We start from the raw sequence: 72,089 nt of genomic DNA, 5'->3' as shown, positions 1-72,089 counted from the left end.
CACAGTCGTCCACACAGTCCACTTTGATTTTCTTTCTCTCAGTTCAGTTCGAATGTCACACGCAGTCAAAACTCTGAATCTCAATCTACGGCGGCGCGCTGGTCTTCACTTTGGCCACGAACTTCTTCTCCTTCACCCTGCGGTTCTGGAACCAGATGGTGATCTGCCGCTCGGACAGGTTCGTGGCGGCGGAGATCTTCCTCCTCTTGTCCTTGGTGATGAACTTGTTGGCGGCGTACTCTTTCTCCAGCTCCTTCAGCTGCACCTTGGTGTACGGTATCCGCTTCTTCCTGCCGCGGCGGAAAGGCGAGCCGTCGTGCTGGTGAGCCACCGCGTCTGCGAGTGGAGAAAAGGGGGGGGAAAATGGTCACTTTATGTTGTGGTGCGTTCAGGGTCTGCGGCTTCGCGCTGATTGGACAGACAGACAGACAGTCAACATGGTGGAGCTCTCTCTGCTGTAGCAGCACCTGCTCGTCATAAATGTCCTTGAACATAAAGGCTACACATGCTGGTGCATTAACGCGCAAAAAAAACAACAACATATACATTAAAGTTAGACGATAATCGCGATATGTACATTTTATTCTACAGCAATGTAACAGAAATCGTGCAAATAGACCTAATCAATTTTTTTAACGTGTATTCTACATTAAATTGCTTTTTTTGTCAAATAAAAAGTTAAAAATCACAATTTACTATTGCTTTTATTCGACAATGACTCAAAAGCAAAATCCGCATTGAATCGTCTGACATTTATCGCGATAATTATCGACATAACTCATTTGAAAACCTTTATTTATGCATCTATTTATCATTTATCTATTTATTTATTCATGGTCACATGTCCATCCCTATATGCAACAAAGTAACTAATGTTGCATATAAACAGATTTGTTATTCATTGTGAATGATAGTTTTAATATATTACTGTGGTGTTAAAGTGTTATTTATATAACAAATGTGAGAATAACAGCGTATTTTATGCAAACTTTTGCTTTAACTATGGGGCTAAGAATTTCCTAACTGGTCGTGGTGTTGCACACAGTTATCAGTCACATGATTTATAAGAAAGAATCTTGCATTAATTGCATAGATTTTTGCCTGACAACAACATGAGCTTCAGAAATTGGTTTCTAAGCTCGAGCAACACACGTGACCTTGGCCTTGAAGCAGAAAAACCATGTTTGTATTATTAATATTATTATTATTTTGGCCATAGTTCTAGGTCATATGTATACGTGTCGCTGCAGTAGCAGATGTAAAGCCAAGGCTCACATCTGAACGATGATAATGTGATGGTCAGAGTCCAAACAGCTTGTCTTGTTTTGGGGCATCAGTTTGCACAAACCGCGCAGATGGGACTGTTTTAGAGCTTGGCACGTGCACTGCTTCTATTATGATTAATGTAAATTATTATTTTTTTCAACACTCACTGTCCTTTGTGTGACCTTTGCGTTCATTTGTTTTTTATTTATTCAGTATTTTTAAAGTGTGAAAATGACAATTAATGTTGAACACTCTCCAATAGTATCACAATAATATCACAACTCTAATATGCAGCGTTAGTCGAAGGCTTTACAATGAATAGTGATTTAGTAAATTCAGCTAAAGTTGTTTCTAATACAAATGTGGAACTAATTATGATCAAATCAGGCTTTATTCTGTATTTATGGTTTAAATTGATAATATAAATAATGTCTCACCAGCGAGTGCGGACTTCCACAGGTGTCCAGCCTGTCCCTGGTCCTTGGGGCAGTACATCTGTCCCCCCCAGCCGTTGGTCAGAGCCCATGGCTGGTAGCTGTCCATGGGGAGCAGGGTGTCGTGGCGGGGCTCCCCGGTGCCGAGTGTTTGGACCACCGACACGTCCAGGTAGCTGGCCATGGACTGATACGGGCTCGGGTAGCCGTGATAAAAGGCGAACTCCTTGGCGCGGTGGTTCGGGTACTCGTCCGAGTTCACCGTCGTGTCCATGTACTGCGAGCTGAGCGCGGCTCCGGCCGCCTGCGTGCAGGACTTGAGCGAACCCCGCCCCATCCTGCACGGGTAGTAACCGTTACCGAAATAGCCGTACGGTAACGCAGTGGCGGCGGAGGAGCTCTGGTGCGGGGGGCACGGTCCGGCCGCGCACTGCTTCCCCGAAGACGCGCCGCTCTCGCCGGACCCCGAGGCGGACACGTCCACCGTGGGGTAGCCGGCGGAGGAATGCACCAAGCCGGATGGGTGTCCGCCCAGAGCCGCCGCGGCCGCGGAGTGCGCCATGATGTTGCGGCACTGGCTCGCCGCCGTGGCGAAGTTCCCGCTCCCCACCAGCCCCTCCATGTTCTTGTTCAGGTCGTCCAGGTTGTTGTCATACACGAACATCACCGTTTCCGCTGGCCAGCGAGGGTTCAGCACCAAGGAGGCGGTCATAGGCGCTACTGTTCCCGGTGTGGCCTCCGTTCGTCGCCGTTTCCTCTCAGACTTTGTTTTATCCGCTCCTGCTGCTGCTGCATCGGCTGACTGAGTGATATTCTACTGGCGAGTATTAATTATTCTGTGACCGCTGGCTCTCCTGCGCGCGCGCACGCACTCACACACACATACACACACACACTCACAGCTCGCTTTAATTCACTTGTAACATCACGCGCACCGCCGTAGCACGCGCGCGCTGCCTTGCTGCACCATTTAGTGACGGCACTCGCTCGCATGCAGGCAAAGACTCCGAGTCAACAGCTGGACCTCCGGTTACATCCCAGCCGCAACTTTGACGCAACAAACCCCCAGAACCAGGAGAAGAGGAGGGGAGGGGGCGCGTGTCCATTGGATGAAACCGAACGACCACGTGACGGGACAAGAGGGGGGGGGGGGGGGGGGTCAAGAAGGAGAGTCTTGATGGGGACGTCAATCAAAGAAAAATATTTTAAGAGGCTCGAGCTGCGGCACGAGGACAGCATGGTTGAGCTTCCTTCGTGCAGCTGAAGCCTCTGATCTCGTGCGGTCGCCGCAAACTGTCACATCACATTTGTGTCCCAAAAAAAAGCCAAATATGATGAGTTGGTGTTGTGCGTAAAGACGCACGAGGGTTGGCGCTTATATGCCAGGAACCGGAACCACTGAGGTGTTAATGTTGCTGTAATTAAATCATGTCCCTCGTTTACACCGAGTGTAATTGTGAAGTCAATTATAGCATTTTTAAATGGGTGCAAATGAAACACGAACGAAACTCGGTTGATTTTATCGTCAATTATTGGGAACATTATAACCTGCAGTTGTGTGGGCTTCAGCGTGAGCTGCTCAGCATTACGCAGAGTTATTGCTATATTTAAAGACTTATAATCGGCTCTGCCAAATGCATGCAAAACGTTTATCCGTGTCATAAAAGTATTAAATATCATAACGTGCCAGGGACGTTCTCACTTTTCAAAAAAAGAGACCCTGCTTTGTTTTGGACAGAGGAAAAAGCGTAAATCGGATTTGGAGAAATGCGGATTTCACAGGCCTGCGGGAAACAAAGGTCTCCTGATTCCACAACCGTCCTGATCTAGGGTTGGTTTTTAAATTTCCAGAGATATCTAATAAAGGTATTTTGAGATAGATCCATTCATGTTCCCGCACTGCGCCGAGCTCGTCGTGCATGGTGAGATTTCATGCGTAAAAGCTTCTCTGAATGGAGAAGAAACATGGCAGTGAAAGCAAAGCGGGCCCAGTTCTGTCTCGTTTCTCTTTTTAGTCTGTGCTGAGCTGTCACTGTGATCCTGTCATTCAAATTTAAACTTTGCAGACTGAGTAAAATGTGTTTTTAGCCACAGTTTTTACGCATGGAGTTGTGAGTGATCGCCAACAGCAATACGCGCTTGTAATCCACGTCCTGTGAGTGTAAGTATATGGAGGAGGTGACAGCTGAGTCGCCCTGGGTTAGCGTTTTATCATTTTATTTCAATGTATTTTATTCAGTCTTATTAGTCTGTGTTTTATTTGGTGAGAATCCGCTCCGCTGAAGCTGATCGTGTTCACTCTTTCTGTTCTTCTATGGGCCCCTGGAGGAAATGCAGGATTCCTGGATGTGCCGCACAATTAATGGCGCACTGCGGTAGAAGATTTCATTCCAAATTTAAATAATACGCAGCTCTCAGCATTATTCGGGAGCAGCAGACGTGAGGAGCAGGTGTGATTGGTTTCTCCAGGTGATGGAAGCGTGAGTTTGTGTGTCTTTGTGCCACTCTGGAACGTGCAATACGCGGGGAAATTAAACTACGTTGCATATGTCGAACGTCCAAATTTGTATATATTCAGTCATATTTACATGCTCAACTGACTGAAATGTAAAAGCGGGACAACAGTCATGACATGGGCGCTGATGTGGATCTATAGAAACTGATGGAAACTCGGTTTAAAGCACCAGTAACACAATATATTTTGTGTGATGTGGATTTGTATTTATTTTAGGTATTTTGATATTCTGCTTTTCCTATTATACTTAAATACTGTACATCTGTTTTTGTTGTTGTTTTTTAGTGAAGACATTGAGTTTCCTTCTTCCTCAAAGACGAATCAGTAAATTTGCCGGGTTAAAACACTAAATGAGTACATTTTAAATAAAAAAAAAAGTTATGGTTAGGACTAAATACAACCTGGAATAATGTTGAATTGAACGTTTTTGGTGTTAAAGTAGCACACAATCGTTTAATTTAACACCATTTAAAGGTGTATTTAGCTCCTTTATAGTTAAACTGATGCTCAAAGAGTTTAATTTAACACTAATCCAGGGTGTATTCGGTTTTAATTGGATTTAAATTGACTATTAGTGTTACACCATTCACACAACTGACATAAACTTCATATTGAAGCATCTTAAATGTTTTGATAGATTTATTTTGTTAAATATTTGAATATAAAAGTTGCCCCATCTTCTTTGTAACAATTAAATCCAGTAATAATAAACATTAATAAAGTAACCAATACCAATTGTACATTTTGTAAAAAAAAAAGCTATTTTTTCCAGTGGTAATTTTTGTATTTTGCAGTTTTTTCCTGTTATTGAGGTCAATGTTCGCTTTCAAATTCTTAGTTAAAAAAAAAACGTAAGATACTGTTCAATGATCGAGCTTCAAAGACAGATTTATCTCAAGAAAAGAAGGCCCTGCAGCGTGGGGGCGACAGCACACACACACACATGCATCCTTCTGGCATTGCGCACGCACACATGCACATGCACGCAAACCACCCAGACAGTCAGACTCTCCTATAGTGTGGTCCGTCCGGGAAACAGGGGGGTGGGGGTCAGACAGGCCCCTAGAGGTCAAGGTCAAGTTTAACACATGGAAAAAGAGAGAGGGGGGGGGGGGTGAGTGCAGACAGAAAGACAGACAGACATAATGAGCTGAAGTTCAAGGCCATGCATGCGCCGCTCTGCACACCTCTGTGCAGCTTCTGTCTGTTTGTGCGTGTGTGTGCGCAGCAGACGCCATGCTGTCTCTCTCAGGAGAGAAGGAATAAACGCAAACATCCAGACAAACATCCAGACTGCAGCGGACTGAAGAGATGATTAACCAGAGGGAGAAGAGTCAGAACAAAGACAGCAGCGTGTGTTTACGTCCTATTTTAATAAAGTTCTCTGACCTCGTCTAAAAGTACATGTATGTATTTATTTCATTATTAGAGAATAGAGTTTGACAGAGGTAGCCAATAGAAACGCAGAGGTCAAATTCACTAATTGGTATGTGTGTGCAAATTAAACGGTTCCATGTGCACGTGCTAATTTACAACTCTAGTCCCGCGTTTGTCTTTTTGTGTAAAATACATTGAGAAAAGCTGTAAATTCTACATTAAAATTCAACCAAACACCATTAAAAACGTTTCTTTTCTCTGATGTGACTGAAGTGCAAGAGGAAGAAGAAGAAGACGCAGTAATGCATTACAGATGCCTAACCCTTAACATCATCATTATCTAGTTTACTATAACCTCACTTGTTATTTCATTAATATAACAATTAAGACACAGAGAATGGATGGACTTTATGTGCCATGTTCACTGTTTGATTGTATCTTTTACGCGTGGTGTGGAATTTTGGAATCTCATCCATAAACTTCCTGATTCTCCTGTGACATCGGGAGACTTCATGTTCTGTCATTTCTCTGGGATTAACACTGCTGCAGCTGCAGCTGCTGATGGTAATACTGCTCACAGTCATGTATTTATACACATCAGATACTTACATAGATAAGATAACATAACTTACATACAAGATTTTCACATCTAAAGTACTTATTTTGAGCATATATATTTATTAAACTGAAAACTATTCACTATGAGCTTTATATTTACAATGTAATCCAATGATTTACTGCAATACTAATGATGTTTGGGCTGGTTATTTCTAAGAATATAGAAATATAAAAGAAAATACACTGGTAATATTATTAGTAAGATGTTTGTATAATACACTATGTACAGGTGAACAGTTTTATCCTAATGATACAATATAACTACAAAATCATGATGAATAATAATTATAATATGCAATAGTAATGTGTACTGATATAATATAATATAATACTAATGTACTAACAATAATAACAATAGACTTTCACATAAACCATGGAGTATCTGCTTCACGAAGTAATGAAAAGTTTTTTTTTTTTTCCTGTGACCCTAAAAATCCCTTAGGTCCCTGTTTTCCTGGCAGTGTAGATGATATAGAGCGAATATAATAATAGTTCATCATATACATAATATAAATGAATGATTATTATTTAAAATGGCGCAACAAATGTCATAAATAGAAAAAAAAATGATTGCAAACAATACTTAAGCTAATAATTATAAACATTGAAATAATGCATTTAATGCTAGAAAGAACTAACTGATAATATAATTCATTATAATTATAATGATTGAATTTTCTGTTCGGCCGCGTTTGTCTGTTAATGAGCAGCATAATTTAAAAAGCTAAAAAAAAAAAAAAGAACTGCGGATTCGGATTATTATGAAATTTTCTGGATACGCATCCGTAATTCGGCAAACAGAGCGCGAGGTTTGCGCTTGTTTTGACTCTATTTAATGACATTTTCCCTTAATTAAATGATATATTTTCAGCAGCAGGAAACAAACATCGTCAGTTACAAGAACTCAATCACGTCCTCAAGCTCCTCATCGAGATTATTCAAATGGGAAAAAACTTGGATTAGCGGTTTAAATAAAGACATTGCACGCGCTATAATAAAACCACCTGAACTATCGGTGAAAATGGCGCAAACAGCAACAGTTTAGTATGAGAATATGCAAAGATACAGTGAGTGCACGAGGCTGTAGATTTTATCATAGACGGGATTATTTTTGCACATGTATCAGAACTCCAACCATGTAATTGCAGGTAAATGATGTGTCTGTATTATTAGGCATTAATGACGCATATGTATTTGTGCAAAGGGGAGTCTGGTTTTTTTTGCACAAAAAAGAACGTAAAGATTCAGAGAAACGTCAAAAACGATCAGCCGAGGGCAGGGCCGGCTCGAGCCTTTATGGGGCCCTAAGAGGAATCACCACCTCAGGGGTTTAGATTGAGACTTTACTGCTGTCCTAACTGCAAAAGTGCAAAACATTACATGTTTGCACTACTTTGGACAACTTTAGGACGAGATATAGACCTTCATCCACAGTTTGGTGCCAATCCCAACTGACTTGGAGCGAAAGGTGAGGTCACGTCTCCACACACTTAATAGAGACTTACGGTCGATGTTTTCACGATTAACTGATATAAAGATACTTATCGTACACTTTTACCACTGCACTTTGTATTTTGAGATTAAAAACTAAAACACACAGAGAGCAGATTATATGACCTATTGTGTCCCTGTACAAACATCATGATTCCTGCAGGACAGTGTGGACGTCTGTCTATTTACTGTCCTCAGCTACGATGACCGTCACAGCGTTTGCTCTCCGTCCACTTTCCCTCTGAACATAGTCAGCTGACTGATGACGTTCAATAAAAACGGCTAATTTAGACACCAAGAAACTACCAAATGTCTTATTGTGTTACCAAAGTCTGCTTTAATTCAAATTGAGGACATTTGAGTTTGATTAATGTAATGTAAACATGTATTTATAAAGTATTTACATGCACATATGTACAGTACAGTTACTCACTCATGGTTCTAAGTTACAGGGTCTTTCTTTGTGTCCTGTGTCCTTGAACTTGACCTTGTTGAGCGTTTAACAAGAGGACAGAAGCTGAGTGTGTATGTGTGTGTGTGTTCTTGTATGTGAGTCATTGTGAGGACCCCAAAAGGACATATAGGGAGTGAGGACATTTTGTCTGATCGTCAATAATCTAAATGGCTTTTTTTGGATTAGGTTTAGGGATAAAGTTATACATTTAGTTACGGTTAAGTAAAATCTATTATAACTATGTGTGTACTTGTATGTGTTGCCTCTTTAGGACCATTTTCTGTCATAAAACTGGTCTTGTCAGGACCAGCAGTCCTCATGGAGTCCAGAACCTGGTCTTAAAGAGGTAGAAACAAATTTCTGGACCAAGATTTGAATGGTTAAGGTTAGTGATACAGGCTTTATCAAGGAATAGAAGTCAACACATATACGTAAGATTAACTGTACAAACCATGTGTGCATGTCAGAGTGTGTGTTTGTGTTGTTTATAGTGTTTCTAAATCCATGTAAGCTATAAAATATGCTATAAAGTTGCCTTACTTTTACTTTTCCCGAAAACAACCCTAACTAACCTTAAAAACCGTAAAACTACTGCTGCGTCGTGAATAAAATGCTACATATATATATTCAATTATTTGAAAACCTTCATAAAAACACAAGGAACAGAAAAAGCTTCTAAGTGCTCACATGTTGCTGCGTGGAAGAATTCGTCTGGTCCGTTATTAAATGATCGATTCAACGAGTACAATGAGTACAATCTGTAATACAAATATACTATTTTGTTTACCGTCTGCTACAACATGTTATTTCGAAGACATCACATCTGTAGTTCTTTTTTCTCGTTCTTTTTTTAGACATATTAATCAGCACCTGAATCAATAACTCAATGGATCATAATAATAACAATACATTTATCAAATCTATAGAGATATTTAGGTTCCTTTAAAAATGTGGTTTCATTTTCCTTTAGTAAAGTGTGTTGTTTTTTAGCCAATTTTTGCAGTCATTCGTTTTATCCTATGAATTAATTAATTAATGATATTTAGGAATACTGACAACAAATAAACCAAGTTATATAGGGGACTGATAGTTAGTTAAATTTTTTAACAACGTTTTTGCCTTCAGTTATTTAATCAACTCATCCAAAAGAACCGTAATACTGAAGCGTCACCAATGACACCTGTCTATTTCTGTATATTCTCTGTTTCCATGACAACAATTAAAAACAAGGTCAAAAGACATGTCGCGTGCGTTAAAGTGGAATCCTGCAGGTATAAAGCGCTCTCTGGCTTCAGGAAAATTGAGTTAAACATCTTGATTTTTATTTATATTATTATTTGTATTTTTCTCGGTGAATTTATCACGTGACATCACGTGTAACGCAGCACCTGTTCGTCTTGAATTCATCACACAGGAAATATAATATACTGTAAATCATAAAAAAAAAAAATACTGTATATTTATTTATTTCCTGATAATCAGCAGTATTTGAGACGAACGGGCTTGATGTGATGACTTTGAACGCATCACGCCCCGCAGCCGCAAACATGAACCCGCTGACGCTCTTTTCCTCGTCATTTCTAGGTTTCTGTGCAGTGGTTTTAAATGTAATGTGTATTTACATAACGACAATGTGATATTGATAATTAACAGTTAGATAATTAACATAATTAAGAGGAGAATTACAACAAAATGGACTGAAAAGAATGAGCAAGGCGCCGCTGAGCAAAGAAAAAAGGCAACAAACGAAGCGAAAACACACAGTATATGCACATTTCACATTTGGACATTTAACATTTCATTTAAAATAATTAAAAATAAATAAATGAATTAACGAATAATTATATGTTGTGTTATATATATATATGCATATATAATAATTCTATATTACGCACAGGGCGCTTTACAGAAATAATCCATTAAAAAGTGTCCATCCTATAATTTTAGCTCCACAAACTAGATTAAATGTAGTTATTTATCTATTCAACTGCAGTCGCACGGTTCCCTTCAAATGTGAATGTGGCATATACACCGTCTATACCATAATAACAGTATATAAAGACATGTTTGGGTGCATGTTTATGCTAATGCACATATAATCTTAATTTACTAACTTGTTCATTTTTGGGGTGTCTTTATTTTTTTATATATATTTCTTGTAATGAATGTTGATGTTGAAATGTCGAAAACACACAATTAACAGAGTTAAAAATGTGTATGTGCAAGATTTCTTTTTTATTTTACCCTGATTTATTTTATTTATCAGCGCTAAACATCATTGCATGTTCTTGTTTACTAAACAAACACCAGATTATTCATGTTGCACCTGTAATTGTCATAGTTTGCGTGTGTTTTTCTTAAGAATTTGAAGGTCAAATGTGTCATTTTTATTCTTTTAATGTGATTTATTGTTTTGTTATTATTTATAAGGACAATCCTATATAATCTGCCTCTCCAGGTCCAGTTTATGTCAAATATTATTATTCCTATTCTGTCAAAACCACACACACACACACACACACAAACAGGACTCAGGTCATATCTGCCTGTGGCACCTGGAATTCACCTCATGTCCATGATGATCGTATTAAATCTACAACAACACTCTGTTCTGTACATGTGAATCTGCAGAAGTGGAGATAAGTCCATGATTATCATGTATAAGAAATTACAAACTACTGAGGCACATATTTGTGATATGTTGCTCAGGTTCATGTTGACAGGTGTTCATGTTGTGTTCCCTCAGTGGCCAATAGGAGGGAGCCTTGCACCTCAGTGAGCAGCTCAGGTCACTGTCCTGACTGACTGAATACACTAAACATGAGGAGAAGACCAAATATAACCCCATTCAAAACAAATACAACTTTGAGATGAAAAAATACTAAAAAAAATACTTAAAAAGTACTATAAGTACTAATAAGTAATTGTACTTAGTGACCTATAGAGCTGCAAGGACCATGTCTTCAGAGTGGAGTAGGACTTTGGACTTTTACAACACTGGAAGTAAAGACTAAAGAAGTGGAACTAAACTACTTATTTACTATTATCTAAAAATGTATCTTAGCCTAAAAATATACATTTTCTTTAACTAATTTCCAGAGATAAATGTGTTATTCGATTATCTGAGACACACCATTCACACAACAACAGAGGACACTGGGATTGACTAAATAAAGAAGTCAAAATAATCAAAAATAAATAAATAAAAGCCCTATATTTACTCTGCTCTGTACTGTGTTTCTGTCAAGTTGTATGAGTAAAAGATCTGGAAATGATTATTCACAATAATTAAATAAATTGGTCGGATTAAAGAAATACAGCAGCAAGTGGGGAAAAAAAAGTTGTATTTGTCAATACAACAGTATTTAAAACTGCATATTGTCTACACGTCTGTCTCAGGTATAGGATATATTCATATAAAACATCATTTATAGACAGAATCATACAGTTCTGCCTCAGTCACCACATATTATATAGAGCGATTTGACCATAGGAATATTGTATATTTTTGATTACAATCCATGTCTGTTAATATTCTATAGTCGCGTTAAATCACTGAGTCTCTGTGGGATTTGAAATCCCAGAATAGCGCTGGGAAATTCGTCCCCCAATCGGGTGACCTGAATCAATGCAACAGGATTACAAGAAAACTGAATCCTGAGAGATTAAATTCGACGCTGGACGTCGAATTAAACGTCAATAATCCGGCGCTGCAGCGACAAACAGCTCAAATAACAACTAAATGAATGACAACACATCAAACTTCACTACTACTGTTTCCACATACGGCTCAAATGAAAGCAGAGCGCGAGATTCTACGTCACAACAGTCCACACCGAAGCTTCACGGCGATAAAAGCCAAAGAACAAAGACAACAGAAGTCACTTCACCAAACCACAAGCTCAAAGAATCTCTAAACAAGCTCTTACCTTTGATGTTTGTCCGTTAAAAGTGAGATTTTAGTTAGAAAAGTTAGATTTTTATCAACGAAAACAACATCAACTCTCCGTGTGCTCAGAGCCACACGGACTTCCTGTGTTACACTCAAAACATTCCGGGCGTCTCTTGTACCTGCCGTGAGGATCCTAGCTGGAAGCAAAGGCGGGCGTTCTGCTGCTTCGTCATTGGCTGACAAAGCTGTCAATCATCATTTCGACGACGACAGCGTCCTTCTGTCGGCTGTCAGGGAGACAACGAGGTGTCAATCATTCATCTGGACCCGCCCCTCACTGAGAGACAGGCCAGCAAAGAGAGACACAGCTCAGTAGCGCCATCTAGTGATAATTTTTGGTATGGAAAACATATAGAAGTCTGTTTTAAACTGCTTTATTGAACACTAATATTAATATAAACGTGAAATAAATGTAGTTTTTTTATACATGACAAAATACAAATGGAACAGATGGTGCTAAAATGACATAAATAAATAAACTAATGAATGAATGAATGAATAAAAAATACTTTGATTTGATATAATAATAATAATAATAATTTTAATTTGTGTGCATCTTAGTAAAGTGTTCACTTTACAATGACCAGAGGCGATTCTAGAGTCTGTAGGGGCCCTAAGCAAAAATTCCCAGGGGGCCCTTCCTTCCAACCAGTGTTCATCACCATTAAGTTATAAATAATCTGACACCAACGCAAAAATGTATGAGTTCAAAATATTTTTTTTTTTCGAAATGAATGAAATAACATGGAAAAACCTTGTAATTAAAAAGTATGTGAAAATATAAATGTTAACAATAAAATACTGTAAATAGCTTTTAAAAAACGATATAAACTTAGTAGAAAAAATACAATACACTGTAAAGAACTCGCATTATAAAACAATATAAATATATAGAACAATAAAATACTGTAAATAACTGAAAAAAACATGTATAATATAACATATATTCATTTTCCAACTTGCAGAACGATAACTTCACACAGGTTAAAGTGAGGTGGGGCCCCTTTAGGGAGGTTTACTACTGAGATGTCATTGCAAATCGCCCATTGTTGTTTAAGGGGGACGGGGACGCGGCTGCTCACTGCACATTTCAGTAAAAACAGCCCTCAGGCTCCGAGTGTCGGGGGGGCCCCCTATCGGCTCGGGGGCCCCAAGCAGTTGCCCGCCTTGCCTGTTCACAAGCTGCGCCTCTGACGATGACACTAAGACAAAGTATTCAAATAGACCTTGTGGTTGCAGAAATATACTCATTTCATTATGAGCGTGCAGTTTTCGAGCAGAGACTATAAAACAGACTTAGGGTTTTCTGCCTCATTTTATTTTCTCGTGTCATTTATTTTTATTTTTTTGGTTTATTCCTTGTTTTATTTTGTCATTTTCTACCTCAGCAATGTGTCTTGTTTCCTCTGTTGTCATTGTGTCAGTAGATGTTTTGGTTAGATGTTGTTGACTTTGGTTAACTCATGTTCAGTGACATTGTTTTATAAATACTTATTGCTCTCTGTCTGTTGTGTGGCTTCTTCTTTTCTTTCCGTCTTCCATTACACTGCGGTGGTTTCGGTGGTTCTCTTGAGTGCTTCCTCTGTTTGTTTCCTTTCTTTTTTCAGACCGAGAACATTTTACGAGTCGAGGAAACGAGACAAAGAAGCAGCTTTATCGCTCAAGTGTGTTTATAGCGACAGAATTCGCCTCATGTTATTGTGCTTGTCGTGTGCAGAAAGACACGGAGAGAGAAAAAATAAGGAAAACAAAGCTGAAAGTCTCTTTGATAGGACGAACAGAACAGGGGACGGAGAGAGGATCCTTCCTGACGTTCAATCAGCTGTCAGTAAAAGATGCAGAGATGATTGACAGCAGTGTCTCTGCTATTTAAATGCCCCTTTTTCATTCTAGGTCATGTTGAATCTTGAATGTGAATGTGAATGTAGTCTTTGAAGGATAGAGAGAGACTGTAGCTCCTCTGGTGTCAATGCTCAGCACATGCTGTCGGCCACAGATGCAGCGACTGTGTCGACGCTGCAGCATCTTTTTCCTCTCAAGCTCTTTCCATACGCACTCTGATCTATACGTATACGAACTGAACGACGGCCAATCACAGTGGGAACGAGTCACACTGTTATGGATGTGCGTCTATTTTTGGGAGAGAAATACAAGTTGCCAAAATGGCCATGTGTTTATGCTTTCAAACTTTAAAGCGAATGGTGCTTTTCCATTATACAGTTCGAGCACAACTCGCCTCTGCTCGGTTTTCCAGTGCCTCCTCAAAGTGGGTGCGGGGTCGTGATCTGCCGTGACGTGGTTTTGTACGCGACGCAAAACCACGTCATGGTCAAAGCAGTTAATTTTCAATGTGTACCTGAATCATTAGAATCACAAAACCGCTAACTCATAATAACTAACGTTTGTGAATTCACTCAACAATTATAACTCTTTTAAAAAATAAATAAGTATATTGTCCGATTAAAATGTTGTCAGTTTAGTTAAGTTTATACATTTTCTGAAAACTTTACTTTTAAGCGAGGCTCAAAAATGCTTGTTTTTCTCACACATTTTCATTTCTGAAGTGGACCTAGACCGGAAGTTCCAATTAACGCTGTTTTTTTAAGTGTGTATCTGCGTCATTACCTTGTTTACGAAGCCCTGAAGGTTCAAAACAAACAGTTCAGCCACTGCTGAGAACACTGTGTTTTATTGTAATCTCGGGGATCAGCGAGATCTCTGAAAAAACCCGGTCCGGTTACGTAAACACCGGTTCTCTGAAAGAAGCAGATCGTCCTGCTCCGGGCACTAGTCCGGGCACATCCGGTTGCGTACATTGAACCACAGAAGAAGAATAACGTCCGTTGGGGAGGTGTTTCACGAGCGACAGTGTCTTCTGACTCTGGGTCAAAGGTCGTCAAAGTGACTGCGACGGGGAGTCGTGAAGAAGCTATTTTTAAACACTGTTAAAACAATGTTTTGATAATGAGTAGCAGTGCATCCACCGTTCCAGAGGGGGGAGCTGCTGCGCTTCTGAGAGCGGGTGTGCTGATTATGTCACTTCCGGGTATTGGCCAATCACAAGTCAGTTGGGAACCCGGGGTGAGAGAGTTGAGTCTGAAATATCGTGGCTGGGCAACAGCGTCAGAAAAGAAGGATTTCTATCGGCTCGTTTACAGCAACTAGGAGGTTTTTGAGCATAAAAACAAGTTAATGTATGTAAGTAGACCTCCATAACTAACATATATGTGCAACAGGACCACTCTGACCTTTAAATAACGCCTCCTCCCTCACTCACGTCTTCCTACGCCGTCGCTGTCTTTTGAAACGCTGTCTTGTACGTTTTCCCTGCTCTAACACCTGATTCAAATGAACGGCTCGTTATCAGGCTTTCGCAGAGTCATCAGCTGACCGTTTGAATCATGTGCAGAGCAGGGTGTTCTCTGTGCTTTCTCAGGATTAAAACAGTGAACATCAGTCATACAAAGGCTACGTTTACACGAGCTGGATATTTTAAAAAAAAACGATATTTTCTTTCCTCAGTTTTCCAAAATAACTTCGTGCACACTTCATCATTTTCAAAAAAGTTTCAGTTTATATTAACCCGCACAAATAAGCTGTCGAGAGCCGTCATAACTACGCCGAGCCTGTGGGCGGCAGTGTAGGTAGAAGGAGAAAGCCGTACAAGCCAATCAGAATCCTCAACGACAACAGCAACGACTGACCTCTCACCCTATGGACGCAACATCCTAAAATTCTTAACGCCACTCCTCCGGGACCTCATTAATAACCTCATTCTCAAAGTTCTCCCACCTGACAGCAGTCCGCCCTAAAACGTCTATGCTCCTCTACGTAATGTAGGAGCTGTAATTGCAAATGCAAACAAAATGATCGTAACCAAATGTAAAAAGGTGGCATTTCTGGAGCGTAGATTGCCTGAAACTCTGTTTTTCTCCGTTTACATGCAAACGTGAAAGCGGAGTTTTCCAAAATCTCCACTTTTTTAGAATGCAGGGTGAAAGTCTCTGTTTTTAAAAAATACCCGTGCTAGTGTAAACGCAGCCAAAGTAGTCAGGTTGTTTCTGTGGTTTTCCCCCACGTTTTTTAAAATCAAGTCAGATTTAGTTAAAATGTTGAAGAATTCTCATCATGTGACTTTAAAGGAACGCCGAGACTAAGACAAATCAAATCAATCGCGGCCAGAGGGCTGGGTTATTATTGTATTGTGGGATTCCGATGGTCAAACAGCAGATTCAGACTCAGAACGGCCATATGTTTTACAGATACAAGTGTGCCTACTTTGATCACGATGATCAATCCTCTGCGAGAACACGCTCGAGTGTGACAAGTGCGATGGCATTAATGAAAAGCATTTACATCTCACAATAGGAATAAAAGTCTCCATCCTGAGGCTAAAGGCCGACGAGGAGCTCTTCGTTGTTATGCACGGCCACAAATGAAGCCGCGCGCTGAAATATGTGCGCGATCGGTGGCCGTCGGAGACTCGTTCTTTGTTCTCTCGTTAAATGTGTTTCATATCAAATTCACATCCATCGGTCGCTCCACGGTGGCCCCCCATGATCCGCTCGCTCCAAAGAACACGCGTGTCCCCCGACGATCAGCCGTGTGTAGCGTCCAAACGTGTTGTGCTTATTACGGGCTGAGGTGTTGGCAAATGGCTGCTCAAACAAGAGCGTAAAAAAAAAAAAAAACAACAGCTGCAGAAAACGTGGTCGATCAAAGTCAACGAGAAACACAATTCTGTCCCTGACTGGCCCGTGTGAGGCAACTTTATCCACTTCTGTCCGTCCATTTATTTACTCTACTGATTTATCCTCCTAACCTAGCTTCGTGGAAGGTTGTGGGTTCAATTCCTGACTCTGCTAGTCTACATGTCTTTGTGTCCCTGGACACTTAAGCCCATATGCTACGATATACGTAGCTTAAGCGCGTTGCTATATTGCGCACCGGGGAGCAATGGAGGATTGTGTGCCTTGCACGGCCATTGACCCTTCCTGTTCCTGGGATTTGAACCGATAACCGAGCCTAATTCATGTCCTTTTGGCCATGTGCTGCCTCATGACCTTCTTTGTGTGTCCCAATTCAATTTCAAATCATCAAATTCAGAACTTTCAGTCTTCTATTTGAAGACATTTAACACTTAACTACGTCTTGCTAAAGTTTGCTTAAGGACAAACTAGGTTTGAGGGTTTTTTTTGTGTGTGTGTTATTGATCATTAATTCCGCGATAACCTTTCAGCATAATGTATATCAATTGAACTGCGACTTCTGCGCCTCCTACTGGACTCTGAACGCTACTCCAGCATTGGCCACAACTGCCGACACCAAGGTTCTTCAATCCTGGTCCCGGGGACCCACTATGGCCCTCCATGTTTTAGAAGTTTCCTACACACCTGATTCAAGTTATCTGTAACGACCTCAGACACAGTTCTGATGGACTCAAAATGCACGACTCTGGATGATGATGCAATCAAAAAGTATTTATTGTCCAAAAAAACAAACAAAAGGAGGCGCGCTCAAGGAGGATTCGAAAAACAACTTCAAACAAAAGACGCTCTCAAGGAGGATCAAAATAATGACGCAAACTTCAAACTATCACACTTGACATACTACTCACAGACATGGAACGAGACAAGGACTATTTATACATGAGGGGAGTGAAAACAGGTGAAACCAATCAGGGGGCGGGGCAAACAATTCCGAAGGCGGGAAAAACAACCACAAAGGAAGGAAGTCAGGTTCTGAAACGAAACGAGAGGGAAAGAGAGGTGAGTAGAAAATAAAACAGGAAGTGCTTAAACATAAAACACTGAACATTAACACACTTGATGAGACACAACATGATCAGGCTTCTGCAGAGCTCGTTGATGAGTTGAACATTTGAATCAGATGTGACGGAGGAAGGAAACCTGTAAAACATGGAGGGCAGTGGGTCCCCAGGACCACGGCCTACACCATTGTCATTTGTTGGTCTTTGAAATAGAGGAAGCTCATTTTTAAAAAAGTGGTTCCGCTTTTTTAGACACTTAGGCCCTGTCCCAATACCTCCCCTAACCCTTCATTTTGCGTGTTCACGTGTAGGGTGAAGCAGCTCTGATGCGGGCTTAAAAAGAAGTGGAAGATGAAATTACCCATGATGCTTTGCGAATTCAGCGAGCCGGCTGATATTTTTCAACAAAGATGGCGGGCCACATCTACCAAGGAACATTTTCGTTGTAATATACTTTCGCAAATAAGCACGTTACAATGTCGAAATGTGTTGGAATGTGTTGGTTTGATACACATCCAAAGGACCGCTGAGCTTTGAACACTAATAAGTGACAATTTATGTAAGCAGCTAGTTAATTAGCTAGCGAGCGGCTACCCGCCGAGCGCCCGAGAGAGCACGCCCGCCGCGCAGAGCTGCATGACGGACAAACGCTCTTGAAGCACACGGCAAACAGCCTCTAGCTAGCTAGCTCTGCTACATCTGGGTAGTTTTATCAGTGTTTTGAATGTGTGTACCGGCGTTCACTTGAACACGAATACTCTGGACTTGTCAGATTTCAATCACATTTGTGATATAACGTTTACGAGGACGCCGTTGACGGAGAAAAACAAACAGCTGATCCGCCGGCATTTTTCCTGAATGAAACTAGTAGCACGCTCCACCGGTAGAATTGTCAACATGTGACGTAGGTTAGCGCGTTCGTTACGTTCACTACGCTAATTTGCATGTAGTGATGTCCCAATACCACCAGGGGAATTTATGGTTGAGGGCACTCAAAACCAAGGGGAAATATTAAGGGGTAGATATTGGGGCGGAGCCTTACTCCAATCATCATGCATTAGCTCAGTGTCTGGGTCCGCCAACTGCTCCATTGACTCCCAGAGACACTGAGTGGTCTCCGTTTATCCAATCACCGTCCCTCTACTGGTTTTAATGCACTGTACACTCTTAGAAACACTCTCAGGAAAAGGGTTTTTCAGAAGCAAATGGTTCCAGGTAGAACCTCAGCCCTTGTAGAAGAACCCTTTTGGAACCCTTATTTCTAAGAGTGTAGAGCTGCAGGAATATATGAGAAGAAATGCAAGAAAACAACAACAGCACTGTACTGTGAAACCTGTCCACTTGTACCTCAGAGATATGACTCATTAGATACAGCAAAACAAAAACAACAACACGTCCAAACCCTCAAAGGCAGCTCACGCATTCGTTCCACCTGTGAGTTTCTGGCTAAGGTGTTGCTCCGTTGGCTCGCGCTCCTGATGGATTACTTTGCAAAATGAAGTCCATATTTCCGACCGTGGAGATGAAGGATAAAAACGGCGGCCGCCTGGATTCATTTCCCAGGCGGAGTTGTAAAGCTGTCTCAGACACTGATAAACCTTCACAGACACACACACACAGCAGTGACACGGTTAACAACAAAACTCTGGCGACCTGTCTCGGGGCGAATCCTGCCGTCAGCTGCTGTCAAAACGAGAGGTTTGGCTCTGGAAACGCTTGGACGTCCTCAGTTTTTTGCGGCACGTTACGATCATTGTTGTTTTTCTCTTGAGGACTTTTCTTGGCAGGCCGCACTCGCCGCGTCGTGCTCGCATGACGTCACGCGCCGTGTAACACAGCTGACACAGCTATCACCATCCAGCCCACATAACACGAGCAGTATAACTCAGATCAGACTCCAGCTGAACTGCACTGTGCTGTTTTGGCAGAACGGGGAGACTTAAGTGATATGACTTTGAATAGTGGAATAGTTCACTGTGCACCTTCTGATCCACCTCTAGTGTTTAGAAAAGCATCAGTAATTGAAACTAAGGTTTGTTTGTCACCTATACATATATTTTTGTTGTGTTTTCCATTAAAAGTCACACTTTTATTCATCAAAAGAGTTGAAAAATGAATAGAAAATATAGTCAAGTCTTTGACAAGATTGGAAATAATGACTTTTATTCAAAATAAAACCTTGCCCAAGGGTTTTCAAGGGTTTTCTAATTATCCAATAGTCTTCTAACACCATTAGCAAACACAATGTACCATTAGAACAGTGGAAATGGGCCTCTATACACCTATGTACATATTCCATTAAAAACCAGACGTTTGCAGCTAGAATAGTCGTTTACCACATTAACAATGTATAGAGTGTATTTATGATTAATTTAATGTTAGATTCATTTAAAAAAAATTGTGCTTTTCCTTCAAAAAATAAGGACATTTCTAAGTGAAATACGTCCATTCAATACCTCAGTAACTCAAACTAAGAAGACAACGACAGTTCAAAAGTTTGGGGTCACCTATACATATATATTTTTGTTGTGTTTTCCATTAAAAGTCACACTTTTATTCTTTTATTCATCAAAAGAGTTGCAAAATGAATAGAAAATATAATCAAGACATTGACAAGAGTAGAAATAATGACTTTGCTTTCATCAAAGAACCAACTAAACTGTTTTCAGCTGTGCTAACATCATTGCACAAGGGTTTTCTAATCATCCAATAGTCTTCTAACGCTATTAGCAAACACAATGTACCATTAGAACACTGGAAATGGGCCTCTATACACCTATGTACATATTCCATTAAAAACCAGACGTTTGCAGCTAGAATAGTCGTTTACCACATTAACAATGTATAGAGTGTATTTGTGATTCATTTAATGTTGGATTCATTGAAAAAAAAAAGTGCTTTTCCTTCAAAAACAAGGACATTTCTAAGTGAAATACGTCCATACAATACCTCAGTAACTCAAACTAAGGTATGTTTGTAGAGGACAACGACCGTTCAAAAGTTTGGGGTCACCTATGCATATATTTTTTTGTTGTGTTTTCCATTAAAAGTCACACTTTTATTCTTTTATTCGTCAAAAGAGTTGCAAAATGAATAGTAAATATAGTCAAGACATTGACAAGACTAGAAATAATGACTTTGCTTTCATCAAAGAACCAGCTAAACTGTTTTCAGCTGTGCTAACATCATTGCACAAGGGTTTTCTAATCATCCAATAGTCTTCTAACACCATTAGCAAACACAATGTACCATTAGAACAGTGGAAATGGGCCTCTATACACCTATGTACATATTCCATTAAAAACCAGACGTTTGCAGCTCGAATAGTCGTTTACCACATTAACAATGTTTAGAGTGTATTTATGATTCATTTTATGCTATAATAATTGAAAAAAATAGTTTTTCCTTCAAAAATAAGGAAGTTTTTAAGTGAAATAGGTCCATACAATACCTGAAGAAGTGGCCGGGGAGTGAATTTCCCTTCTGTCTTCAACAGCAGTTGCAGGCCACCGTCTTTTTTCCTTCCTCGCTTTTATAGCTTAATTTCAAGGCTCACGGATATGGTAAATGTTTTTAATTATGGTGCCTTGTCGAGGACTAACAGGCTGGAAGCTAAAAACAACAAAAAGAGAGCTAATTAATTGCAGCCTCCTCCCTGAAAAAAAAAAAATCTGTTCAAATTTACAGCTACCAGACAATTCCGCTCTGACATATAGACAAGATGTAAACACCGTTTACAGTTAAATCGGCTGGGCCGTCTCCAAATAAACACACCAGAGGAGTTTTTCAAACGCGGCCTGTAAAGAGTCCTTGTTACCTACCAGCTTGAAGACATAAAGTCATGAATGTGCGTTTAAACGATCACTGCCAGTCGTTAGGCCGCGTCCACTGCATTATAGTTATTACAGACCACCAGCACAATAATAAAAAAACGACACGAGAGCTGAAGTTTAGATGGAGATGTTAGCATATGTTGCACAAACCCCTTCCTCGGTCGTTTCTACTTTTAACACGTTGGGTATGCGGAGTGTACTCGGGGACAACATGGCGCATACTTTTCTGTAAGTCGCTCTCAAACAGTATAGCAGTATGAACATGTGCGCCGCTGCTGCTGCTGCTGCTGCTGCTGCACATATGTCGTGAGCGCAGAGGCAGCAGAAACATGTGCGCCGCTGCTCAGACGTGTTGAAGAAGACGGAGAGTGCGCGAGCTCCCAAAAAGTTGCCAAACCTTTATTCCCATGACCTCAAACGGAGGTCGGAGATCCAGAGAGACGTGTGAAAGACTTTTTGATTCGAGGAGTACACACGAGAAAGACAAACTTTGAATTGATCAAGAGGACGGGGACAGAAATGGAGCTACTGCGAGGACACTGATGATTCTGTACCATCCTGTGTGTTCCTGAAGATCAGAATTGTTTAAACTGGGGTTTTTTGAAGTGTGGTTTTATGAGGTAATGACATATAAGCCATAATTCCATCCGGTGGAACAGTTTGGTTTGGTATAGTAAGCCGTTTCCATTAGGACTAGTACCAAAACAAACAACCCCCAACTGTTCCCACCCTTCCCTTCGGGTACTGGAGTAAAACGGTACAGAGAAAGGTCAATTTGGAGCAACTAGCACAGTACAGCTCCACCCATTCATCATCCATTACCGCTTTATAGCTCATGGGACGGGGTGCTGTGCTAATCTCAGCTGACATAGGGCGATAGCTGAGGTCCCCTGGACAGTTGGCCAGTCCATCGCAGACAAACAACCATTCAACCTTCCACTCTCACACCTAAACGGTCATTTTAGAGTGTCCAATTTACCTGATCCCCATTTTGCATGTGTTTGGACTGTGGGAGGAAGCCGGAGAACCTGGAGGAGAAAACACACACACACACACACACACACACATGGCGAGAACATGCTAACTCCATGCAGAAAGGCCCTTGTTCCAACCAGGGCTCAAATCCGGGTCTTCTTGCTGCACAGCTCCGGCCATGACAGTCAGATGATTAGGCGCCAGAAGTTTGAGACCATATTCTAATACAACAGCCATAGAAAATAGCTGTTATAGCTCAGTGGTATAGTCCACAGACCTTGGTGTGGAAGGCTGGGGTTCAAATCCTGGTCAGGGCAGGTCAGCTAATACCCAAGGTGGGCCCTTAGTCAAGGCCCTTAAAGGGATAGCTCGGAATTTTGGACATAAGACCTATTTTCCAACTCAGCCGGTGCGATGGAGACGTTTTCAAGAAATTTCATTCAGTTCTTCTAGTTGTCGAGTTCGCTGGTGCTATGGCTAGCGCAAGTCAATGGTACCAGCTAGCATGGCAATAGAAACACTCATACCGACTCCACAGTGCACCCGAGGCAAATCAATTGTAACGGCAGACTATCGATGTACATATTTGTGTTGATAGAATGATATTTGAAACAAAACTAACCTCGCATCGCAATCATTTTTAGGGACTACTTTCCGCCGCTGCCGTAGCCTAACAGGAAGTATGACGCTCTCCTGCTGCTGAGACATAGATCCTTCAAATTGCAAGGTTGGTTTTATTTCAAACATTCTATCAACACAGATATGTACATTGATAGTCTGCCGTTACAATTGATTTGCCTCGGCTGCACTGTGGAGTCGGTATGAGTGTTTCTAATGCCATGCTAGCGTGTACCATTGACTTGCGCTAGCCATAGCACCAGCGAACTCGGCAACTAGAAGAACTGAACGAAATATCTTGAAAACGTCTCCAGACGTCTCCATCACACCGGCTGAGTTGGAAAATAGGTCTTATGTCCAAAATTCCGAACTATCCCTTTAATGCTACTTGCCTTTCTCAGATGTGAGAATTGATCAACGTAAGTCGTTTTTGATAAAAGTGTCAGCTAAATGACATGTAATGTAATGTAATGTAAAAGAGCTGCTGGAAGTCCTCCTTTGTGCTCTGTTGTCGTCACACCGGTACAACGTCTATGCTACTAAGTGTGACAGCGCAGATGGTACAGGCCAGGCCACTCACAACAGTGGGTGCGGTTGACCTATAGCATCCATCGTGTGGGTGATCTCATCCCGTGTTGCAGATCAAGGTTAGGTCTGAATGCTCCCAATTTGTCTGGAATGCGTCCTCAGATCCAATCACTCGCACACAAAAAAAAACCCCACTACATTTGTTGGTGGTTTGGTTTTGTGGATGCGTGTGTGGCCGCATTCCTGAGCATGCCTCACCGCAAGCCATCCTTGAGATGCATTAGCATCAGCTGTTTCTGGGTTGGATTCCACTACGCCGACGTGTCCTTGGGCAAGACACTTGACACCCACGTTGCTGACAGCACGTGAGCGTGATAGAGAACGTGTTACATAATATAGATGCACTGTATGAATGTGAGTGGTAGCTTTGATTGGGGGGTTGAACACAACGCGATATAACAAACTCCGAGCGTTTCTAACAGTCATTATCAATAACCTTTTCACCTCCTCGTCGGTCCAAAGAAAAAGAAAATCCCTGCATGGTCTTACTTTGCACCAGAGCTGTTCCTCGTTAGTGGTTCTTTTTCTGCAAACAAGCGAGCAGCTAGAGAGACCGAGTCGTCTGCTTCGTGTTTACACCAGCAAATCATGACCAGTGTACCCGTCTTTTTGGGAGTTTTCAGACTTGCATGGCCGCAGCCTGAGGGAGGCTCGGTTTTATTCTGCTCTGATGACAGAGGTTATTTAACCTAAACTGTCATCTGTCCTTAAGCCTGGACTTTGTTTGTTTTAAATGAACAAATGTAGCCGAAACTTAAAGTGTGTGTGTGTGAAACAAAAGCAGACGCTGTTCCTCCTCACACGTTATACTGAGAGTGAAGAGAGGATGGAGTGGACTGATGTGTGACAGGAGGAGAGCAGTGAAAGTGAAAGGGGAGGTCTGCTACGACGACGTATGAGATGAGAAAGAGGCACATTTGAGGGAAAGCTAAAGGTTTGAATGGTTTGGAAACGAAGTAGAAGCCTCTTTCATTCGCGCTCTGCACCGGATTCTGTTTTGGTGACGTATTATGGGAGTTTGAAGAGTGGGTGGAAACACTGTAAAGCCCAAATTATACTCCTGCGTAAAGCGCTCTACGTAGGTTACGGAGAGCCCTCTACGTCGCCGGAGAGCCTCTCCGTTGTCTCCGGGTGCACAAAGTAAGTAGTTTATAGTGACATCTAGAGGAGAGGCAGATATTTACAACAACGAACTGCTCCTCTGCTCACCCCCTCCCTTCCCTGAGCGCTACGGTATCCTCAGCCGGGTCAAATGTCGTCCTCGTCGTCTTTCTCCGTGTTGCGGGCGTACGGTCAGGTTCTGGTGTTCCTTTATCCGCTGTAAAATACGTGTGCTCCTCCGTTCTAAACGCGTAAAGAGATCCGCTCTCAGCCTCGTCTTGGCGCTCGATTTGTCCTTACAGGCACCCATAAATACTACGCAGTGTCCCTTTAAGTGTCCGTCACTCCGCCAAGGGACAACGGAGACGGCAAGAGCTGCGATTGGTCGTCAGGACAGGCCGAGCTAACGCTGCTCTGTGCCGGCCCACAGTGCGCACCGAGCGTCCACAGAGGCGGAGCTGATCACCGCCGACAACGTCGCTGCCAAACTATAAATACGTCATATCTTAACACACACAGCACATGTTTAGACTCTAAATGGCCAATTTCTTGCCTCACATTATCTTAAAGGCGCCATATGTAATGTGGCCAAAAACAGTTACTACATTCAAATTCAGAATACAGAGGTCTTTTAGGTTTCGTTTTCTGACGTAACTGGCAACCCGTGGTTGCTCGGCAGCTGAGACTCTACTGATTGCAATGATCGGTAGACGGCGGTATGTGGCGCCACATGAAGCCAAAACATGATTTCAAAACATAAACATGATTTGCAGTCTGCAAAATATTTTTTTTAATGCAAATATTTTGTCTGTACTGTTGTTGTTGGTGAGTTCAGTTTGTTATATGAACATTATTCCTGAGTGTCTGTGACATATTAGGAGGATTTTATGGCCAGTTGCCTTAGATTTATTACATAATGCACCTTTAAAACTGCGTTCTGAGACACAGAAAAGTGATAAACGGCCACTGTTTCAATGTTATTCAGCTGCAACAACAACAACAACAACCACAACAGTCTTTCTCTCTCGGACGCCATTGCTCACTGTAGCCAGAAGCACAACAACCTTGCGTAGCGACCCCTACTGATCGGGCGGGAAATTGCAGTGCGTATCCGTGACCACGACAGAGAAGTATGAAGGCTCGAGCGGTCTCCGTGGTTACGCATGTCAGAGAAGTATAAAGTGGCCTTAAGTTAAGACTGCTATAGAGTCAGGAGAGGCTCAACTTCAAGGTTAATAATGAACTTAGGACACTTGGAAGTCATTAAACATTTGCTTTTTTTTATTATTATTGTGTGTCTGTGAGACAGTGACAGCACATCCAGCAATAGTTAACTGTACTTAGTGCTGTTTTTATATATATATATATTTAAATATCGCACATCACTCTCATTTTACAACCAAAACAATAAAAACAAGGATTTTTGTTCAAAGAAACAGCTGAAACAAATGTTTTAAAGAGGCAGAAGTATATCACACATCATAGCACCTCATGGGTTTGTTGGAGGACGACTGACTCGTACTGTATATTCAGTGACGGTATATGTGCGCCGATGTGATGACGTTGACTTATAAGTACACGTACGTACGCCTCACATCTGCTCACAGCTCCAGCTGTAAAGCGTGCACACACACACACACACACACACACACACACACACACACACACACACACACACACACACACACACACACAAATATACCAAAGGATTTTTATTGGGCTCGATTTCAGCAATTTGTGTTGACAGTTGCTCTCTGACACAGTGCAACTCCTCCCAGATCCCAAATAAGGATATTTGAATTTACATTATTAAAGTCATGCAGGGGCCATATGTTGCCATTGCATATATATATATATATATATATATATATACATACATATATATATATATATATATATATATATACATACATAAAAACAATAATGTTTTGCACAAATTTACAAGAAATAAACTGTTAAAAAGTATATTGTTTTGTGTATACAGTCACGTACATATATGTATACATATATATATATGTACGTACGCACACACACACATATATATACATATATATACATATACATACATAAAAACAATAATGTTTTGCACAAATGTATAAGAAATAAACTGGTATTAAAAAGTATATTATTTTGTGTATACAGTCACGTACATACATACATACATATATGTATATACACACACACACATATATACATATACATACATAAAAACAATAATGTTTTGCACAAATTTACAAGAAATAAACTGGTGTTAAAAAGTATATCGTTTTGTGTATACAGTCACGTACCACTGGTGGTATATATATATATATATATATATATATACATATATATATATATATATACACCACAGTTTGAGAACCATTGATGGTGTGAAGGAGCACACGAGGACACAAGATGGAGGCAGATGATCCGCTGTGACGACGTCTGAAGGGAGAAGAAGAAGAAGACGTTAGCACTTTGCTGAGATAATGTAAAGGTATTTAAATATTAGCTCGACGGTATAAAGTCTTACATTATTGTGTACATTACACGTGAAAACACATAGAAGTGAGGAAAACACAACTAAACACATGAATTAAAACTTGATAAAAAAAAGTCATAAACCCAGTAGAGGAAATAAGTGAGCTATGGTTCTGGCTTTGTTATTGTACATAGCAGATTATAGAGTCATTTCCTGTATATACAGTGGGATTATATGCTCCAGATTTGCAGACAAATTACACGTATTTACATACAATATCATGTCTTATCGTATAAATTGAAGCTTTATATTGTATTTGAGTTTTGTCTTGTTTATATTTAAATTGTAACTTTTAATCCTATTCTGTCTGTTCTTGCTCATTTTATTAAAACGTTTTAAAAATATATATTTACCGATCCTGATATGTCTTGAATTACTTGTATGTTGGAAATAAAACAACAAGATTCTGATTCTAAATTCAGATATTTGTGAAAATGACAATATAGCACATTTTCTAACAGAGGAAGAATCTCCTTTATTCCTTAGCTTTCATATAAAGTAAATAAACAGTCGTATATAATGATAAATTTCCTGTGTGTGACTGCAGTCAGTGTGACTCCACCCTGCTGTGGCGTCTGTCTGTCTCTGTGCTCCTTATCATCATCATCACCTGGCTGCTGGATTAACAATCACAACAGATTATAGCCGTAATAAGCTCCAAAACACCGGTTCAAGGGTCACGGGCTGCATCAGTCTGCGCTGCGGTGATGAAATGATCCAAACAGAAGACGCGCAAACAATAAAATAATCAGATTACTCCACTTAAATCTATGTAAATGTGAATATAAAAGGTTAAATCTTCTGTGTCCAGATTATTTTTCTTGTGGTTTTTTTTATGGTTAAATCCGCACCTCGGCCACTTTGGAGCCATTAGTCCTGTAATGATCCACTTCCAAACGTGGCAACATCAAACGGCGGAGAACAATGCGGCTCTGCGCCGCTGTCTGTCTGTCTGTGCGCGTCTTTAATTCTCCATAACAAAAAGTACAAAGGCCGAGACGCAGACCAAAGGCTGCAGCCCCGAAAACACGTTTAACACCTCTGTGCGCGGACCGCGGCGCCGGCGCGCGCGCGCACACACACACACACACACACACACACACACACACACACACACACACACACCACGCCACTTCCACGCGGCCTCTGTGTCTGGAGTGACCCGAGATATGGAGAGAGAGAGGTGTGTGTGTGTGTGTGTGTGTGTGTGAGTGTGTGTGTGTGTGTGTGTGTGTGTGTGTGTGCAGGTAAAGGTATATTCCCGTGCTTCACAAGCGCAGAGGAAAAGAGGAAAAGAAGAGAGCGTCAACGAGGAAGACGAGGGAGGAAGGAGTTTCCATTTGTTTATATTTGTATTTATTTATTTTATTTATTTATTTGTTCCGTCCATAAAAGGAGAAGCCGCCTGATGTGTGAGTACAACACTTGTTTATAATATCACTTCCTAACTAAAGTAGCAGCTTAATCTAAACTGACATTTTGTGATTTTGTGTTTTTCTTCAATTAATTTTTTTTTACATTCATTTGTTTTTTTTATGTAGAATATAAGTTTTAAAGTCCTATTTGTGTCTTTGTTTGTTGTTTTTCTAACATTGTATGGATATGATAAAAGAATGAAATGAAGTTTTATTACAACTAATTCCCTCATATGGAACAGTAGCTAACTGTGGCTTGTTTACAACAAGTAACTTGTCTGTTCATTAATGAACATTGTTTCTATCAAATAAATAAACAAATAAATATGGAATGTGTAAATTGTGTATACTACTACTACTAGTTATTATACACATAATAATAATAATAACCGAATAATAATAAGTAGAAACTTTTTATAACATGTCCACGTGACTTTTAACTAACTTTATTTCACTGATGTTTTTTTTTATCTGATATTTTTGCACTGATTTATATTATACAATTAACACCTCTACTACTACTACTAATAATAATAATATAGTACCTCTGTCTGTTTGTTTCCCAGTGTCGGAGGACAGACAGACGCCGGTGGCGGCCCCGCAGGACTCGTGCCCGCGCACCGTCCTGCTCGACAACAGCCGCCGGCACCGGACCGCGTTCACGCGCGAGCAGCTGTCGCGGCTGGAGCAGGAGTACGGGAAGGAGAGCTACGTGTCCCGGCCCCGGCGCTGCGAACTGGCCACGGCGCTCAACCTACCGGAGACGACGATCAAGGTGTGACGTCATCATATAATCACGATCGATCGATCGATATATATATATATATATATATACGTATATATTTAATTTGTGAAAAATATGTTTTGATTAAAGGTGTAGATGTATTAAGAAAAAATAGGGATGGAGATCAGTATCGGTATGGTACAGACCAGTATCGGTCAAAATTACTGGATCGGATATCTGGCAGATAAAAAAACGTTAAATCCGATACAAACCAAAAGTATTTATTTATTTATTTTATCGGGGAGAACAATGTTTGTGACACAGTTGGAGAATTATGTCTTGGCACAAAATTTGTGAACGTATGAAGCTGTTCATAAATGGTCTAAAAATGACAGATATCGGACAGATATCGGTAGATACTTGAGTTTTTGACGTTGGTATCGGTTTGAACCCAAAACAGGTAATAACGCATGTAGTGGCCTGGAAGTGCATAATTTGTATAACATTTGTATATATTCATATACATATATATATATACACATATGTATATATATATATATATATATATATATACCTATATATATATATATATAGGTATATATATATATATACATACATATACCTATATATATATATATAGGTATATGTATATATACACACACGATCAACGATATTGACGATACCAAATTTGCGGGAGTGCTTGGGCCGATAACTGATACCAATACTAATACCTATATATATATATATATACACATATATATGTGTGTATATATATATATATATGTATATACATATATATATATATGTATTTATAGGTATATATACATATACATATATATATGTGTATATTTATATATATATTTATATATACCTATATATTGGTATCAGTTATCGGACCAAGCACTCCCGCAAATTTGGTATGGTCAATATCGTGTGTGTATATATATATATATACACATATACATATATATATATATATATATGTGTATATATATATATATATATATATACCTATATATTGGTATCAGTTATCGGCCCAAGCACTCCCGCAAAGTTGGTATGGTCAATATCGTTTACAATGTTTCCCTGTGCTGCAACTCTCTGTCGTTTGGTTTATTCTGCAGATCAACAACAGTCCCCTCAGCAGCTTATAACAGCTAAAACATTTGATACTTCAACATTTGAACAGTATATGGCACATGCTGAACGTCTGGAGACTGCCCACAGAGAGCGTCTTCACACATGGTCTGCGTCGTCTTCATCGGCGGACGAGCTTTTGCTTTGTTGTCGCAGAGCTGTAGATGTTTTAAAACAAAAAAACACACTTGGTTATTCGGACCATACCGTGTGTAAAAAGCTGAGACTTTGACAGCTGATCTTTGAACTTAACAAAACAATCTCCAGTCGCTGTCTGCACACTCGTTTTTTATAACTTGCAGCTGCCTTTATTGGGACGGGACTAAATATAGACGCTCTTGAAGAGGCAGACATTTTTGATAAGTTCTAGTGGGATTTTACAACTGCAGGAAATGTCCAGGAAATTTGGTTCTGGACATTTTCAGACCTCGACGTCCACATCTGATGGAGGCAGCAAGAGACGTTTATGGTGCTTTTCTGTTGTCCAGTTCCAGCACAACTCGGTTCTACTCGACTTGACTCTACTCGCAGTTTGTTCACATGGTTGTTGAAGTACTTGCTGCACAGACTCTCTATGACAGTCACTGAACTGAACTACAGTGATTCGGCTCACGATCGCAGGCTTTCAGCAGTTGCTGTCGCTAAATACGCCAGATTTTAGACATTTCCTTTGCTAAATGTTGTAGTTTAAACGCACGTTTTCACGATTTTCTTTCGTCTTTCTAATTGATCTGCAGTTTGACATCGTTCAGTTGGATTCTTGCGTCGTGATTCTTAAAAGCTGCTGCTGTTTCCTTCACCACGCAGCTCCACGTTAGGCTTCCTGGACAAGTAAAGCTATGCTTAAAGAGACATACAACTTACGAAAGCACTGTAAATACACACATTAGCTCTTTTTGCATTGTTTTACCTACATCTATCTATATCACTGATAACTTCCACTAAAATATAGGCCAACATATTAACTTAAAGGTGCATTATGTCATAAATCTACAGCAACTGGCCATAAAATCCTCCTAATATGTCACAGACTCAGGAATAATGTTCATATAACAAACTGAACTCACCAACAACAACAGTACAGACAAAATATTTGCATTAAAAAAAATATTTTGCAGACTGCAAATCATGTTTATGTTTTGAAATCATGTTTTGGCATGTGGCACCACCTACCGCCGTCTACCAAGCATTGCAGTCAGTAGAGTCTCAGCTGCCGAGCAACCACGGGTTGCCAGTTACGTCAGAAAACGAAGCCTAAAAGACCTCGGTATTTTGAATTTGAATGTAGTAACCGCTTTTGGCCACATTCTTACATATGGCGCCTTTTACTTCCGGCCAGTTGTCGCTAAGGCTACGCTAGGACTTTGTAGGGGAATGTTTTCATTGCCTTTAGTTGTCGTTTTAGTCGTTAGCCTCAAGGGCTTCAACATGGCCTAAAATGAAAAAGCTAAATGCTATAATTCATCGTTAAATACACTTAAATACGTAATTTCGGCAACATCATCGTTGGCTGAGAGTTGTCCTGAGCTAAGGTAAGCTAATTGCTCTTTAGCAGTAGCCCCATGTGGCACAACAACAATATTAAATCCAATAACAAGGCCGTTCAAACCAGAATGTAAAAACCACAGCACCGCTTTGACATTTTCTCATCAACGTGACTTTTTGTCTCCTCCCATTTGTTGTTTGTTTCAAACCGGCGCAGAAGATTGAGCAGTGACAGGTTTAGCCGCATCTACAGCGTTTGATGGTAGAGGGCCCCACCGACGCAGCGCAGCAGCAGCTTTAATATGCAGTAAAATGTGCCCACCTTCTCTGTGGCAGCTACTGGAGGGTCTTTTTATGAAAGAGCAGGAATGCGAGGCGAGGCCTTGTAAACGCCGCCACCTGACGTTTTAGAAGGCGCTGCCTTCCGGGAGATTGTGCGAGCTGGTAAAACAGTTGAGGACTAGACACACACACACACACACACACACACGTTCATTACATATCAGCCCTATCTTTGAATTTTAGGAAGGTAAAGACATCAACACTGCAAAATAATGTGTGATGTAATCACTAGCAGAGTATATAGGATGCATCTTTACTAGAATGTCCTCTGTGATGTCATCTATGGGGCGTCAAATATCTCACCTGGTAGACCAACAACTGGCGCCAAGGCGAGTTTAAGGAGTTTCTGCAGTGATTTTGGTTTGATTCCATTTTGCCACGCGTCTCTCTTTCATACTTTCACACTTAATCTGCTCTTTCCATTTAAAAAAAAAAGGGGGGGGTTGGGTGAAAAATGCGTATCACAAGACTTTTAACAGCTATCGCATGAAAACAGGAAGCAGTGTCTGGTTGCTTATAGGCTACATCCATACTGCCCACAATCTCACTGGAAGAAATGCATAAATCCTGCTCTGGATATGACTGTCGTCTACACAGAGCCCCCATAAACACAGAGGTTTAAAAACACTGTGCTCAGTTACACACATTTACTTGACTACTTGACTATTGCTGTGACCTTGTCAACATTTTTGTATTTTCTGAATCAAAACAAACTACAGAAACGAGTCAAAATGGTCAAAATGAGCCAAAATGGTCAAGTGACATACGTTGTTATGCGTGTTAAAGGGATGGTTTGGAATTTTGGACATAAGACCTATTTTCCAACTCAGCCGGTGTGATGGAGACGTTTTTCAAGAAATTTCATTCAGTTCTTCTAGTTGCCGAGTTCGCTGGTGCTATGGCTAGCGCAAGTCAATGGTACCTGCTAGCATTAGCATTAGAAACACTCATTCCGACTCCACAGTGCACCTGAGGCAAATCAATTGTAACGGCAGACTATTGATGTACATATCTGTGTTGATAGAATGTTTGAAATAAAACCAACTTACTTCTGAATATGAGCTAAAAGGCTCATCTTGAGCAGAGGCGATTCTAGAGTCTGTAGGGGTCCTAGGCAAAAATTCCCAGGGGGCCCTTCCTTCCAACCAGTGTTCATCACCATTATGTTATAAATAATCTGACACCAACGAAAAATGTATGAGTTCAAAATATATATTTTCCAAAATAAATGAAATAACATGGAAAAACAATAAAACAACAATAAAAAGAACAATAAAATACTGTAAATAGCTTTTAAAAAAACTATATAAACGGAGTAAAAAAGATATGCATTACACTGTAAAATAATCCTCTTCATTTTCCAACTTGCAGAACAATAACTTCACACAGGTTAAAGTGAGGTGGGGCCCCTTTAGGGAGGTTTACTACTGAGATGTCATTGCAAATCGCCCATTGTTGTTTAAGGGGGACGGGTTGCTCACTGCACATTTCAGTAAAAACAGCCCTCAGGCTCCGAGTGTCGGGGGGGCCCCCTATCGGCTCGGGGCCCCAAGCAGTTGCCTGCCTTTCCTGTTCACAAGCTGCGCCTCTGATCTCGAGTCTTATTTCTGTCCATCGGTCTCTGGTGTTGATTTTTGTCCACCAATCATCACTATGTTATATCACAAACGTTCTGTTTCAGAAAGAACTGTTTGAGTACAGAAATATCCTTTAATCATAAATGTATTTCCTTCTCCACGTCCAGGTGTGGTTTCAGAACAGACGGATGAAGGACAAACGTCAGAGACACACCTTGCCTTGGCCTCACCCTCTGGTCGACCCTCTGGGTGCACTCCTGTTGGGCCGCGCCTCTCCTTCCGCCGCCTTGCCGTACCCCTACATGCCGCCCCACCTCCATCACCTCCCCCTGCACCACTACGCCCCCCTCGCTCTGGCCTCGTCCCCAGCTCACAGTCCCTACTCGGCTCCCATGAGGTCCCTGGACGCCTTCCGCCTCTCCCAGTACCACAGCAGGCCGCGGGGGCTTCCGCAAGCAGCCACGGCCGCCCTCTACCCGTCCACCGCCAGCATCGTGCACCACCCCGCTTCGTGCCCCTGTCCGCTCTGTCTGCACTGGGGACAGGAACAGCTCCTCAAAGCCAGAGGGGAGGCGCTGGTGGGGCTGAGCCAGGCTCGGAGCGCCAAGGCCAACATGGAGCCTGCCGGAGCGGAGTGACGACGAGGAGGGAAAAACGAGGTCGTCAAACTGTGCTCAGATATGACTTCACTTGATGCCGTCGACTGTACGAGAAGGAGCTTAGCTCGTCAAAGCTACGTGCTCATGTGCAACGGACACAGTTCGTAAGCAACGCCTCGCAACAGGAACAGGAAACGCACAAAGTCCAGCAAATTAGAATTAGTTGTTATTTTTTCCCGGGAAGCAATGGAGGGATCGGGTCACCTCGCTCAGGGTCACCTCGGATTGAACCAGTGAACCTTTCAGTGACTGTTTGTGTTGCTATTTGGAATTAAGCAGCTGTTCACATGCGTGAAAGTGCATAACCAAGACCTTTGCAGGGTTGCCTTGTCAGTTGTTACTAAGCAACCGAAACCTGGGAGCTGCCGAGATGATGGACATCGCTGCAGCTTCACGAAGACGAAGAAGCCTATAGCTTTTCTCTCACTCCAGCTCTGCTGCTCGATCCATGTGTGAAGAAGAAGAAAGTACTACTAATGTAGAAGAGTAAATTGGAATTGAATACACTGTGGGATCAGGTACACGTGCATGGAATATCAGACTTCCTAAGAGATTGTTTTGGTTTGCATTTATGATGTTGACCCAACTGTACCAATGGTCACCTCACAGCTTAGACTATGGTGCTATTATAGCATAGATGGGATATCTGTTCATGATGTATGCACTCCATGATTGGGGACATGATTTAAATGCTTTAAATGCAGTTTATGTAGCTTATAGGATTCCTGAGGTTGAAATACAAGACCAAAAACGTACCAATTTTTGGCCACATTCTTACATATGGCACCTTTAAAGAACTGATATTAGAGCTTTTATTACATGAAACCATGTTACTCATCATCAAGTCCCGTTTTGAAACTCAAAATATAGAGAAACAAATTGTTCAACACTGTGATGTGACAGATATTCCTGCTGATTTTGACTCTAAAGTCTGTCCAGTTTTACGACCTTAATAACTCACTGTCTTGGAACAATGTTTTTTCTATCTATAATATTAGTTTATAATAACATCAGTTCATTTTGGGTGGTATTATAGAACCTATGGTAACTAACACACACATGGACAAGAGTCTGTGTTTTATTTTCTTATATTCATCTCACTTTTCTTTCTTGTCATAAAGTAATTTTTTAGTTAAAGGCGCCATATGTAAGAATGTGGCCAAAAACCATTACTACGCTCAAATTCAAAATACCGAGTTCTTTTAGGTTTCGTTTTCTGACGTAACTGGCAACCCGTGGTTGCTCAGCAGCGGAGACTCTACTGACTGCAATGATTGGTAGACGGCGGTAGGTGGCGCCACATGAAGCCAAAACATGATTTCAAAACATAAACATGATTTGCAGTCTGCAAAATATTTTTTTTAATGCAAATATTTTGTCTGTACTGTTGTTGTTGGTGAGTTCAGTTTGTTATATGAACATTATTCCTGAGTCTCTGTGACATATTAGGAGGATTTTATGGTCAGTTGCTTTAGATTTATTACATAATGCACCTTTAATAATTGGTCTGACACACTTAAAGAAAAAGATAATAATAACATTTAAAGTCTGATATTTTCTGGAGCTCTCAGAGTTACACTCATATTTCTATTTCTTCAAGTGCAACCAATAAAAACGCAACACACTGTACGTGGAGGTTTATTCTGGAGTGGACAAGTTTAATATATCACTGTTGTAACACTAAAAAAAACTACTGCTTTTATTTATTTTTAACTGTTTAAGCTTTAAGTAGCGGTCACTGACACGCCGGTCTAAGCCAGGGTAACTAGATTATCTAGAATTCCGAGTTGTTTACAGTTCATTTCAAGAAAAAAAACATGTCACTGTTTCATGATGTTTTAAAATGATATGTGGAATAAATTCTCATGCAAAAAAAAAAAACGCCAAATCTATCATGAATCTTTGATTTTACATAAAGTTGAGGCTCGTTTTGGGGGTGAGTTGCGTCGCGTAATGACACCATGTGTGTGTGTGCGTTAAGTTTTAAGTCACGGACGTAGTTGCACAATGACCATGAAGTTGAAGTGTGTGTGTACCAACATGCACTTTGGTGAAAACCCAGTTACAGGTACAGAACTCAAAGTGCCTTTAAATGTCACTTTTGCAATAAACGTGCCATGTTTACTCGGTCAAATGAAATTGATTGATTGCGGTTCTCAGAGGCCTGATGGGAGTTTGTCATGCGGTCGCACAGGAAACTGCTACTGAAGCTGTAAAAGTGATCGAGAGATGAAATATCAATATCTCTGCACTAGAGAGAGAGCAGACGATGAGATGACTGTATATGAGTGTGTGTCCGTCTTTTTGAAATATTACGGTGTGTATACACTGCACAAGTGTGTGTGTGTGTGTGTGTGTGCATTAATTACCGTTTAAGTGCGTGTGCCCTCTGTGTGTTCTTGCCTCTTTTGCGGTTGACGTTCGTGGCGGTGTGCCGCGTTGTAAACGGTGCCGAGGCCGTAAAAAGGTTTCAGACAGAGAAGTCAATCAGTCACCGTCGGTCTGTGGTTCCTGTAAAATGTCAAATGAGGGAGAACAACAAACCGATTGGTTCCAACACTACTGTCTACAGGCTTTAGATGTTGGCCTGCTCCAACACACCTGATTCAGAGACGAGTTCTGTTCCCTGAGGGTTGGTAAAACCGAGTTTTCATCATGATATGGTTTGGTACACGCTTAGAAATAAGGGTTCTCGAAAGGTTCTACCTGGAACCATTTGCTTCTGAAAAACCCTTTAGCAATGAAAGGGTTTTTCAAGGGTTCTTGGTAACACTAATGGTTCCAGTAAGAACCATTTTGATCCAGAGAACCCTTTAAAACCCCTTTCTTGATTAAAGGGTTTTAAAAGGGTTCTTGGTGGAACCCTCCAAAAGGGTTCCAGGTGGAAAAAGGTTCTACCTGGAGCCAAAAGCCAAAGAACCTTATATGGTTCTACTTAGCTCTTTTATTTCTAAGATTGTACAGTAAGGTCCAACTCCACTCTGCACCATTTTACTGTATTTGACTGAATTCCACATGATGTCAAATCTCATTTTAAACAAATAGCGACGTATTTTAATCATTCAAATGAGGCACGATGGTGAGTAATGCATTTTCTGTGCAAAAAGAGATATTTCTTATCGCATTACGTGCAATTTAACTACCTTAACTTTCCAAAAAGGCCCTCACAACGCCACGTAAATCAGCAATAGCTCTTTGCCGTTTGGTGTGAGATATCTCATTCCTTAGATTGTTATTTATTTATACACTGTAAACTTGTTCCAAAGTTCGAAAATAAACTATTACTGAGTCTGAATTGGTGAATATATTGAGAGAATGGCCTAAAGTTGAGTATAAAAACATCAAATAATTCTCCAGGTGTTCATCTTTATGACATGTTTGCTAATATGAATAAAACGAATGGCTATGAAATGATTGTGTGCAATGGCATTTGTTTATGTGAGGCTGAATTGTCTGGTTGCAAATGTATAAATATGTGGTTTTTAACAGGGATTGATTAAAAGACAGCTTGATAAAATAGTGAAGGAAATACAGCGGATAGCAAATAAACTATAATGATCTAACAAAGCAAATGCTTTACTGTGCTGCTGCTTACTGCCGTACACATGACTTTATAGTTCCACAAAAAAACCTGATGCTCATTTCCAAGATGGACCGATGCTCTTAAAAAGCTGCAGAACAAAACCAGTAAGAATATGAACGACGAAACAGTGAGGCCTATTTTTTTCACTGTGAGGCTTCACTGACAAATCAATATTAGGTTTTACAGAATTGAAACAAAGCAGTAACTGACACATACAATCTCCTCCGAGCCTTGGCCAGATCTTTAATTTTCCTTTAGCTCAATGAAGTCCAGACAGAGCCGCGTTAGCCGCCATGCTACGCTCACAGACTCCCCCAGTGTGTGTGTGTGTGTGTGTGTGTGTGATCCAGGCTTAGCTCAGTCACAGCACTCACCTGGGACAGGTGTTCACCACGACAGCCCAAACCAGACCAGCAGCAGCCTCCACACACACGCGTGCTGTGTGTAATAATGTAGGACAAAAAGGTTAATTACAGGTGAGCGCGTCTGAACTGAGCTTAGCATGGCGGGACACGCGGAGGAGACCCCCGCGGATAATAATGTGGTATAATCACATGAGGCTGTAAGTAAAGGGAGGGAAGTCTGAAGTCGCTTTGGTGGGATGAAGAGAGCTAAGTGGTGAATAAAGGGGTTTTGTGCGCTATAATTGAATGTCTGTCGTACAGCGTGCCACTTTGGGAGGCTCTGGGCTTTGCAAACAGTCCATTCAGATACATGAACTTGTGTAGTTATAGTGTAAGTGTGTGCGAGTGTGCGTGTCTGTGTAGTTATGGTGATGTTCCATTTGTATGGAGGACCAAAAATGACAGAATAATAAACCAATAAATAATGTCCAATGTATTGTTTTTTAAATGTATTTATGTATTTACATTTTTATATCTGCAATTTTTTATTTATTCATTTATTTAATTAATTAATTAATTAATTAATTAATTAAATAATTAATTAAATATTTATATCTGCAGTTATTTATTTATTTATTGTTTTGTCATTTTTGGTCCTCCATACATTTGTAGTCATACTTTGGAATATATATATATATATTTTTTTTTTAATAATTATATGTGCATTTATTTATTGATTGATTGATTATTTTGTCATTTTTGGTCCTCCATACAAGGTGTAGTCATACTTTGGAATATTTTTTATTTATTTATTTAAATATTTATGTGCATTTATTTATTATATTATTTTGTCATTTTAGGTCCCCCATACATTTGTAGTCATACTTTGGAATATTTTTTATTTATTTATTTAAATATTTATATGTGCATTTATTTATTTATTTATTATTTTGTCATTTTTGGTCCTCCATACATTTGTAGTCGTACTTTGGCAGATGTAGTGAAATTTCATTATTTCTACTGATTGAACTTGTTTTTTGTTTTTTTTTGGTTCGTTTTTTAAGACAAAAGTCTAAAAAAAAAAAAATTAAATCCCAAAAAACTGGATTTAAAAATTCTGAACTCAGATTTCCAATCTCAAGATTCCAAGATGGCTTCCGCAATGAACACACAACTACTTTTACCTTTAACGGCTTTTCTGTCGTTATTTGTTTCACAGTAAATCAGTCGTACACATTGTGCTGTTTTTATTTTTAACTCATGCTACATGTTGCTACATGTTGCTACATGTTGCTACACTGTTTGTGTGTGTGTAAAATACCACGTACACCTTTGCTTATAACAGCTAGCCCGAGATACGTTTCCAACTTCTCAACTGGAATGGTCGTAAGTGGTCATCAAGAATAGAACTGCATAATGGAAAAGCACCATGTCAGACATGACTGAGGGAGCATTTTTTTAGTATACAGCAGCAGCATGGTGTGGGTGAGGGTGAGAATCTTTTAACCTAACCTAAACACTGCTGTGATCTGCTTAATTGGCGTCAAATGAACTCATCTGACAGCGGTTTGAACGTGACGGACATTTATTTACATGCAGAAGTCGAGCGCTGCAGCTTTCAGTCTCCGTTTGTCACTTTATCTCATCACAACAGTCGTCTCCGACTGTCGTCGTACATCACGCGTCGTACATCACGCGTCGCGTGTGATCTGTGACAGACGCGGCGCTACTGCTTTTTTTTCACGCTCTGATCTGGAACACATCAACTCGAGCTAACCCTCCTTTCATTTATAAAATGTAAAATTGGTGCTTCTTTATGGTTTATAAGTCCTGTAGTGTGAGGCATATTGGAATACTCCAATAACACATGTAGTAGCCACGAGCATATTGCACGCATATGGTGTATGCAAAGTATGGTCTACGCCCTGTTTGCTTCACACTGAAACTGGGAATATGGTGAGACTGCTTTATTTCTGTATCTCCCCGTCTTCTCTACACGTGCCTCGATGCTCTCATATACATAGTTAACAGACTGGTGGAAACAATCAGCCATGGAAGCGTGTTTAACCTTGTGCTCCTTCACAGGTGAACATTTATGTGATGCATAAATTATCTGGGCAAATCATTTTCCCTTTTTGCAGTTTAATGGATGAGACGACTGAACGACTTCAGGCTGCTGATCCACATCGGGCACGAGTAAAACAAAAAAACTGCTGACCAACAAATATTAGCGCCTTTCCGACAATGCAGTGTTAAAGGTGCCATATGTAGGAATGTGGCCAAAAACGATTACTACACTCAAATTCAAAATACCGAGGTCTTTTAGGTTTCGTTTTCTGACGTAACTGGCAACCCGTGGTTGCTCGGCAGCTGAGACTCTACTGACTGCAATGATTGGTAGACGGCGGTAGGTGGCGCCACATGCCAAAACATGATTTTCAGTCTGCAACATGTTTTTTAAAATGCAAATATTATGTCTGTACTGTTGTTGTTGGTGAGTTCAGTTTGTTATATGAACATTATTCCTGAGTCTCTGTGACATATTAGGAGGATTTTATGGACAGTTGCTTTAGATTTATTACATAATGCACCTTTAAGCTGATGTGTAGAAGTTATAGAGTTGATCTGCCTGGATGATATGTGTATTTATGTTGTCTAAAAGAGTAAATCCAGTTCCAACTGTTTCCTAAACTAAAGATATTTAGTGTCTCGACGCCTCCTTTTACATCACAATTAAGCATTAACCGTGGTAAATAATCACCATAGCAACACATAGTAAACTATATACAACCAGGTAAAAGCACCAGGAGCCAAGAAACAGAAGTTGGGTCATCCACAAACATCTATTCATAAGAGCATATCGGAAGCGTCTGGCGGCCGTCAGCCATGACACAGAGATCACTTTGAACGGAGCTGGTCAAGATGGATTCTTGACCTTTAAATTGCTCTTTCTGTGTTTGAACATAAATCTTAAATCATGCAGTGAAGTCGAGCTGTGGTTGGACATTTTTTTAATGGGACAACTGTCCTCGTCCCAGTAAAGGGAATCAACTGTCTGGCTCCACTACAGTATATGTGGTGATATGTCTCCCTTTCAATTTGTCATAAATACTATTACTAATGCTGTACATATACTGTATAGTTATTATATTATACACTCATGTCCATATTCAGTGGACAGTGTCCTGTGTTAGAGACGTTCATCTTTGAACCCATGAAGAAACCCCAAGTTTTCTCTCTCTCCCCTGGTAACAAAGCCACTCACACTTTGGGCTCTGACATATCTGCACTGCCACCTGTTGGCAATAAGGCTGTGCTGCAGCTGTAGTTACAATGTCAAATTCAGTTCACTCACTCATCCTCCACATAAACATATAAATATATGTATAAATATAAATATATGTATATATGTATATATATATACACACATATATACATATAAGTATACGTATTGTGACTAAGTTTACAATATAAATCCTGAGAGGAGCAAACATTGCATATGTTTCTGACTATTTTTAACACCTAATATTATTCTGAATATTTACAAGAGAAAAAATCTTCATAAATGAATTACAACTTCACTTTATGCTGTTTACTTACTTTACAAATACTGAAAAAAAAAAAAAAAAGGCTGCAAAAAACTTAATTCCCCCATTCCCCCACTGCACTGTAAAATAATTTCTGTAAATTTACAGCAGAATTTCAACAGTATTAAGGTGTTTTTTAACAGAACTCTAATGTATTCCTATTTTACAGCACTTTACCGTTAATGTGTATTAGAAAACAGTATCATGCATTATTTTTGGCATTCTGGGAAGAGCATTTACCATCATAATAGTCGGCATCGCCCTGAACAAGGATCAGTTGAAAATATTTGCAAAATTCTTAAGGAATAATTTTAATGAATTTTTGAAATTCAGGAAATGATCCATTTGCCCTGATGCACTTTGACAGTGAGCTGACTTTCTTCAACAAAAAAAAAAAGTATCTCGGAATGACTTGAATTTCGCCATCATAATAGTCGGCAAAGCCCTGAACAAGGATCCGTTGAAAATATTTGCAAATCTCTTAAGGAATAATTTAAATTAATTTTTGAAATTCAGGACATGATCCATTTGCCCTGATGCACTTTGACAGTGATCTGACTTTCTTCTCGAAAACAAAAAGTATCTCGGAATGACTTGACATTTACCATCATAATAGTCGGCATCACCCTGAACAAGGATCAATTGAAAATATTTGCAAACCTCTTAAGGAATAATTTTAATGATTTTTTGAAATTCAGGAAATGATCCATTTGCCCTGATGCACTTTGACAGTGAGCTGACTTTCTTCTCAAAAATAAAAAAGTATCTCGGAATGACTTGAAATTCACCATCATAATAGTCGGCATCGCCCTGAACAAGGATCCGTTGAAAATATTTGCAAACCTCTTAAGGAATAATTTTAATGATTTTTTGAAATTCAGGAAATGATCCATTTGCCCTGATGCACTTTGACAGTGAGCTGACTTTCTTCTCAAAAATAAAAAAGTATCTCGGAATGACTTGAAATTCACCATCATAATAGTCGGCATCGCCCTGAACAAGGATCCGTTGAAAATATTTGCAAACCTCTTAACAAATAATTTTCATGAATTTTTGAAATTCAGGAAATGATCCATTTCCCCTGATGCACTTTGACAGTGAACTGACTTTCTTCAAAAAAACAAAAAGTATCTCAGAATGACTTGAAATTCACAATCATAATAGTTGTCATCGCCTTGAACAAGGATTAATTGAAAATATTTGCAAACCTCTTAACGAATAATTTTTATGAATTTTTGAAATTCAGGAAATGATCCATTTATCCTGATGCACTTTGTCAGTGAGCTAAATTTCTTCTCAAAAACAAAAAGTATCTCGGAATGACTTGAAATTTACCATCATAATAGTCGGCTTCGCCCTGAACAAGGTAAATGTAAACAACAAATAATAAAAGCTAAATAGTCATTTGTAAAATGCAGTGAAAGTAATGTTAAATATTTTTACAGTTTACACTGTATTTTTCATTTACAGGGCAAAACTGTACATTTCAGTGTCGGTAAAAAGATGTTAATTTTACAGTAACATAATGGCAACCCAGCTGACAGTTCTTTACTGTTTTTTTTACAGGAATATTTCTAACAGTGTACTGTGTAGTACTGTTGTACAATGATATTAGCAGTGTTTTAGCGTATTGATGATATTCATCTGCAGATGAAAACAAGCCGTTGGCCAGCTCCGGCACACGTTCACAAATGTAATTAATCTGACCTGCCCCCGTCAAATAAATGAATAAACTAAAGTGTACAAATAAAACAAACCCCCCAGAGAATCATTCGCCTCCTCGTTGGAGGTAGAGAGAGCTTATCTCATACTCTTGTTAAATCACTTAAATTAAGCTGAATGAACGTTGCCTGCAGTCACAGTCATTCCACATCAGTGCACTTCAATAATAATAATTCTTAACTTCAGTCAAAGAGCCAAAATCATGTGAAAAACCCTGCATTCAAAATATAATGGAATAGAAATAGAACAGAGGCTGTTCATGTATATAAAGAATAAAATACAGCGAGATAAAGTTGTGCAAACCTGGTTAAAAGTGTTAAGTTATCCTTGGAATCTTGGACAAACCAGTCCTGCGTAGGCTAAGACTACATACATCAAGCAATGTAAGGCATGAAACAGTAGGTGGCGTCGTAACAAACAAGGGAGACATTCAAAATTCATGTCTATTTAGGGCCTTGACAAAAAATGTTTAATTGCTAATGCTAAATGCTAATTGCTAATGCTAATTGCTAATGCTAATGCTAATGCTAATTGCTAATTGCTAAATTCTAATTATTTTGCAGTCACTTCAAACACTATAAAGTGAAGTATACACAGTAAATATTTGATCATATATAATACAGCGTTATCAGCAAATGTTCCAGCAGCATTTGAACTCTGGAGCTGGTTAATGTGGACTCACTTTACACGTAATGATGATGCGTTACATTTGTCGTCAGGGAACTTGGAGCAACCTAATCCGAATTGTTCGGATACCCTGCTTCTATAATGACAATATTATAACAAAGAAAATGTCATTCATAATCCATAATCATCATAATTAGTTTCCAAATGTGTGCTCTGCTGAATTCTGACATCGCTGTGCTGCACTTTGTATGAATGATATTAGACCCAGTTTATACTGTGTAGGTTTAGTTATTAAAGCAAATGTTACATAACTTAATAACTTTAGATATTATCCATCACTACTATTACAGAAAAAGGTTTTTCTTTGAGGAGAAAATTACTCCAGTTGCTCAGGAAAACAGGAAAATAATTGTAGTGCTACTCCAATATTTAATGAATTTAGCAATAATATAATTGTTTCAGATATTTTCATATTTTTTAGTTCTAAATTTGGTCTATACGTAAGTTTGTAAATACGAGTATATTACACACGACAGCAGAGCAGAGCTGCTAAATTGTCTGCTGTCAGCACATGAGGATGGGTTTATGTAAGTGGAGTGAACCGGCTCATTAAAGGTTCATTTCACGTGTTTGGTCGTGATATTTTGATTTCTTACATCAGTGATTTAGGAAAAGGTGCGGAACATCTCACAACAGTACATCACACACATTCACGCAACCACACACACACACACACACACACACACACACACACACCACAATTAAACTAAAGTCTCTGTCCACCTTCATCACCTCCCCCCCCCCCCCACTGCTGCTTCCTAATAAACTGGGCGAGAAAGAGAACTCAATACCAAACCAACCAGCCCATATCATTCACATGGCATCATTGGAACAGTGTGTGTGTGTGTGTGTGTGTGTGTGTGTGTGTGTGTGTGTGTGCGTGTGTGTTCACTGTGGTAAGGCAGTAAAAGTAGGTGTGCCACCACACAGAGCAGTAAAGAGATTGCTTGTAAAACTCCTTCACCGGCACCACACACACACACACACATTACACATATTATACGCACATACGGAGGTAATGTAAAGTCAGCACCAAATGCACACACACACACACACACACACACACACACTTGGTGGCCCCGTTCCACACGAACATAGAGACAGATACACGCGTTTGTGTTTAAAATGGACGCCGCTGCAGAGAAAAAAGGGGGAAGGTGTATTTGTTTTCTAAGCGGACGACACTCAGAGGTTTTATTTTAAATGAATCTGGACGGTGGCCATCGCTGATGGGATTGACAGTCAGTCCACGGTGACCTGAATGACCTCCTGTTGTCAGGGAAAGAGGCTGTGGATTCTCTGCCGTTTCTCTGAGGCCACGTTATCCTGACTTAAAGGGCCACTCATGATACTGATTTGAGATTCTCTGTGACACGAGAAACTTTATCGACAGAGATCGTTTTTTTAAATAAGAGTTGTCGGCGAACAAGTCCATCTATACCTCGTAGATGCAAGAGATTCAAATGCACACGAGAACATCTCACAAAAGTGGCACAATGAGAACGGCAGGAATGAAAGAAATGTGTACTCGGTGTTGACTGAAGCGTGAGAGTAAACCTTTATAACCTTTTACTCTGTGAACGCTGCCATCTTCCTCTACACTACCGTTCAAAAGTTTGGGCTCACCTATGTGTTTTCCATTAAAAGTCAGACTTTTATTCATCAAAAGAGTTGCAAAATGAATAGAAAATATAGTCAAGACATTGACAAGATTAGAAATAATGATTTTTATTCAAAATGCTAATTTGCACGAGGGTTTTCAAGGGTTTTCTAATCATCCAATAGTCTTCTAACACCATTAGCAAACACAATGTATGTGGGCCTCTATACACCTATGTACATATTCCATAAGAAACCAGACGTTTGCAGCTAGAATAGTCGTTTACCACATTAACAATGTATAGAGTGTATTTATGATTCATTTAATGTTATATTCATTGAAAAAAAGTGCTTTTCCTTCATAAATTAGGACATTTCTAAGTGAGCCCAAACTTTTCAGTGGTAGTGTATGTTTTAACCACAGACCGGACAGTTAAAAAAAAACTAAAAAAACCAGAGCATGTATTTAGCATTTTGAAGCAGAAGCTTATGCAAAAGAAGAACATCAGCTTTTCGAGTGTGTTTCTGCACTCTTTATCACTATAGATGCACCTGATTCTTACAACACTGCACTAACCTTGGAGCAGACAGAACGGCTAAACCTAAGGTACCTCAACCTGCAAGATCAGGGAGCCGATGAAGGAGAGCCAGGATCAGATAAGAGTGATGTCATGTGTTGAAACCAGTGAAAATGCCACCGTTTGAGTTTGGTCTCGCCTCATGGCAGCAGGACTGGACCAGGTTTTTACTGTAGTGTCGTTGGCCAATCCTGTGTGTGCAGTGCACCTTGAATAATGTCGAGCTATACAAAACCATCCAGTGTGACATTTGGATAGAAGATCGTGTGAATCTTGCTTACTTTGAAAGTTGAGGATGTGTGTGATGACTGTGGTTTGATGCCTGGCTCCTCCAGTGTCCATGCTGATGTGTCCTCTAGCAAGAAGATGCATCACTTTGGCTTTCAGACTCTGCTGCTCCTCTCCTGTGATGAATAGAGAAGTAAAATACACAATCACAGATTGGTGTGTGTGAAATTCTACAGCATTGGTTTCCTAAACTCAGCTTAATCGAGTAAAGGAAAAGTCACTTTAAGTTGTTGATGTTTCTGGCACACGGCAGTTTGAAGGTTACCTTTAATTTAATTTCTTCTCCTATTAAAGGGAATATTATATTTAAAAAAAACTCAGATCCAGACCTTTTTATATATATATATATATATATATATATATATATATATATATATATATATATATATATATATATCTGATCAGTTTATATTAGTCCAGTTTTATTAGCCACTAATATTCTGTGTGTCGGCCTCGACTGACATCAGAGTCAGACACACACCTAACAAAGACTTTATTAGAGCACAAGCAACTGGCCCCGACACACACACACACACACACACACACACACACACACACACACACACACACACACACACACACACACACACACACACTGTATGAAAAACAGTCACATATAATGCAAACGTCTCGACAAAACTACAAATGTCAGTTAATACTATATTACAATATACTATACTGTACAATATACCATAATATACAATATGCTATACGATACAATACATACTATACTATACTATACTGTACTATATTAAACCTCCCGGATGCTTGTTGCCCAGTGCATGCTGGGAAAGGCTCGAGAACCATTAAAACAAATGAGTGGTTCTTGTATTTGTTACCTATTTAGAATATTTTTAGTAGTGGTCAAGGTAGTGTCCTACGAAGTGTGTGTGTATGTATGTATGTGTGTGTGTGTGTGTGTGTGTGTGTGTGTGTGTGTGTGTGTGTGTGTGTGTGTGTGTGTGTGTGTGTTTTAACCAGACTCATCTGTCTCCAGTTCATTGATCCCACTGAGGTAGGGTCATCATTACTAGGCTACTGTGGCGTGGAATGTTGCATGTATGTGTGTGTGTGTGTGTGTGTGTGTGTGTCTGTGTCTGTGTGTGTCTGTATGTGTCTGTATGTGTCTGTGTGTGTGTCTGCTTCCCCCCTGCTTGCCAATAAATCCAGAGGCCATACTGGCACTCAACACTAATGAAGATGGCGGTCTCTCTCAGTGTGTGTGTGTGTGTGTGTGTGTGTGTGTGTGTGTGTGTGCTTTTCTCTGCAGTGACAGTGCCACCGACCACTCCTCCTGATCTCAAAGAAAGCACAAATCATTGGTTCCAAACAACACTGACATCACTGTCATTCGATTGGCTCGGAAAAAAAACTATTACGGTTCATCCTTCATCCTTAAAAAGGTTGTTTGCAATATTATTTATATCTCACAATCACAATCACAATCACACTCACATAACAGAGGAAACAGAGGCCGGTGTGGACCAAACTCATGGAAGCTCTCACTCACAAGAGCTGGATGTATAAAGATGCCACTCAAACATTCTTATCATTTGGTTCCATGGTCACAATTGTGTCTAAATTAAAAAACGATTCTGTTTAAAATTAAAAAGTCCAATAGACCACTTTTTTCAGTGGCAAAATGCCATAACTCTCACCAAACGCACAGAGAAACAAATAAACGTACATTTGAGATAAGAGGTTCATCTGGTGTTCTGGCGCCCTCTGCTGCTCAGGCTGTGCGCCTCTGTCTGCATCTCCACAGAGGCATCTATATTTTTTTTTAACAAGATACAATGAATATTTATGTGCATGTGCTTCTCTGATATCAGCCAATCAGGCAGCAGCAGAGTCAGCATTAACCGGGCCTGATGTCTCGCTCCCTCTGTGGCTGTAAACTTATTCACATGTGCGTTTTTAACATTTAGCTTACGTTTTCATCTGTGGTGCAAGTGCAAGTGGAAGTGGCTGCTGTGCACTGCAGCTGTATACCCGCCAGACACATCAGAGGTCAGAGGTCACAGTGTCTGACAATTCTGAATGACTGTGTTACATGATTTTCACTTTAAATATGCACCAAAAAGAGTGTACGGTCTCAAACTGTTGTGATCGACTGGTATTGCTAACAATGGCTAAGAATATCTAGCCCAAGATATGTAAACGATATGATACGACTGCTCTTTAACAGAAGCTAGCAAAGCAGTGTTTACTCATTTCACTCGCGATATGGAGTTTTTATTTAGTTAATGAGACACATTTACTATTTGCCCATGATTAAGAAATCTGTCATTAAATGTGTGTGAGGGGGAAAAAAGTGAAACCACCTTGCAGGTGTTGAAGGCCTCTGATGACTCCTCCTTCAAGTACAATGGTAGACTCGGTCTAGGGCTGTTGTTCTGGCTGCAGTGATGTCATTTTTGTCCTGTTTGAAGGAAAAAAATGCAAAAACAAAAAAGGTAAATGGAGGCAGGTGTTGAGATCCACCACTCATATTAACCATCATTTTAAGGAGTTAAAAACAACTAGGTTAAAGGGACACTGTGTAGTATTTATGGGTTTATATAACCCAAAATCCACTTTTGTATACATATTATGTGCTCCTGCATTGTCTAGTCGCTGTATAATATTCTTTGTTTCATTTTCGTAGTGTTTCAAAAAGTCATGTAAAATAACATGGTCGCGGGCCGCTACTGCATTGCCACGACGCCATGTTTCTACGGGAGCCTGTATAGACAAACGCGAGAGAACAAATCAAGCGTCTCTTTAAATGTAGCGGAAGTCTGGCCTCGACTCTCTCCGCTTCGTCTGCTACGGCCGCGGTAGCTCGCCCTCGCCCTCGCCTCACGAACCTCATCTGCTGACACGGAGAAAGACGATGAGGACGACATTTGACCGGCTGAGGATACCGTAGCGCTCAGGGAAGGGAGGGGGTCAGCAGAGGAGCAGTTCTTTGTTGTAAATTTCAGCCTCTCCTCTAGATGGCACTATAAACTACATACTTCACCTTTAACTACTATGCTAAATGCTACTAAAATGATTAGCAGTGTTGTAATGTAACAAAGTATCAAATACTTTGTCACTGTACTTATAATATTCACATATCTGTAATTTACTTCGTTATTTATATTTATATTATATAACTTTTACTTCACCACATTTTCCTACATAAAATGTGTACTTTTACTCACATTTACCTTAACCATCTTCGTTACTACAAAATAAAAGTTGACGTGACGTACCGCCTGTTTGTTGTCATTAGTTGTTTTTTTTTAGCGGCGCTAGCAGTTAGCCGCTCAGCTGTTAGCCGCAGATTTCGGGCTCCAGAGAAAAACATCCATGGTATAAATTCATTAGCAATACAAGCTAGTCTACAACCTCCACAATTAGTTTACAGCTGTCTATTAAGATGAAGAGGCGGGACTTCCTGTACACCAACCAATCGCTACCTAGGACACTGGATGTGCTTTGAAAGGTCGCTTCTCGTAAACGCGTCGTTCCCGGCAATACCGTCCAATAGAATTAATTAAACGTCCCATGTCCCGCCTCTTTAAACGACTCGACCTATTAAAACCCTCGTTGTTTAGCAATGTAGGCGGGAGCGTTGTGAGTGACGTGATATCGGACCAATGAGGAACGAAGGTGGGTTCTCTGTGACCAATGGGCTTTTAGGACGTACAAGCTGAGCTTATAAATGACAAGGTGACGGCGCCTCTCATCCTACACTCATTGACTGCCGCCGTGAGCGAACCAAGCTAATCCCGGACCCTCTGTAAACCGCAACTCACCGGTAATATGTTGTTCTTTTTAAAACCTTTGCCTCCTTGCAGTCTCTGTAGGACGTTTATAAATGCGAGTCTGTGTGGTATTGCCACGCGTAAAGTGTGAATTATCTCCCAAAAGATGGCTGTCATTGCTAACATTCTTTTGCTAGCATGTTAGGTCGGCCATTCAATGACTTGGTGCCGATGGGAGATTTACTATTCCATCATTATACGTGGCTTCTTCTTTAAAGAACGAAACGGTTAATGTACTTTTATTATTATTTATATTCACTGTGGTTGTTATGTGGCTGGTGCTAGCAGCGGGTCACACACACACCGGGCACAGCGCGGCCCCCCTGCTCCTCCTCTGACAGGCGGCTGAATGTAAAATGTCTGACACTCGGGGCCTTACCGTGCTCCGTGTGCGAGTGTGTGCGGCTGCAAGGACAGAGCTGTCGGGGCACCGGCGGCGCCATGGAGCACCTCGTTATTGCACTGCAGCCCGGCTAGGGAGTATCGCAACGGGTATAAATGCCCTGTGTCTGCTCTTGAGGCCCCTATGTGACCGTCTGCTGTTCATTTTTGACCTTCACGGCTGCTAGCTGGTTAGCATAGCAACCTAGCTCAGCTCCAGCACTTCCCCTGCTCTACTACCGACAACGTATCAATCCCCCCTCAATGCTAACAGGTGGCATTGCCGTCAGTTTTTGTAATGCATTAAATAATGTTCCAGTTATCATGATCATTATTTGAATCCTGGAGTTGATGGTGAAGTTGTTAGCAGACCGTTTGGTCCAGCTAATGGCGTCTGAAAGTGGGAGTGATAGAAGTCATTCATTCAGCAGCGTGTGTGTGGAGTACGAGCGGTTTATGTCTGGAGCTGATCCACACTGTAGTCGACTCCAATTGGATTAATCTGCTGGATGAACTGGTTAGAGCCACCAGGTCGGGGCTGAACTCTACCTCAGGGAGCCTGTTGCTGAATTTGACAATGGCATACATTATTTACATGACTTTTAAAAAAAACCATACATATATGAAACATGGAAATGTGACTTGAAATCTCTCTCCTGAAGGATATATGCGTGTGTGTACTCTGACCTTGTGTTGAAAATAACAAAAGTCCACTGCACTAAGCTGTAGCTGCAGAGCTGTAGGTCACTAATGGACACACAGCCTATGTTTGGAACTGCAGCCTTCATCCTTGTTCAGACTGACCTGACTGCCAAAACCATGCATGTTGTATACAGGGGTGTAAGATAATATTAATTCACAATATTGATTCTTTTGACTGATGATTAGCAGCAGTGCTTTTAGCTATTTGACTCTCCTTCCACTTCAAGTAGACAAAGTAAACTTAAGATTGTTTATGCACATGACATAATTTACTATGAGAGGAATATTTTTCTGTATGAAATGGAAAAACAGTCAGTAATATTTGTAATGTTCTGTTGTAGTGTTTTTGCACAGCCTTTCTGCAGATATCAGCTGCAGATTCTTTCATAACAGTTTGTATTAAAAACACTAACTTTTCTACACGTTTCCTCTCTTTCTCTCTCCAGGTTTCAGCCATGTATGCCTGCGCCAAGTTTATCACTTCCCCTGCTGTGGTAAGTCACCTCTTGATATTTAATATAGTTAAGTAGCTTTCAGGGCTGCAACAAACAACTGTTTTCATAATTGATTGTGTTTATTTTTTCTCGATTAATTGAGTAATGGTTTGCTCCATGGTTCACATTTAAGAAGAGGGAAATTTTTATTTAATTCTTTATAAAATACTCAAACGATTACTAATGGATTTATTCAGTGGTTTCAGTTTCAAATATCAACAAAAGATGCTTGAGAAGCTTCTGTCATGGAGCCGTTTTCTTGTGAATGACTAAAGTGTGTAAAATGTGTCTGGACCAAGTCATTAAACATGAAATAATAACTTGGCTCATGGCTGCGTGCTCACTCAGGTCAAGGACGCAGCATTTACTGCGGGTGGTCAGAGGATGGCAGCCATGGCATTTCCGTGACATCTGATCATCCTGCAGCATGTTAGGCATCTCCATCATTGAGCTGTAGCTGTCAAGTACAGGATGAATTAACACGTCATTGTATCACAGAAATACTGTGAATTAATACTAAAGGTCCAGTGAGTACAATTTAGGTTAATTTCATTTGACAAGAAATAGGATAAAAGAAATATACTTAATTTTTTTTCAAATGTACACAATCACCTGATGTTAGGCCTACAGCTATCAATTATTCTCACGATCATTTAATCTGTCAATTTTCTTCTTTTAAGTACTTGTTTGGTTTGTAAAATGTCAAATACCACAAATGACCAAACCTGGGAATGATGATTATCTCAAATATTTTGTAGAGTAAGTAAAATATTTCAGTTTTAATGGTTTATGTGCGACATGGAGCAAAGAAACGGAAAAAAAATCACATTTAAGAAGCTGAAAAATCTGAAAAATTGTTTTACTGGTTGAAAAAAAACTGAAACTGATTGACAATTAATTGTTTTATTTGTTTATTAATTAATTGAATGATTGTTGCATCCCTACTCAATTGTATGATTTTTTTTTTACTCCTGATGCCTTTTTATTAGTGCTGTCAGTTAAACGCGTTATTAACGGCTTTAACGCGAAACCCATTTTAATGGCGCGATTAACGCTCTTTTTGGCCGAGCAAACTTTGTACTTTTTTTCACAAACTGTTGCCTCGGCTAGTAACGCCAGAACAACTACAACAGCACGCCGGATCGATCTTTATTCACAGAACTGAGGCTGATACACAGCCTCTCTTACTATCTTGCGGCTCTCGCAAGAGGAAGAACTCTATATCGAAATATGCAGAGTGACGGAGATATTCACCTGAGGCTCGCTAATGTAAACACACGGAACGCATTACTTCCTGCTTCACCTATGCACCTCGTACCTCCTACAACATAGATTAGTTTGTCTTCCAGGGTGGTCCAGTCTGTAGAATAAGATGTGTAATAATAATTCATCTAAAATTATATTTATGCTTGAACAAATATTATATTATAAATATTGTGTCTTGAATTTGCACTCAGTTGTATTGCAATTTAGATAAATTTCGATTAATTGTTCAGCCCTACACTACAGTATATGCCAAAATATGCAAACAATACACAAAGCAAGCAAATCCACTTTTTTATGTTGATAAGAGTATCAAAATGAGGAAAAATAATGGTACAAAAATAAATCAAGGGACATTTATAATAGATAAAAAATGTGCGAGTCAACTATGACATTAATGCAATTAAATATTTTAGTTGTTTGACAGCACTACTTTTTATATGTACATGGATGTTGCTGTGGAATAAGCAGAATGCACATTGTTTACTAATTTAGCTGCTTATGTTGGAGTGCTACTATTAAGCCACAGAATATTTCCCATTACTGCTACTTCCTCTCTTTGCATTAAAAATCAGTGAGACTGTGCAGTTTATTGTACACTTAACCAGAGTTGTTGGTAATAATGTTGTGTTGTGTTGTCGTCTACAGCTGCGTGGGGGGTCCAGAGTCCTCGCCCGGCCAGTCTCCGTCTCCCTGTTCAACAGACCTGAAGCCACAGTGGAGCAGCAGGTCAGTTCTTTAACGGTGACCATCGTCTTGGTTCAGAAACGTCACGTGATAATGTGTATTATGTTATTTAAAGCCATGTGACCGACATTAACGCTCAACGTTTCCCGCCTCCTCTGCTAGGCCTTGTTGCCACTCAGCCAGTCGGTACTCTCCACCCGCTCCTTCCAGACCAGCGCAGTCTCCCGAGACATCGACACTGCCGCCAAGTTCATCGGTGCCGGCGCGGCCACAGTGGGCGTGGCCGGGTCAGGCGCCGGAATCGGAACAGTGTTCGGCAGCCTCATCATCGGCTACGCAAGGTAGCGTTTACCCACACGTCAGCCTTTTGGATCATGTCATTCTTTGGAGCCGAGGTGGAGTTCAGTGCTTTCGTGACGTGGAAGTCTCATTTATTCTTGCTTGCGACCCAACAATTAGTGTAACACTGGGCCATGGTCGTCTTTAAGGGGTAAAATGCTTTTACACCTGGGCTTTAAATGGACAGCACCTGACCAACGGTCTTGTTTTGTCCACAAAGAAACCTGACAATATTCAATTTTAAACTGAACCAGAAAAATCCAAAACTTTTAATTGTTTTAAAGGAAAAAAACAAAGGTGAATTCATTTGGTAATGGATTAATCGTTGCAGCTGCATGTGATCAGATGGGTCAGGATGGATATTGGAGATTATTTCAGGTGTTTTTGAAGCGAGGTTGAATAAGATGCTTATGCAGGGTCAGTGTCATGTCTATAATGAAAGATTTAAGGTATTTGAGGTTACGTTGTTGAAAGCCATTAAAACTTTGTTTTAGTGTGGACTATTTGTAATGCATCCAGTGGTTTGCCATTGCGCTCGGACCTTTTGAAAGTACAACTCAAACAGCTGATGTGCTGCATCATAACACTGTAGGAAACTGTTGGGAAAATGTAGCCTCAAGTTAGAAAGTTGCAGACCTTTTACTCCATATTTTGATCCATATAACAAACTTTTTGAAAGGTGTTAAATAAAGACTAATATTGGTCATGAAAGCAGTTGAATAAAGCAGTCTTGTTCCTCCGTGACCTTGATGGCAGCATCAGCTGTAACCAGGACCTGACAAATATCCTCTCACTTTGTGTCATCAGTCGATCTAGATAATTGCGGCCGGTGTTTTTCAAAACCCATGATCTTAAATGACTTTTTGTCTGCAAAAGCAAATTTATTCACTTTAAATGATTTCTTTGTCACAACGTGGCTCATCGGTCATGACAAAACACTACATTTTAACACACTTTCTTTTCTTTTTTTATAAATTCAAAAGCAATTACACGATTAGTACAAATTAGTACACGATAAATCATTTTAACCCTATTTTCAGCCAGACTTCTTGGCCATATGTTCCATGTGTCAACTTGTAATGTGTACGTGTAGCTGATGTGACGCTCGATCACTGCGTCGCGTATAGCTTTTCATTTCTTTATACGAACAGAGTATCTGTACATTTGAAGCATTTGCTGCTAGCTGTCAAAGATTTACCAACTCAAATTTACCAATATCAGTATTGGTATTGAAGAAGAAAAAAATGCTGAATTCTGGCCTGAATTCCACCCCTACAAACACTTATATTTGTTTATATTCATATATGCATTGATTATCATGTGTATTATAATTAATAAATTAGTACTTTATAGTAAATTAATACTATGTATTGATAAAAACAAATATGATTTCTAAGCCTAATATTTGTTATAGCAGAAGTTTACTGTGTTTTAGTCCATTTCATTGTTTCTAACACATGCAAATATCCTTCATTTAACATTAAAAAGCCAAATAAAGCAGGTATTATCCAAAATGAAAGGTAAGTGTGTATAATACAGATTATAAATGGGAAGATATTTTATTTGAGAGCAGGGGTCTTTAACTCAAATGACATTATTTGAGATGGTGCATTGCCACTATCACTCTCAAACTTAGTTCATAGAACAACCTGTGTGCAGAATTATATCCCGACGCATCTCTGCATGTATTAGTAGATTATAATTCCTAATAAACTGACTGACGGTGTATTCTCTGCTCGACAGGAACCCCTCCCTGAAGCAGCAGCTCTTCTCCTACGCCATCCTGGGCTTCGCTCTCTCTGAGGCTATGGGTCTGTTCTGTCTGATGGTGGCGTTCCTCATCCTGTTCGCCATGTAAACGTGGAAACCACAGCCACACCTCTATCTATCTCTCTCTCTCCATCTCCCCTTCACTTAATACCTCCACTTTCCGGTCTCCTTCCCTCCTTCCCTCCTCCCCTTGTATCTCGCTCCCTCTCTCCCTAACCCTACCTTCCTTTTTTGGAGGGTGGGTTCTTCAGAACGGGAACTCTGAAAGAGCTGATGGGCCATTCCATTCAACAGGGGAAGAAACATTAGAAAAATCTGAGGTTAACAAAACCTTTAAATACTACATTTTTATGTTCCTACAACTTTATGTTTTTCTGAAGTTTTATGTGAGACCTCACGTCAGTTGAGAAAAAAAATCTGTCCAGAATAAATGGTTGGAATAACTAAATGATCTGTGTCAATTTGTCTTGTTTTACTTTTTTGTGTACCTCTTATGTGATGCCAAGTGTATATAATCTATATAAAAATGTATATAAATGCACTGATTTGTGGAGCTGTAACTAGCAACTTATCAGCTACATACGTGTCCATATTTAGATTTTTATTTTTTTTACGCTCTAAAATCCATGAAATTTAAACGCCCTTTTTACAAACCAATTAATCAGTCTGTTTTGTAAGGATATCGACATCCGTCTTCAAAATAAAATGACACTGTATGTTTTGGAAGTGCATCTTGAAGTGCTATAAGTTCCAGAGATTTAATAACTGGACTTTGAGCAACTGCATAAAGGGTTCTTCTGAACAAGGCTGATTTTAAATTGTGTTCACATATCCTCGTTTACGGTGTACGTTTCCTCTCGAACCGTACACTAAAATGTCTGATTTCCAGTACACTAGTAGATAATGTTCTGAATATTTGATGTATTTAATCAAATATTGTAAAATCTGATTAAAGAGTGAATGCCAGAGTTTGAAGTTTCTCTGATAATGAGCTGAATACAACTTAAAATCAGCCTTGTTCACAACCCTATATACGGTTGCACAAAGTCCAGTTATCTCTGAAACTTATAGCAGACACTTTTTATTTTTGTCATTTAAAGGTATGCTATCGAATGTATTTGTTTTATTTTGAAAAACGGATTTCGACATCCTTACATATCCGCTTGACTGAGTGGTTCGCAGGCTTTTGGTTTTGTTTTTACCGTAAAACCCTTTGTAATTAGGGCGTTAAAAAGCGGTGTCAGATGCCAGGTTTCTGTGAGCCTCCTCCACTTTGACTGAAACTTATTTATTTTGTTGACATAACCGCATGAACAGAGGCGCAGCTTGTGAACAAGTAACTGCCTGGGGCCCCCGATCCGATAGGGGGCCCCCCCGACACTCGGAGCCTGAGGGCTGTTTTTACTGAAATGTGCAGTGAGCAGCCGCCTCCCCGTCCCCCTTAAACAACAATGGGCGATTTGCAATGACATCTCAGTAGGAAACCTCCCTAAAGGGGCCCCACCTCACTTTAACCTGTGTGAAGTTATCGTTCTGCAAAGTTGGAAAATGAAGAGGATTATTTACAGTGTAATGCATATCTTTTTTACTCAGTTTATATATGTTTTTTTTCAGTTATTTACATTATTTTATTGTTCTATATATTTATATTGTTTTGTTATGTGGGTTCTTTACAGTGTAATGTATTTTTTTTTACTAAGTTTATAAAGTTTTTAAAAGCTATTTACAGTATTTTATTGTTCTTTACATTTATATGTTCACATACTTTTTAATTACAAGGTTTTTCCATGTTATTTCATTCATTTTGAAAAAAAAAAAAAAAAAAATTCATTGGTGTCAGATTATTTGTAACATAATGGTGACGAACACTGGTTGGAAGGAAGGGCCCCCTGGGAATTTTTGCTTAGGGCCCCTACAGACTCTAGACTCGCCCCTGCGCATGAAAATCAGAACTCTTGTGAGAACTAAAAACTTTGATTAGCACGAGTCATCAAGGGTATATTTCCTATCAAAGACAAATTCCTTTGATTGCTTTGATGAAGTGTTATAATGCTCCGTGTTGTGGAGGATCAAGCATTGCACCTCGTCAGGGGAAAAACAAGACTATTACTTTGAAATTTCCCACCGGAAGTGTCGTGTTCTCTGATCGAGGGCAGCTTGATTTGCTAAGAAATCAGATCCTGAAGTTGCGTTATGTGTGAGTGTGTGTGTGTGTGAGGGAGACACGGATGTGTCAATAAAACACTCGTATTCTGACACTTTTATCTCGTTTTTTTTTACCGAGGACAGCCGAGCGGCGAACGAGTCCGTACGCTGCGGCGAGGTAGAGCCGGAGACCCCGCTGAAGACGTGATACTTTTTAAGAGGCTCCGAGGGGGGGGGGGGGGAAACACATACAGTGAAGCTAACGACAAATAGCCACCATGTAAGAAAAGGAAGAGGAAGGAACGAAGAAGAAAAACAAGCCTTGTTTTGCGGCCTCGACAACACTCTTTTTGACCGCACTGGTGAACCAAACGAGCGGAGGTTTAACTTCACTCCCGCTGTCAACGCAGCTAACGCGACTTAACTGTTAGTTACTCGGCGCGTTAGCTTGTTAGCTTCCGGGCTATGGCGGACAGCTATGCAAAGGAGTCCAGCGGCACTGCCCTCGTCGCCGGACAGGGCAGCGGTGCGCCGCTGCTCCCGACTCTGGCCAACTCCCTCCCGGGGGGGAACTCGGTAGCCGCCGGCGTTCACTCCAGCTCCAGCCCGGCCTCCCCTCCGCCCGCTGCGGCCGCGCAGAGTGGCCTATCCGCTGTGATGGCGTCCATGTCCGCTGTCACTGGTAGTACCCCCGCCGGGTTCGGGACCACGTTCGCCCACGGAACGACGCCACCGGTCCTGGCCGTGTCTCCAGCCCTTCACGGCTCCACGCCTCTCCCCGGTATTGGGATCGGGGTCGGGGTCGGCGGGGTGGCCGGGGTGGCAGGAGCGGGCCTCCAGTCCCAAATCCACGCCACGCCCTGGGACCCGACCCTGAGTACGGACTGGGACAGGGAGAGGGCTTCCCAACAGTGCATCTCGAGAATAAAGAGGTAATTATTCCATCTCAAGCCGTGTAAATCATCACCTGGTTTTCTCTTTCAGGTTCAACGGGCCTTCAAACTGTCACTGATGAGAATAGAATCGAAAGTAAAAGTTCCCAAAATCACTGGAAACCACCGTTATTTTACAAATTATGTTTAACGTCAGGATTTACTGTAATTTACTGATCAGTTTTGTTGCACATCCATATTGTTTTTGAGAGGTAGGACAGACAAAACATGTCAAATCTGATTTTGTTTTTGTTTCTTGCCATATGTGAAGGCAGATTTTTGCAGTTGTCAAGCAATAATACATTTTCATTCTGTGCCTGCATGCACGAACAAGAATTTCCCTTCCAGCAGGTGGCAGTAGTCTCTATTTGTCAACTAGAAAACTGAGTTAGCATTGGAGCGTAGAAACTGCAGCTTTTATCTCTTCTCTTAGTCATATTTGTATCCACATATATTTGTTTGCCCTCGTGTTTGCGAGTTGTTTTCTGGCGTCTTCATATAATGCGTTGTTCGACTGCGTAACCACGGAGGCCCCTCGAGCCTTCATACTTCTTCTACGCGGTGATGGATACGCACTGCAATTTCCTGCCCGATCAGCAGGGGTCGCCACGCAAGGTTGTTGTGCTTTTGGCTACAATGAGCGATGGCGTCCGAGACAGAAAGACTGTTGTTGTTGTTGTTGTTGTTGTTGTTGTTGTTGTTGTTGTTGTTGTTGTTGCAGCAACGTTTCTCACTTTTCTGTGTTACGGAATGCAGTTTTAAGATAGTTTGAGGTAAGAAATTAGCCATTTAGAGTCTAAACATGTGCAGTGTGTATTAAGATATGACGTATTTATAGTTCGGCAGCGACGTTTTAGGCGGTGATTAGCTCCGCCCCTGTGGACGCTCGGCGCGCACTGTGAGCCGGCACAAGGTTAGAGTTAGCTCGGCCTGTCCTGAGGACCAATCGCAGCTCTTGCCGCATCCGTTGACCCTTAACGGAGTGATGGACACTTAAAAAATATTTTGTGTAGTCGGAGACGACCCAGAGGCTATGCAGACAGGCTCTGCATAACTTACGTAGAGCACTTTACGCAGGACTATAAATTGGGCTTAACATTTACGAACTGAAGCTTTAAGTTTCTGTCAGTTGTTGAAAGCATGTTTTGTTTGTGGTCAAGTGTTTAAATGTACTCGCAGAATCAGAATGCATTTATTGTCATCACATTTTCATGTAACAATAAATAAATAAAACTATGAAATTGTGCACATTCAAGACATTAAATATGAAAATATGAAGATGTATCTGCTCTCCGTCTGTCTCTGCAGGGACATCATGTCCATCTACAAGGAACCTCCACCAGGCATGTTTGTCGTCCCCGATCCTGAAGACATGACCAAGGTAAAACGCGAGTTCTTTTGCGTGACGGGACAGACATTTACCGCTCAAAGCTGCTTTTACACCCCAGTTTTGCCCAAGGACACATCGGCATGTAGACGAGCAGAGTTGAAAGACGACTCGCTCTGCCGCTGAGCGACCACGCTGTGTATGTTTATGTTAAACAAGACACAAGTTACTATTGACACAAGTCGCAGCCGTCTTGTCTGCATGTCCTATCGAGGTTATGTGAGGTTGCTCCGACTTTTCCACGTGGTCCAATTCCAGTTAAAAAAAAAACACAACGTTCGGTGGCAGAACATGTTATACTACTGGTCATGAAAGCCAGTAGTATTAGATTTCTGTAATACTGCCTTCAAGTCTAGGCTAAAAACCCACTTTTACTCCTTGGCCTTCCCTTCCCCCTAACCGTTTACCTCCTGTTCTTTTCTATGTGGCGTGCCCTGTTATTGAATGTTATTGATTTTGTATTATCTTTGCTATTTGCCTTTTATTGACATTGTAGAGCACTTTGGTCAGTGTATGTGTTTAAATGTACTCCATAAATTAAACTTACTTACCGGTACTTACTTACTTACTAAATACAAATACCCTGCGCCTAAGTTTTACAATAATAGTCATTGCCTATAAGCAGCAATTATAATATTTTCCTCCAAATAAAGACAATTGAAAATAAAATGTGAAAAAATTAATTTAATAATTTTGCTTCCAGAATGTGCACATTTGAAAAATATTGCGTCTTCGATGGTCAGTATCACGGTGCTTTCCAGTGTGTGTTACACTTTACTGCCATAGTTAAACTAAGTGTTGAAACCCAACAGGAAACCATCATTTACTCACTCCTGTGGGAGTAAAGGCAGTCTGTGGACACTGATGACACCTGCTGTTGCCGTTCGCATTTGTTAATTTGTGTTTCAAGGCCAAATGTTCTGCCTCACAGTCTCTTTAGCAACATTTACATGGACACAAGTAACTGGAATAAAAGCCTGATTGTCATGTTAACGTGACATTCCAAGAACTCCGATCCAATACAGCCCGTTCAGAAACAAATTTCATTCCTAACGAGAGGACTGGTATTTACCGAATGTTCGTCATTCAAATTTGTGTTCGTCTAAATAATCTATTCGATCGTGACTCCCTGGTTTGGTGCTCTTGCATCCAACCAGCCCAACTGTTCCATTCTTTGGCACCCTACCCTTGGGGTACTTGATTCCAATGGTAGGGTAAGGTTGGAGCTACATCGACTCCACCCACGTCAGCTGATATGGCACCGGAAAAATGTCACTCCTTTGCGATTGGTATAAATAAACCCTGGAAGTCGAGGCAAACGCCCCGCAGTCTATTCTCATACAAAGCTTGTTGTCGATACAAACCGAGCAGGAAAAGAGCTGCTGGATTCCCTCCATTGTTGTCTGTTGTGGTTGCGTTCCATTTCGTGTTTTGCCTCCATCTTTCACGGCCTGACGACGCTTCCACCCCTCGCAGATACACGCCCTGATCACTGGACCGTTCGACACGCCGTACGAGGGCGGATTCTTCCTCTTCCTGTTCCGCTGTCCCCCCAACTACCCCATCCGCCCGCCGCGGGTCAAGCTCATCACTACGGGACACAACACGGTCCGCTTCAACCCCAACTTCTACCGCAATGGCAAGGTTTGCCTCAGCATCCTGGGGTGAGTCGTCGTACGTCATCAACCTTTTTTTTTTTTTTATTGTTTGTGTGAGTTGTCTCACTGGGAAATCTGTAAAGGACAGTCAGACTGGTGTCCAAGTGGTGCCTGAAATGGTACTTAAAGGTACGGTGTGTCAAAAGCTGAATATCCGACACCTCATTCATCCCTTCTAAGTGTTTTGGTGAACATATGTAGCCTTCATTTAGCATCAGATATTGTTTAGTTTTAGTTCATTTTGGGCTCTTGTTAAAAACACAGTATCTTCGCTGAAATTCACACACACAGGACATGGACAGGCCCAGCATGGAGTCCAGCCCAGAGCATCTCATCTGTCCTCATCTCTGTCCAGTCTCTGATGACGGAGAATCCCTATCACAACGAACCTGGCTTTGAACAGGTACTGTGTGTGTGTTTGTCTGTGTCACTTTCTGACATTTTTCTAGCAGGAAACAAACCATATTTAGGTTAATATTTACAAAAAATGATCTGTTGTAACATGAGCGTTTAATTCCATGTGACTCAACGAGTTGGGAAATGTATTTTTGCGTTTACCGTACGTCCTTCGCACTCATACAGGAACTTGTATGATTTTTATTTGAATTGTGTCACGTCTGAAGTTGTGTAACTGCCCTGTAGGAGCTGACTGATAAACTGATAAGCCACGTATGACTCATCATCAGTTAAATGTGCCATATGTAAGAATGTGGCCAAAAACGGTTACTACATTCAAATTCAAAATACCGAGGTCTTTTAGGTTTCGTTTTCTGACGTAACTGGCAACCCGTGGTTGCTCGGCAGCTGAGACTCTACTGACTGCAATGATTGGTAGACGGCGGTAGGTGGCGCCACATGCCAAAACATGATTTCAAAACATAAACATGATTTGCAGTTGTTGGTGAATTCAGTTTGTTATATGAACATTATTCCTGAGTCTCTGTGACATATTAGGAGGATTTTATGGCCAGTTGATTTAGATTTATTACATAATGCACTTTTAAATGTTCTTTCCTATCTTTTTGTTTAGTTGTTCCATAACGCTGTCTTTATTTGTGTGTGTGTCACAGGAGCGCCACCCAGGAGACAGCAAGAACTACAACGAGTGCATCCGCCACGAAACTATGAGGGTGGCAGTGTGCGACATGCTGGAAGGCAAAGTCTCCTGTCCCAAAGCTCTGTGGTGAGACCTGCGCTCTGTTTTTAGACCTGGTTTTAACTCGCAAGTACATAGAGATGCTTCCTGATATGTGTGAACGGAATCAAACTAGAGCGCAAACTACACGTGATGTCATTTCTAAAAACTCAAACTCCTCCTGGAGGCGCGTGGAGCTTAATCCAGAGATAACTTGTTAAATCTTAACCTGGATCCAATTATGGGGGGGGGGTGCTGTTTTTACAGCCATTTACTTGAAATTTGTGTGAAAATAACATTCATAAAATGAAGTTGTGATGCATTTGCCCAATATGTGTCATTGGAAGCGTTTCAGAAACAATCCTAACGCTAATATGCTCAAATTAGCTCAGCTAATTTACTGCATGCATGTGTGCGTGTGTGTGTTTTCTTAGGAGTGTGATGGAAAAGTCATTCCTAGAATATTACGATTTCTACGAGGGAGTTTGCAAAGACAGACTTCATCTACAGGGACAGAACATGCAGGTGACTATACATTGATTTTGTTAGATTAATGTCAGATAACCTATTCTGTCTCATTTTTACATGACTATGAACGCTCAAATGTGCCTAATTGCTCTGTTACTTTACGGCCAACCCTCTACCCAGGACCCCTTTGGTGAGAAGCGCGGTCGTTTCGACTACCAGGGCCTGCTGGCTCGACTCGGCGCCATCCACAGGCGAATAAGGGAGAAGATCCTAGCGGATGACGACAACAACGACGAAGACTCGGACTTGGACACCAGCTCCTCAGGGACGGACCCTGACAGCCAGGGCAGCTCCCAGCCCTGACGCTCTAAATCACTATCGGACACGAAGCCAGATCGAGAAAACGAAAGACAGTGGAACATTTATTTTTCTTTCTTTCTTTTTTTGTTGACATTGTTTTGTTTGCAGTGGAGGAACAAAAATCGCACGAGGGCAACTCGATGGCTGCACCCAGACCGAAAGCATACTTCAAATATGCAATTCTAACGCTACTGGTGTCACAGCTGGTCTCTTGGCACCAGAGGGCCATGCAGCCCGAGTGAGGGGCCATTCTTGGTTCTTACGACCACCTCTGCTGCTGCTGCTGCTGCTGCTGCAAAATGATCTGGAGGTTGACATAAGAACGAGCTCTACTCTGAAGCCTTCCTAGCCATCCTGGTCAGAGGTGATAGATTGTCACTGAAAGGCAGAGCTTCCCTCCATTAGCTCTCTCACTCCTTCACTCTCCTGTTGAGGCTTTGGTACAGCTTCTGTCTACCCCCAGCCGTCCTTCCACCTTCTACCCCGTTGTTGCGCCTCAACCCCAGGACAAAGCACTCTATGATGAAGGTCCTGAACCTCCTTTCTGCTGCCCAACCCTCCAGCATCCACCACTGTCCTCATCACTGACGGGAGCAACCGTCGGCAGCGTTCATTTCTACCATTCTTCTTTCCTACGTAATTGACTTTATCTGCGCTTGTTTACCTCGTTCCTGGGAATTAATCTTCGAGAAGAGATCAGCTGTTGGCTAACATCCAGCCTGTGGTCCAGTCCTCTCACCATGCATGACTCTTTGTAATCACCAGCATTAGTGTGTCTGCACGGGTCACTCAGTTCTCGTTTTACTTAACTCCATCTACAGTCATAGCTCCTTCTGCCCGTAGAGCCTATTTTCCATCGAGAGGAACGGTTCAGTTTGGTACAGTACGTACTTCTTTTTGGATTTCCATTAGGACTATTACCAAAATACCCAGCCCAAACCTTCTATTTTGGGTCACAGTAACATCACAGTACAGTACCAGGGGTGGACTTGGATGCGGCCACGCCCTACCTACTAAGTAAAGGTGCAGTCGAAACGCATGCCTGACCCGGGGCTTTACCATTCCAAACCGTACTGTACCATACTGTACCAAACGGAACCATGTCATGATGGAAACACGGCATATGGTCATTCTCACACATCTACCGTCAGGATCAAACCACAAAATAGGCTCCACACAACCCATTGGAAGAAAAGTTAATGGGAACAACCTTAATCTACGTCTCTTTAAATTCTCTCTTGGTAAAAAAAAAACACAAAAAAACCAATGTTTTTACCGATAATTATATTTTTTATATGTCAAAGATGCAGTCAAAACCACACCAGAGGTGACCTTGATGAGGCGTCATCTCCAGGCTAACCTCATCTGCGATCCAGTGGAGAATTTGAACAACCTCCTAAAACTTCTTGACACTTTTCATCCTGGCGTGCTCTACAGTTCTTTACATAACAGTCGGTCATCGTGTTATTCTCGCTGATGGGACTTGAAAGGTGTAGCCTCGAGTTTGTTCAGGCCCAAATGATCTGATCCGGTTTCTCTCCGTGTCAATGGTTGGATTGGTTTTACCTTCCGTAAACCTATTGCATGGCGTCCATCAGGGTTCAATTCTACGTCCCCTGGTTTTAGACGTTTTGCTCCATCTTTACCTATACAGTTTCATTACAACATTTGATGACCGAATCAAAGTATTTCAGAACTATAGCTATGATTAATATCAACGTAGAGATATTCACCTATACTTTTGTCTGAGCCCATAGTTTGCAGCCAAACTCCTAGCTTTTCTAACATTCCTTCTTCTTTGGTGGTCCATTTTTGTCATACAATAATAGAATCGATAAACTTAATTTGTATTGCACGTTTAAAAGCAAGTTACACAGTTTGAAATTATAAACAGTCAAGAAAATGATGTGAGGAAAGCAATGTAAGACACGAGTGTGCCAGTCTCAGAAACTACACCTTTTCGGCTGCCCCTCCCAATATGAAGCCAGGATGAAGTTTGAGATCCCCAGGAAGTGGGCTAAAATGTGCAATTTGTGGCGTAATGCAAATTAGATCCGATCTAATAAGAGATGCATTATCACAATAAGCTAATGAGACGACACTGCTCCCAAAACTAAATCAACCAGTCGGCCTATATGAGTTAAATTAAATCTGGTTCCATGCATCATTGCCTCTCTGTTGTATTTGTGCCCACATTTTCAGCATAGTTATGAAAAGTTCATGTCGTGTGAACTTGTTTTATGAAAGTTCACAGTTGAAAAGCAGGGCAGAGCAGACTCGAAGAGCCACTTCCCGTTCGATGTCACGCCCGTGTTCCGTTTACGTCAGAACTCGGAGGCTGGAAGTCCACCGCGTTTCCTGTTGAGAAGTCAGAAATCCAAACGTATCTCGGGCTAGCCCTCGTTGGCCAGTAAGCCAGTCGCGAACAACGGTCTGCGTTATATTTTGCGCACGCTAATAGCGTAGCGACATGTCAACTGATGCAATTGGTACTGTACTAGGCGTACGACTGATTCACTGTAAGACAAATGCGGCTGAAGTGCTACTAACGGCGAACGTAGCAGTGTTGGAATCCCACGTCGGGGGTTGGTGATCCTCAGTTTTCAAGTCGAAAATCAAGAGTTCGAGGAGGGAACAGGCCACGATCTCGGAAATTCTCCCGAGTTCTGATGAAAGTGCGACACCGATCTAGACGAAGAAAGATCCAGGAGGATTCAAGAGGAGGAGGGAGGAAAGATGGACGGACCTTTCGCAATGAACAGTGGCAGGAGAAAACGTAAAATTAGCTTCTTCTTTTTTTTTCCTGAGTCATGTGCCTTCGTCTCCTGTGGCCACAGAGAATCCACAAATCCTCCACACTCCAGCAGTGTGGCCGAGGCCTGGACTGCAGCTTTTCCTCCACAACCAGGCCACGCGGAAACGTTAGCAGCTCTTTTTGAATACGAGAGTCCTGTATATTAAAAGGTTCTGCTCAGCTTTTTAGTCAATCTGTTTAGCAAATAAGAAGCTGTTTGAGAGATGTCATTTTCATAACATTGTATAGTTTTTCCCCCAGTGTCCTGCTGTAGCTAATGATCATTTGCTGTGTTATGGGATGATGATGATGATGATGATAACTCTTGTAAGGACAAAAGGTGTATATCTGTATCTAGTCGTTTTATTTTGCTGATCCAGGTGCAAATCGTCGTCACAGTTTAGGGTAAAAGTATTGAAACGATGCATGTTAAAGTTTGGCATTACTGGTCAAACACCAGCTACTGCATTAAAACGTTGTCATTGACTTTCTTAGTCCACTCTTTCACTCGTCACCATCTTGTCCAACCAGCTTGTTGTCGTTCCAGAAATGCGTCGAAACCGTAGCTTTGCTAACCCCACCGTCCCGCCCTTCTACACTCCCTCACTCCGCTCTCAGCCCACTTCTTAAATCGGGCATTATTAGGGGGCGGGGTTAGCTTCAGAAGAAGGGTATTTTTTAGTTACCCTTTTGTAGGGATGGGACTAATGTTAGGCATGACCCGTCTTGACCTGGTATGAACATCCGTTCTTTGTGATCTACATCCAGATCACGCCAAGTACAGGCGTGAACAAGAACACATTCGTGAGGACGTATTAGAGACCGCCTCCTCGGCTGATGACCTCCGAGTTCTTTTGAATACGGGGCAAAGGAAGCCAAATCTGATCGCATGTGATCACAGGAGACTCATCGAGGACGCGTTTTAACAGCAAACTGTCTTAATTTAACGTTGTCCGAGTGGCTGAGGATGGACGTGAATACTAGGTTTAAACGGCGGCCATATTCAAAAGAAGACCGATAGTCGCACTTTTCAATGTAGACGGTGTTTTTTATGCCTTGAACACTCAAAAGATGTCTAAATTAACAGATACTGTAATGTGGTTTTTACCGCAGTCTGGTTATCAGACCAGACTCGAATCGGGTTTGTTGTTACAAAAGAACATGCAGTAAATGTACAACAAACGAGCCTTCAACGCAAAAATCATTCCACTTGTCTGTGAAGAGATGTTTAAAACCATGTGGGTCGTACCAACCGAGATAATACCGCGCCCTTCAATGTTTACAAGTTAAGATCTGAGGGACCTCTTCATCTTGTATTCATTTGTTTATCTGTTGTATTTTGAGGTCAGAAATGTCCCAGCGAACTCCCGTACTCATTTCAGTACGATACCCATACGTTCTCACAACGTCAGGTGGTCAAACCTACATGAGTTCCACAATATATTGATTTTCGAGTGTCGGTTATTGAACAAATCCTATCGTGAACAAAGAGAGACGAGTCGGTCAGACAAATGAACGCTGGTGTGGCCTCTTTCTGCCTTAGTGTGTTTGTCAAACACTCGGCCGCCCGGCAAAGGCTTGCTTTAGTTTGAAACCGCATTACTAATATAGGGCATTCCCATTTTTTGTCCCCCCCCCCCCCGCCTTTCTCTTATTACCTTCTACAATGATTATACGAGGAGCAGCTCCCAGCTGAACCATCCGATTGCCGTAATGTTGGTTTGCATCCGTGTCTTTCTGGAGTGGAAGTGAAGAGACGGCGTCTCCTTGTTTCGGTCGTGTTGTGTTGTCCTTTGAAAGCAGGTTTCCTGCTGGCGGTTCAGCTCGGACGGATTCCTGACAGACGGTGATTGTTTCCATGTCTTGAAAATGTCGGTTATTGTACAGAAATTATGGGGAAAGTACAGAATAAAAGTTGTTGTTCAGTCCTGAGATATGTATTGTGTGTTTTTTTTAAATAAAAGAATGTCTTCTAGCAGCAAATCCAGATCTAGATATGATAATCGGTATACGATACCTTCATTGTGACTACAAAAGACACCTGCAATAAGTTAATCATGGTGAATTTCCATGAAAATCATCAGGATCAGGAATATTTTTTTTGTTTTATATTTCATCTATATATGGTATAACCAATAATAATAATGAGTTGGTCACAGGAGTTAAGAGCTGTCATTCATTTTCACCCTTATTGTGTCCACATCTCTGTATTTAGTGCTTATTCTGGGTGCTGCTATGACCTGTTCTGTCCACTAGGGAGGGATCCTCACCACTTCATCTCCTGAGAGGTCTACAGCATATTCGTCCATACATTTACTACTTATTCCAAAAATGAAATTACTTTGTAGTATCTTTTTTGCAAGATATCGTTTTAATGAGATGAACACTAGGTTAGATTTTTTTTTTTAGATTTAATATATATCAAGATAAGAATTATTTCGTTTTTTGTTTCTTTAATTTTCACTCAACAACAAAATGTTATGATTTAAATTTTTTTTTTTTTTTTTTTTTTTTTACAAATATAAACATCGAGACGACAACTATAATTTGCCCACACACTCATATCATTAAAAGCGTGTTTTGTTTTGTTTTAATTGATAAATCAATAAATCAATAAATCAATAATGTTCCCATGATGCACCTGTACCGCGGGTGCACCAAATATGAAACGGCAGTGTGTGCCACGCGCACGCTGAGGTAGTAGGAGGCACGAGGCTGTGGAGAGACCGCTCGGTTCACTTCGGCTCACTTCGGCTCTGCTCGGCTCGTCTCATCAGCGCAGCAGGTGTTCAGCTGTCGGGCAGCACCGCAGTCTCTCCACGGGAACTTCACAGGTGAGTCCTGTTTAGGTTTAAGGAACTTTTTTTTTTTTGGTGGCGTTTGTGTTGACATTGCGTCTGTGAGATAAAAATAACTTCGTAAACGCGGTTGTTTGGTGAGAGTTTTAACGTGAAAAGTCACAGAAACGACGAGATTCGTTAGCCGCTACCTCGTAATTGAAGCTAGCTCTGCCGTTTGTCGGTTAATTGACGTGGTTTTATTTGTGACGGCGCCATTTTGGTGTTTTGTGTTCGTGTGAATCAAACACACACATACGAACTGTGTGTTTGCTATGGTTTAGACTTTAAACAAACAATAAATAAATACATTTTAAGGTCACTCGTAGATAGCCGGCAGCTTCGTACAATATTAGCTCTTTATGCTAGTGCTCCTGTTTGATGTCATTAGCTCTGCATATGATTGAATCGAGCCTAGAGCTGAAACGATTAATCGATAAATCGATTATTAATCTATTACTAAATTAATCGCCAACTATTTTGATAATCGGTTTGAAGCTTTTTTCATCAGTAAAACAAGATTTCTGATTGTTTCATCTTCTTAAATGTGAATATTTTCTTGGTTTCTTTGCTCCTCAAAACAAAGAAATCATTCAAACTGAATCATTTTGGTTTGTGGACAAAACAAGACTTCTGAGAACATCGTAATTTTCAGATTTGACAAACACTGATCAACTTTTTTTTTACATTTTATGGACCAAACAATTAATCGAGAAAATAATCGACCGATTAATCGATTACGAAAATAATCGTTGGTTGCAGCTCTAATCAAGCATTTGAACTTCCCTCCCTGTTTTATAAACCAGTACCTAGTTACACCCTGCACTCTTTTGTTCACTTGTAAACTCCGTGAGATTTCCCATCAGTCACCTGTGGACAAAAGCGGCCTGTGCATGTTGCTCTGGCACATTCCTGGAAAGCGAGAAGACGGAGCCAGAAACCAGTCTGTTCAGGTCTCAGCTCTGTGTATGGGACACATCACATACACATGAATTTGATGGTACATATTGTTCTAGACGGCACTCCCCCATAAATAACAAATTAATGACACGGGGATAAATACTGAAACTGAAACAGTTTGTGTTTGGTTTGGTTCCCATAGCATCCAAGGTTGGTGATTTGCTATTTGTTTTGACAGTAGACATTGGTTGCTTACTAGGGATGCACTGAAAATCAGTAAACACTGTGTGTACTTGCCTCACTAAAGTTACAGCATTGCAATTGTTGATTAATATTCATTAGAGCTGCAACCAACGATTATTTTCGTAATCGATTCATCTGTCGATTATTTTCTCGATGAATCGGTTTGTCCATAAAATGTCAGAAAATTTTCAGAAACGTTGATCAGTGTTTGTCAAACCTGGAAATGATGATGTTCTTGAATGTCTTGTTTTGTCCACAGACCAAAATGATTCCGTTTTAATGATTTCTTTATGTTGGGCAAAGAAACAAAGAAAATATTCACTTTTAAGAAGCTGAAACGATCAGAAATCTGGTTTTAATCATGAAAAAAGCTTCATATCGATTATCAAAATAGTTGGCGATTAATTTGGTAATGGATTAATAATCGATACATCAATTAATCTAATATTCATGCTTCAAAGAATAAATCGATTAAGAATCTATGAAAATCTCCTAGCATGCTCTCAGTATCCAACGTGGCCTGGATCATTTCTCTACGTGCTGCTTTATCCCCACAT

General features: G+C 40.6%; 3 protein-coding genes across 3 annotated transcripts; 2 read left to right on the top strand and 1 right to left on the bottom strand.

The window, feature by feature from the left end:
* Positions 1-85: 85 nt before the first annotated feature.
* Positions 86-2,412, bottom strand: hoxb13a (homeobox B13a; the record flags this gene model as incomplete). Its single annotated transcript, XM_083896035.1, has 2 exons — positions 86-336; positions 1,704-2,412. The coding sequence occupies 2 exons, from the start codon at positions 2,410-2,412 to the stop codon at positions 86-88; spliced, it is 960 nt and encodes a 319-aa protein (XP_083752161.1).
* A 48,527-nt stretch (positions 2,413-50,939) lies between these two features.
* atp5mc1 (ATP synthase membrane subunit c locus 1) lies at positions 50,940-57,115 on the top strand. Its single transcript, XM_083897110.1, has 5 exons — positions 50,940-51,030; positions 52,567-52,614; positions 54,526-54,606; positions 54,727-54,905; positions 56,647-57,115. Exons 2-5 carry the CDS (start codon positions 52,576-52,578, stop codon positions 56,759-56,761), a joined length of 414 nt encoding a protein of 137 aa, XP_083753236.1. The 5' UTR covers positions 50,940-51,030; positions 52,567-52,575; the 3' UTR covers positions 56,762-57,115.
* A 1,948-nt stretch (positions 57,116-59,063) lies between these two features.
* Positions 59,064-64,786, top strand: ube2z (ubiquitin-conjugating enzyme E2Z). The gene is made up of 7 exons (XM_083897112.1): positions 59,064-59,750; positions 61,059-61,131; positions 62,614-62,801; positions 63,087-63,198; positions 63,866-63,978; positions 64,365-64,455; positions 64,579-64,786. Exons 1-7 carry the CDS (start codon positions 59,284-59,286, stop codon positions 64,759-64,761), a joined length of 1,227 nt encoding a protein of 408 aa, XP_083753238.1. The 5' UTR covers positions 59,064-59,283; the 3' UTR covers positions 64,762-64,786.
* The last annotated feature ends 7,303 nt before the right edge of the window (positions 64,787-72,089 follow it).

Source organism: Microchirus variegatus (assembly GCF_963457635.1).
Source record: "Microchirus variegatus genome assembly, chromosome: 10".
Classification (NCBI taxonomy): Eukaryota; Metazoa; Chordata; class Actinopteri; order Pleuronectiformes; family Soleidae; genus Microchirus; species Microchirus variegatus.
This window is presented reverse-complemented; position numbering and strand designations above follow the sequence as displayed.

Excerpts from the sequence above, each read along its gene's own strand:
- atp5mc1 (XM_083897110.1), top strand. The coding sequence starts at position 52,576 with ATGTATGCCTGCGCCAAGTTTATCACTTCCCCTGCTGTG. Across the intron at positions 52,615-54,525 it reads TTATCACTTCCCCTGCTGTG|CTGCGTGGGGGGTCCAGAGT; the intron begins GTAAGTCACCTC and ends TGTCGTCTACAG. Across the intron at positions 54,906-56,646 it reads CTCATCATCGGCTACGCAAG|GAACCCCTCCCTGAAGCAGC; the intron begins GTAGCGTTTACC and ends TCTGCTCGACAG.
- ube2z (XM_083897112.1), top strand. The coding sequence starts at position 59,284 with ATGGCGGACAGCTATGCAAAGGAGTCCAGCGGCACTGCCCTCGTCGCC. Across the intron at positions 59,751-61,058 it reads TGCATCTCGAGAATAAAGAG|GGACATCATGTCCATCTACA; the intron begins GTAATTATTCCA and ends CTGTCTCTGCAG. Across the intron at positions 61,132-62,613 it reads ATCCTGAAGACATGACCAAG|ATACACGCCCTGATCACTGG; the intron begins GTAAAACGCGAG and ends CACCCCTCGCAG.